General features: G+C 38.6%; 3 protein-coding genes across 4 annotated transcripts; 1 reads left to right on the top strand and 2 right to left on the bottom strand.

The window, feature by feature from the left end:
* Positions 1-33076: 33076 nt before the first annotated feature.
* On the bottom strand, positions 33077-36441 carry LOC122020764 (probable beta-1,3-galactosyltransferase 2). The gene is made up of 11 exons (XM_042578785.1): positions 35739-36441; positions 35283-35379; positions 35066-35118; positions 34765-34976; positions 34609-34672; positions 34449-34521; positions 34252-34372; positions 33993-34080; positions 33785-33910; positions 33583-33692; positions 33077-33505 (listed from the first exon to the last, which is right to left on the bottom strand). The coding sequence occupies exons 1-11, from the start codon at positions 35867-35869 to the stop codon at positions 33357-33359; spliced, it is 1224 nt and encodes a 407-aa protein (XP_042434719.1). The 5' UTR covers positions 35870-36441; the 3' UTR covers positions 33077-33356.
* A 5256-nt stretch (positions 36442-41697) lies between these two features.
* LOC122018580 (switch 2-like) lies at positions 41698-51045 on the bottom strand. Of its 2 annotated transcripts, none has more exons than XM_042575933.1 (10): positions 50614-51045; positions 48374-48480; positions 47337-48255; positions 47001-47248; positions 46664-46790; positions 46228-46503; positions 45880-46126; positions 43762-44182; positions 43612-43667; positions 41698-43517 (listed from the first exon to the last, which is right to left on the bottom strand). In XM_042575933.1, the coding sequence occupies exons 1-8, from the start codon at positions 51019-51021 to the stop codon at positions 43863-43865; spliced, it is 2652 nt and encodes an 883-aa protein (XP_042431867.1). In that variant the 5' UTR covers positions 51022-51045; the 3' UTR covers positions 41698-43517; positions 43612-43667; positions 43762-43862. The 2 variants fall into 2 exon arrangements, with proteins under 2 accessions (XP_042431867.1, XP_042431868.1); XM_042575934.1 differs by having other exon boundaries at positions 48374-48497; positions 50614-50731.
* LOC122018581 (ADP,ATP carrier protein-like) lies at positions 42196-43610 on the top strand. Its single transcript, XM_042575935.1, has 3 exons — positions 42196-42618; positions 42715-43086; positions 43165-43610. The coding sequence occupies exons 1-3, from the start codon at positions 42196-42198 to the stop codon at positions 43444-43446; spliced, it is 1077 nt and encodes a 358-aa protein (XP_042431869.1). The 3' UTR covers positions 43447-43610.
* Positions 51046-72089: the final 21044 nt, after the last annotated feature.

The following is a 72089-nucleotide window of genomic DNA, read 5'->3' as shown; positions in this document are numbered from 1 at the left end:
TTGGTAATATCCATTTTGTTTACACAAGAAGCACACAATGTACTCCTTGCTCTTGTGTAGCATGGGGCCGACCTCCTTAGACTTCTCCTTACCTTTTGATGTCACTTGACCCTTATTCTTGACCAATTTAGGACATTTACTCTTATAGTGTCCTTTTTCCCTACACTCGAAACAAATGATATGATCTTTATTATTCACAATTAAATTTCTTCACATTTACTTGTAGGGGTTACACTTTCTCCATTTGATTCGGATGAAGAGACTTCTTCTTGATCCGGTATTGATGTTCCACACTCCTCCTCAATCCTTGAGGTGGAGGCTTCTTCATCTTCATCCTCTTGTACATGAGACAAAGAATATGCTCCCTCTTTTGCCTTTTTCATTGCACTCCTTTAAGGATGAAACTTCTTGGACTTCTTCTTCTTCCAATGTTGAGCACCTCTCAATCTCAGAGCCTTCTTCTTGTTGATCCAATGAGTTGTCTTCTTTGGATTTTCTTAATTGGTGTAATAGAGGGTTCTTCATGGATCTTTGCCAACTTGCTCCAAAGCACCTTGACATCTTTGTATTCCACTATCTTGCTTAAGATGTCACTAGGCAATAAATTTACCAATAGTTTGGTCACTTTATCATTGGCCTCACATCTTTGAACTTGCTCCTTGCTCCATTTGTTCTTCTTGATGTTTTTACCTTTGCTATCCTTTGGAGCTTCAAAACCTTCCATTAAAGCAGACCATTACTCTATCTCCATCATAAAGAAGTTTTCGATTCTTGATTTCCAAGAATCGAAGTTTGTCATTGTGAGTGGCTGAGACACCCTTGTGTCGAATCCGAGTTCATCTTGGAATTCTATCTTGAAGTTGAGCCTTTGATGAAGTCTTTGACTTAATAAAATTTGGGCTTCAACTTCTTCTTCCTCTAGCTCGTTTCCCTCCCAGTGATGAGTCCGGTAAAGAGCAGTCTCGCTCTGATACCACTTATTGGGTCACTTCTTATCATCTCGCTCGTTCGCTTGCTTCGTAGATGTTGGTTTGCAGCAGATAGAATCGAAGTCAATCTCTCCAATGCTAACACATAGATTTACTTGGTATCCACCTCAAAAAGAGGTGACTAATCTAAGGATCCACACACACGAGCACTCTCCACTGAGAAAAACACTCCTTCTCGGAACAATCTGGAGGTGAAGAAACCTCGTACAAACTCACACAAGAATACAACTTGAAACAAGGAATAAATGTAAGCAATACAATGAATAACCTTTATTATTCGATCTTGTGTAGCTTGTAGATGCCTCTTGACTCTTATAAATGCAGCAACACTTGTCCTCAAGATGCTTCAAGAACTGGCAGAAGACTCGTGAGCTCAGTGGAGAAGATTGGGAGAAGTTTTTGGAGAAGAAAGCTCGCCAACGTCTTTATACTCTGCGCTCCTAGGGCTCCCAATCAATTGGACCTGCTCCCAATCGATTTCTATGTTATATCAGTGCAATCCTAGTCGTCTAAAGCTCGCTACCTAAGCAACGATCATATCCCAATCGATCGGCTAATCAATTGGGGAGGCTTGAATCGATCGATCGATCGATCGATTCAGAGTGCCTCTGTGCTTTTTACTAGAGATACCTGGAATCGATTAACCGATCAATTCAGCCTTCCTTGCAACCTCACGAGAAATCCAACCCCAATTGATTGGCTAATCAATTGGCGGTGTCTAATCGATCAGCTGATCGATTGGTCAATTGGGCCCCTTTTTCTCACAGCATTCTCCCAATCGATCGATTGATCGATTGGGCTTTAGTTCAATTGATCTCCTGATCAACTTGACCAACCCTAACTTGCCTAACTCAAGTCTAGGATTCTCAAACCCAACATCGAGTCAACCTTAACCTGTTGGGACTTCGTCACCAAGTGTCCAGTTAATCCTTTGACCCACTTGGACTTTTTTCTCTGTGCCAAGTGTCCAGTCCTCCTAGACCCACCTGGGTTTCCACGTGCCTGGCTTCACTCACTAAGACTTCCTTACTGCCTAGCTTCACTCACTAGGGCTTTCACTTAGCTTCACTCACTAATATTTTTATCTGTCTAGTTTCACTCACTATGGCTTTCACCTGGCTTCACTCACTATGGCTTTCACCTGACTTCACTCACCAGAATTTTTCATCTAGCTTCACTCACTAGGTCTTTCACCTGGCTTCACTCACCAGGATTTCCATTCTGCCTAGCTTCACTCACTAGGACTTTCCTTCTGCCTGGCTTCACTCACCAAGACTTTCCCACCAAGTGTCAGGTCAAATACTGACCCACTTAGATTTTCATTTTCTGTCAACCTTCCCATTGGACTTCCCTTGCCTAACCTCTAATTATGACTTCCTAGTCAAGTATTCAGTCAACCTTGACCTACTTGACTCTTCTTTACATTAAACTGGTCAACCTTGATGAATCTACTCAAACAGATGATTACTTCAGTAATCTCCATACATTGTAAAAACAATATTCATTTATTGTCAAACATCGAAATTCACACATTACGACTCAAGCTTGAGCCAATTTAAGCTTAGTTAACCTGGTCAATCTTGACCTAGGGAAATTATACCAACACCTAGGTCCTAGGGTTACCTCTCCCTAGGGTTTTCCACCTGCCTAGAATCTATTAGGACTTTTGTTTAAAAACACTTAGGACTTTCCTACAAGCTCATTCACATTTGTTAGAAAACAAGTAACCTTAACTTTGAACTCTTTGTCATTATCAAAACACAGGTTTGATCGTCTGGTGCTCCCTACACCAACGGTATCTTTTAAGGAAAGCATTGGTGATCCTCCTGTGTGTTAGTCCCTTAGAGGTTGGCAAGAGGGGGTGAATTTCTTGAAAATCAAAATCAACCTTTCTCAAACTTTTACAGCTTTATTAAAACAACACTTGCATAGAAGAAATTAAGAAATTAATTAAAGAAAAAGAGACACAAAGATTTTACTTGGTTTGCAATCAGAAGATTGCTAATCCAAAACATCGAAAGCCCACTAAAATCTCCTTCAGGTGGAGAAGTCCCTTGCAACGATCAAAGCTCACAATTACAAAGCTAAACTCAAGGTAGAACATTTACAAGTGTCTTCTCTATATTTTTAGTATTGTTTAGCTTCTGGGATTAGGGTTATATTAATAGCCTTGATCAGGGCACCTGGAAGGGTTCCAGGTGCCTAGACGTGGATAGAATTTTATCCACTTTGCAACAAATCGTGCCACATCGTGTTTTGATAATATTTCTGGTGCAGGTGCCTGGATGGGTTTGATTTGGCCCCCGCTGGGCGAGGCATCCCAAGGGCACCCAAGTGATCCGTGCGCTCGAACCGTCTGGGCCCTTGGACTTGGTCCAAGTGCCTAGACCATGAGTCAACCTCCTGTTGACTTTTAGGTTAGGCCTCCTACTCCGGTTCTACTCGCTTGGGTAATTTCTTCCATCTGAAATAGGACTCACCCGAACCCATTTTCTGGCCTTCTCGAGCAACCTTTCCCTTTGGCTTCTCATTCCTCGGAACCATCTCACGCTTCCTTATCATCTGCCAGCGTACTCCGCTCGCTTGGGTGATTTTAGCCATCTGGAATAGGGCTCATCCGAACCCATTTTCCAGCCTTCTCGAGCAACCTTCTGCTCCAGCTTCTCGTCCCTTGGGAACGCCACACACCTCTTTCTCGTCCGCCATCCTAATCTTCCATAGCACCTCATCCCATGGACGTACTGAGTCCGTCGACTCTCTCCCATGCAGTCCTTCTCGCTAGATGTGTCTTTCACTTGACTTCATGTGCTCCTAAATTCCTGCACACTTAGACACGGGGTATCAAAATATAACAGAATCTAACTTGACTTGGTTTGATCACATAAAAACTACCACGGGTTACTTACAATTAGGGGTGGGTATAATTTGGTTAAAACCAGAAAAAAATAACCGAACAGAAAAATATCAATTTTTTTGTTCAATTTTTTCGGTGTTTCGGCAGTTTTGATTTAATTTGTTTGAAACTCGGTTATTCAGTTCAGTTTGTGGTTTGGTTCCCAAAAAACTGAGTAAACCAAACTGGCCAATTTTGGGTCTTTTTTATCAATAGGCCAGTGGTACAGTAGAGTACTTTAATTAAAATAGGGTATTAGGGTTTTATGGAACTCAACTTAGTTTGCTTGCCTAGTTGTCGTCCGTCGCCCATCGCTTTCTTCCTTACTAGTAGATGTCGCCTGTCACTTTCCTCCTTACCAGTAGGCGTCGCTCATCGCTTTCTTTCTTACCACTTACTAGTAGGTAGCTTGATTTCTTTCGTTAGAGACTTAGAGTTCTCCGCTTCTCCATTCTCTGCTAGACTGATTCATTGCCACATCTATCCAAGTACTTCAAATTTTAATAATTAGCACTTTGGTTCTTTCGTTGTTAACTTGTTGTTTTGTTTCATTCTATTGTTTTATTTTTTTTTCTTTTGATTTATACCAAAAAAAATTCTTAATTTTTAATAGATGGCAGAAAAAGAGGGTATGATCGATGAAAGTAAGGGTTCAAATGATAACACACTTAATTCTTCATCTGCGGATTCGATTGATGCTGGGAAAAAATGAAAATCTGTAAGAACTAGATCTTCAGTCTGGGAGCATTTTGAGAAATTTGATGATTCTAATGGGGCACCTAGAGCAAAATGTAATTATTTTGATGTAAGTTATGCTGCTGATTCCAATTTAAATGGTACTTCATCTTTGGGTGCTCATTTGAAATGGTGTAAAAGATATCTATGTAATGTGGAAACTAAACAAGGTAAAATAGCCTTTCAAAACATTTCAAAAGATCAAATAACAATCAATACTTGGAGATTTTATCAAGAAGCTAGCAGGAAAGCTTTGACCAAGATGATAATTGTTGATGAATTACCTTTTAGGTTTGTGGAAATGGAAGGGTTTAGATACTTTATAAATGTGACACGACCATTATTTAGAATTCCATTTTGTAGGACAATTACGAGAGATTGCTTTGAACTTTTTTGGAAGAAAAGAAAAATCTTAGGCTTTTATTCAAGGAGACATGCCAAAGAGTTTATCTCACAACAAATACATGGACTTCAATACAAAGAATTAATTATATATGTTTTACTGCTCATTTTATTGATAAAAATTAGAATTTGCAAAAGAGAATATTGAATTTTTCTCCAATACACAGCCATAAAGGTGATGATATGGCAATTATGATCATTAAATGTTTGCTTGATTGGGGTTTAGATAAAGTATTCACTGTCATAGTCGATAATGCTAGTTCTAATGATACTACATTGAAAGAGATGTCAAAGCAATTTAGTAAATGGGGAACTAGTTTGATGGATAACACCTTCATGTGAGGTGTATTACTCATATAATCAATCTCATTATTCAAGATGGCTTGAAAGAAGTTGGAGATTCTATGAGACAAGTTAGACAAGCTATAATATATATTAGACAATCTCCTGCAAGGCTTAAAAAATTCAAAGACTATTGTGAAATTGAAAAGATAACAAGTAAAAAATCTTTGTGTTTGAATGTTGTTACTAGGAGGATTTCTACCTACTTGATGTTGAGAACTGCTTTGGAATTTGAACATGCTTTTGTAAGTTATGGTATTCATGATCTTGGATTGTTGGATCATCTTCTTACCCATGTTTGTGAAGATGGAAAGGATGTAGGTGCATTGACAAGTGGTGATTGGGAAAATGTGAGAAAAATGGAGAAGTTTCTTGAAGCTTTTTATAATCTTACCTTAAGAGTTTCAGGTTCACTATATGTCACTTCAAATGTCCACTTTCATGAAATAGGTGAGCTTGCTTGTGTTTTAAAGTTGTTGGCAGATAGTGAAAACATTTCTTTGATTATGATGGGAAAAAGGATGAAAGCTAAATTTGATAAATATTGGGGTGATCCAGAAAAAATGAATAAGATGATTTTTATTACTTGTGTGCGATCCTTGTTTCAAATTTGATTATGTGGCTTTTGTGCTTTTGGAGATGTATGGACAAGAGAAAGGAGAGAAAATAAGAGATGAAGTAAAGTTGTATATGACTACTTTATTTGAAGAATATAGGAAGATCACTTCAAAAATGTCTCAAGGATCATCCGCTAGCAGAGTTGAGCCATCAGTTATAAACATTGAAAGTCTTCGCAAAAGAACACTAATACAACAAGAATACTTAAGGCATAAGGCTAAAAGTGGAAATATGGATGTTAAGACTGAGTTAGATAAGTATCTTGATGAAGATGTTGAGGTTGCAAATGAACACTTTGATATTTTTCTTTGGTGGAAAGTTAACTCTTCCAAAGTTCCTACTTTAGCTGAGATGGCTCATGATGTGTTAGCGATTCTTATTTCTACTGTGGCATCGGAAAGTGCTTTTAGCATAGGGGGCATGTTCTTGATTCATTTAGAAGTTCATTAACTCCTCGATTAGTGCAAGCTCTTATTTGTCTTCAGGATTGATTTTGAAAAGAAACTTCGCCCATTAAAGTAGAAGAAGACTTGGATCATCTTGAAGAGATTAAATCTGGTAAGAATTTTGTGCTTTTTTCCTATTTTATTTATGTTACAATTATTTTGTTATTTAATGTTTTGTAATAATTTTCTTAATTTTTTGAGATTTGAATAGTGTTGGATTGGATTCTTGCATAACTGAAAAGTCTGAAATATAATCATTCCAATGAAATGTTGTAAGTTAAGTTTACATATTTACTTATTGTTGCAAGATTGTGACTTATCCTTGATAGTTGTAAACTTGTGATGGATTTATTGTTTTTCTTCAATAGGATTTTTGAAGATGAGGATGAGAAAGATATTATCAATTAGTTACAGTAAGTTTACATATTTAATTTATTATATTCATAATCACTTTCTAATTGTAATGTATTTATTTATTTATTATTATTTTCCAAATAGGATTTTGGAGTTGAAGACTTTCAAGTGTTAGCAAATTTTGAAGTTTAGAAATGTGTATAATTGTATATTGAAATATTATCATGATTGTATTGACGGAGTAAAAATCAAAACTTGAGGTTTGAAGTTTCTAATGCTAATTTGATATTTGTAGTGGTGACATGGATTCATTGGATTGGATCGTTCACAAATCACAAGTTCATGTTGTAGATTGTAAAAGGTGGCTTATGTATTGTTTCTTGCTTGTGGTTGTTGGTTATCAATCGAGTTGATAATCAATCAGATAATTATTTTAATAAATTAATATTTTTTCTTTATCTCTAAATTAATATTTATAGTCCCACAAAATTAATTTAACTCATTATATAAACTGTATATAACCGATCATACAAATTGAACTGCGTTACACCAAAAATTGGACCAAACTGTAATAAAATGGTTTGGTTTTGGATTACTGATTTTCAAAATTGAAACTGAAAAAACTAAACCATAGTAGAGTAAAATTGGACCAAACCGACCGATGTCCACCCCTACTTAAAATTGCAAAGCTAAACTCAAGGTAAAACGTTTTTAAGTGTTCTTCTCTATATTTTTCAGTGTTATTTAGCTTCTGGGATTAGGGTTGTATTTATAGCCCTGATCGGGGTCGTTGGAAGGGTTCCAGACACTTGGATGTGGATATAATTTTATCCACTTTGTAACAGATCGCACCACGTCATGTTTTGATAATATTTTTGGTCTAGGCGCCCGAAAGGGTTCCGGACGCTAGGACAGGTTAGATCCATCCCTCGCTGGGCGAGGCGCCGGGGGGTGCCCAGGTGATCTGGGCGCCCGGACCACGAGTAAACCGCTTGTTGATTTTTTGGTCCAAGCTCCTGCTCCGGTTTTGCTTGCTTGAGTGATTTCTGCCATCCGGAGTAGAGCTCACCCGAACCCATTTTACGACCTTCTCAAGCAACCTTCCGCTCCAGCTTCTTACCCCTCGAAACTGCTGCACGCTTCCTTCTTGTCCGCCAGCGTACTCCGCTCGCTTGGGTGATTTTGGCCATCCGGAATAGGGCTCACCTAAACTCATTTTCCAGTCTTCTCGAGCAACCTTCTGTAGGACCGTTGTGGCTGGCTGGAAGGGGGGTAGTTGGATATCCTGCAAAATCAAAAAACGAACAACCCTTCCTCGAACTCTTTAAGCTAACACTTGCATAATAAACAAAGCAGATAAATAAAACATTAAAAAGACGAGGCACAGGGATTTACTTGGTTACAACCGATGTGGTTGTTAATCCAAGGAAGGTTAAGCACACTAGAATACTCCTTCAGGCGAAGAAGCCTCTTACAACGTTGAAGCACAAAAACAGAAGCTTAACTCTAAAGCACACAAGCGTAGGAATTACAAGTAATGAGTTCGTTGAAAAACTTCTGGACCAAGGCTATATTTATAACCTTGGTCAGGACGCCTGGAAGGGTTTCGGGCACCCTGGGGGGGATAAAACTTTATACCCCCAACGTTCAGAATGCGTTAGACGCATTCTGGTCAAACATCCTGGTCCAGGCACCCGGCGCCCGGGACCAATAAAGTCAACTCGTGTTGAATTTTTCATCCGGGACCACTGCTTTGGTTCGGTTCACCTCGGTCCGGGTCTTCAACTCCGGATCCGCTCGCTTGGGTAATCTCTGCCATCCGGAAAAGGGCTCACCCGAACCCAAGTTCCGGTCTTCTCGAGTGGGCTTCCCTCCGGCTTCTCGCCCCTGGAATCGCCGCGTGTTTCCTTCTCGTCCGCCGGCATACTCATCCGCAGTCTTCGTCCCTCTGACGCACCGTGTGTCATCCTTCTCACTAGCTGCGTCTCTTTCTCCCCGAGCAATCTTCCGCTCCGGCTTTCGTCCCTTGGAACCGCCGCACGCTTCCTTCTCGTCCGCCGGTGTACTCTTCTGCAGCACCTCATCCCTCGGACTGTCATCCTTCTTGCTAGCTACGTATTCCGCTCGACTACCTGTGTTCCTAAGCTCCTGCACACTTAGACACAAGATTAGAAATACACAGGACCTAACTTAACTTGTTGATCACACCAAAACAACCTTAGGGTTCCAACAATCTTCCCCTTTTTTATGTGATCAACCCAAGTTAAATAGACATGAAAATGAAACAATTTATATTGCAATAACTTGCAACAAGATAGAAACATTAAATTTCAAAAAAAAAAATTCCAATTTTCAATTTTCTACCTCCTCCTAGATTTATACTTTTTCTTCTCTCCCTTTGATCACATAAAAATTGGAGTTGCAAAAAAAATCTAAGGGTTGACACTTAGAAAATTTATAAAGATCTATTTCAATGATTTTCTGGAAAATATTTCTAAGTCAAGAAAAATTTCTAAGTCATTAAGAACTTTTAGAAAATTTTGAGAACTCTGAAAATTTTGCAATAATTTTCACAAAAGCAATCTCACAATATCAGAGAAAATTTCTAAGTTTTCGTCATGAAAATTAAGAGTTTTCTCAGTAGAAAACTTTATGCATAAAAAATTTTGGAACATGTAGAAATAATTAAAAAAAAATTCTATGCCTTTATTTTTAATTTTTTTTTTATGTTTTTACCAGAAAGTTTTAAATTTCCATTTTAAGTTATTATAATTTCTCAAATTTGAAGTAAAAAAATTTGAACATGCGAAGAATTGTATCATGTTAATATCTCTTAATAGTTTGTCGAGATACTTTAATCCACAGGCTATTTCTTTCAGCTTTAAAGCAACAAATATTAAACATGCAAGAAATTGTATTGACAAAATAATTGGTAAAAATTCATTTGACAATTTTTCTAATTTGCAAGATTCATTTGATAAAATATTTTGTAGCTTGCAAGAATCATTTGACAATATTTTTGATTTGCAAAATTCTTTTGACAAAGTAATTTGTAATTCGCAAGAATTTTTCGTCAAAACATTTTACAATTTGAGAAACTCTTTCGATAATATTTCTAGTTTGCAAGAATCTTTCGTCAAAACTTTTTATAATTCAAAAAATTCTTTCGATAATATTTCTAATTTGCAAAAAGAGTTCGGCAGTTGATTTTCTGATCTGAAAAAATCTTTCGATGATTCAATTTTTAATTCACAAAATTCTTTCAGTGACATTTTGATTGATTTAACTAAATGTTCAGAAGGTGGAGACCATACCTGAATTACCTTGTCAGCTGTTGATTCTCCCCCTGTTGAATTGCTTTCTTCTAAAGACTCTCCCCCTTTCTCGATGCTTGTCTCGGTTGAGCTTTCTTCATCTTTAGGTGGGTCTTCTTCTATGATTGTTGTTTCGGCAATTTCTTTAGTCTCAGATTCGGCTTCTTCTGATTCTTCATGAATCTTCAAGAACTTTTCCCAAAGTTCTTTTGCGCTTTTGTATTCGCCAACTCTATCGAGATCTTCATTTGGTATTATGCTTAGGAGGTGAAATTTAGCTCGCCCGTTTGCCATAAACTCCTCACGTTGCTTGTGGGTCCAGAGACGTTTATCGATTTCTTCTCCGTACGCGTTCTTCGATTCTTCATAACCAAATTTCATTATTGAAAAAATACCAGAATCAGAGTTTAGATATACCTCCATTTTTTGTTTCCAAACGGCAAACTCCCCCTCGAATGTTGGTGGATAGTCGCTAGCTCCGGCCATCGTTTTGTTGCTTCAGACGGCGGTTAGTCCTTCTTAGGCGTCTCGGCTCTGATACCACTTATAGGACCTTTGCAGCCGGCTGAAAGGGGGGTTGTTGGATATCCTGCAAAATCAAAAAACGAACAACCCTTCCTCGAACTCTTTAAGCTAACACTTGCATAATAAACAAAGCATATAAATAAAACATTAAAAAGACGAGGCACAGGGATTTATTTGGTTACAACCGATGTGGTTGTTAATCCAAGGAAGGTTAAGCGCACTAGTATACTCCTTCAGGCGGAGAAGCTTCTTACAACGTTGAAGCACAGAAACAGAAGTTTAACTCTAAAGCACACAAGCGTAGGAATTACAAGTAATGAGTTCGTTGAAAAGCTTCTGGGCCAAGGCTATAATTATAGCCTTGGTCGGGGTGCCTGGAAGGGTTCCGAGCACTCTGGGGGGGATAAAACTTTATCCCCCAACATTCATAATGCGTTAGACGTGTTCTGGTCAAACATCCTGGTCCAGGCGCCCGGAGGGGTTCCGGGCGCCCCGGGCTGGTCCGAGCGCCCCGGACTAGTAAAGTCAACCTGTGTTGACTTTTTCATCCGGGACTACTGCTCTGGTTCGGTTCACCTCGGTCCGGGTCTTCAACTTCGGATCCGCTCGCTTGGGTAATCTCTGCCATCCGGAAAAGGGCTCACCCGAACCCAAGTTCCGGTCTTCTCGAGTGGGCTTCCCTCTGCTTCTCGTCCCTCGGAATCGCCGCGTTTTTCCTTCTCGTCCGCCGGCGTACTCATCCGTAGTCTTCGTCCCTCTGACGCACCGCGTGCCATCCTTCTCGCTAGCTGCGTCTCTTGCTCCCCGAGCAATCTTCTGCTCCGGCTTTCGTCCCTCGGAACCACCGCGTGCTTCCTTCTCGTCCGCTGGTGTACTCTTCCGCAGCACCTCATCCCTCGGACTGCCGTCCTTCTCACTAGCAGCGTCTTCCGCTCGACTACCTGTGTTCCTAAGCTCCTGCACACTTAGACACAAGGTTAGAAACACACATAACTTAACTTAACTTATTGATCACACCAAAACAACATTGGGGTTCCAACACCTTCCACTCCAACTTCTCGTCCCTCGGAAATGTCACATGCCTCCTTTTCATCCACTAGCGTACTCTTCTATAGCACCTCGTCCCTCGGATGCATTGAGCCCGCTAACTCTCTCTCGTGTTATCCTTCTCGCTAGTTACATTTTTCACTCGACTTCATGTGCTCCTAAGTTCCTGCACACTTAGACACAAGGTATCAAAACATAATAGGACCTAACTTGACTTGGTTTGATTACTTCAAAACTACCACGGGTACTTACATTGTGGTCACTACTAGTGCGATCAGTAGCGGTATAGCTATCATACTACATATTATGGGTATCGCACATTCAGTGAGTGTAGTGAACCAAGACATTCTCATGACATCTCCAATCCAATTTGAGGGGCCTACCTCTGAAATTGAACTATTGCCTCATATTGATGAGCAAGTACCTCAAACACAAGTGTTTTTAAGGTAATCCACAAGGGAACAAAAAGCCATTAATTCTCATGATTATGTTTATCTCCAAGAGCATGATTTTGACATAGGGTTAGAAAGTGATCCTACATCTTTCCAAGAAGTCAAGCAATGTTCTAACCCTAAAAGGTGGATTAACGTCATGCAAGAAGAGTTGATGTCTATGGCAGACAATGACGTTTGAAAAATTATTGAATTGCCTGAAGGTAAAAACCCCGTTGGTTGTAAATGAATATTTAAAACCAAACGGGATTCAAAATGTCGAAAAGTATAAGGCTCATCTTGTTGCCAAGGGATTCACTTAGGAAGAAGACATTGATTATAAGGAGACTTTCTCACTTGTGTCAACGAAAGACTCCCTTAGGATAATCATGATACTTGTGGCTCATTATGATTTAAAGCTACATCAAATGGATATAAAGATTGCATTCCCCAATGGAGACATAGAGGAGTCTATATATATAATGTAACCAGAGAACTTTGAGTCTAAGGACTCAAATCACCTAGTATATGGATTAAAGAAGTACATTTATAGTTTACAATAGGCATCCCGTTAGTGGTATCAAAAATTTGATTAAGTGGTTACCTCATATGATTTTAAAGAGAACCTCGTTGATCAGTGCATATATGTCAAGTTCAGTGGGAGTAAGTTTGTTATACTTATTTTGTAAGTGGGCAATATATTTCTTACGAGCAATAATAAGGGTTTGCTACATCAAACCAAGTCATTTCTATCTGATAATTTTCAAATGAAAGATCTTGGTGAAGCATCATTTGTTTTAGGCATATAGATCTATCATGATCGTTCAAGAGACATTCTTGGACTTTCACAACAGACCTATATTGAAATGGTGCTTATAAGGTAAGGTATGCAGAACTGTACACCTGGTGACACACCTGTGTCAAGAGGTGACAAGTTCAGCCTACAGCAGTGTTCACAGCTTGAACTTGAAATAAAAGATATGGAACAATTCCTATATACATCAACAGTGGGAAGTCTTATGTATGTATAAGTTTGTACTCGACCAAATATAACATTTATAATGGGGATGTTAGGCAGATATGTTAGTAACCCAGGACCGTCATACTGGAAAGAAGTAAAGAGAGTGATACGGTATTTGCAAAGAACTAAAAGACATATGCTCACGTGTCAAAGATCAGATCACCTGGAGGTGCTTCGATATTCAGACTCTGATTTTGCTGGATGACTGGATATTAGGAGGTCCACTTCAAGCTATATCTTCATGCTTGCTGGAGGGGCTATATTTTGGAAGAGCATCAAACAGACGCTAGTAACCACTTCTACTATGGAGGCAGAGTTGGTAGCATGCTGTGAAACATCCACTCATGGGATTTGGTTGCAGAACTTCATCACAACATTGTAAATCGTTGATGGCATTGGCAGGTCACTGAGGATTTACTGTGATAATAAGGTCATAGAACTTTATGTCAAGAACAACCGCGGTTTGTCAAAGTCCAAGCATATCGACATCAAGTTTCTAGCAGTTAAAGAAAGAGTTCAAAGTTATCAGATCATGGTAGAGCACATCAGCATAAATTCCATGTTGGTCAATCCACTCACCAAAGGTTTGGTGCCTAAGGTGTTTCATGTGCATGTTGTAGATATTGTTGAGGTTGCAAGGTTGCAAACATAGTCCCATATTAAAAACACATGGAAAAGTGTTGGAGTGTATACTGAAAGCCTAAGCTTTGTAAACATTCATTATGAATAAAGAATCACATTTGGTCAAATTGTCTACATTTAGTTGTAGTTGTTCAATTAATTTATACTGTAGATAACATAGTATGTGGTGCCACATGCAGATGATGATGTTATCAGTACCTTATAAATTATAAACAGTAGCTCACGACCAAAATGGAAAGGAACAAACCATTAGAAGGTCGTAGTGTAATTAGGTATCGGTTTATCTTGACTGTATAATTACACTAGTACACTTAGAGTGTAATGAGTAGGACCATTTGAGGTCGTTTCTTTTATACTGACTTTATAAAGAAACAAAGACCTCGGTTATTATGGAAGTGTGTGCTCTTAATCCTAATATAATAACAACACATATATTTGATATTTATTTCTTTAATTTATCAATGGGTGAGATTTAGTTCGATGAATCAATAAGCCCGATAAGTTGGGAAATGGTATCACTTATAGTGTGTGTTGTTGATTATAGAAGGAAACTGTGTCCTAGAGATACTAGGTTGATAATGTCCTCAAGAGGAGCTCATAAGGATTGTCATGTTAAACCCTGCAGGTAGACTTAGTCCGACATGATGATAAGGTTGAGTGGTACTACTCTTGGACTAAGATATTAATTAAATGAGTTGTCAGTAACTCACTTAATTAGTGGGCATTCGATATCTTAAACACAGGGAGACTAACACACTCATAATAAGAAGGAGCCCAAAAAAAATATAATTTGGGATTGGTGCGGTAGTTCAATAATAGTTCTCTAGTGGAATGAATTATTATTGATAAAATTAAGTTGTGTGTTCGGAGCGAACACGGGATGCTTAATTTTATCGGGAGACCAAAACCAATTCCTCCTCTCGGTCCCTATCGTAGCCTCTTATTTATAGAGTACTATACCCACCTATATCCACCTTCTATACCCACCTAAAGGAGGTCGGCCAAGCTAGCTTGGAAACAAGCTAGGGTCGGCCTAAGCATGGATTGGGGTGGCCGGCCCTAGCTTGAACCCAAGCTAGAGGGGCCAGCCATATTAAATTAAAAAGGATTTTAATTTTAATTTTTATTATGTGGAAGATATAATTTATTAAAAAGAATTAAAATTAAAATATCTCTCTTGTAAAAAATCTACAAAAGATTAAAGAAAGATATTAGATCTCTTTCCTTATTTGTAGATTGGTGAGATATTTTATTTTCTCTTTAAAAATTATTCACATGTTGTAAAATTAAAATTATAGAAATTTCTTTTTATCAACCATGAAGAGATTTTTGAAGAGAAATTTTAATTTTAAAATTTCCGGAAACAAATTAGGAAGTTTTAATTTGTTGATTAAAACTTGTCTAATTTACTTCCTTTTGATGTGGCCGTCCAATATAGTTTAATTGGGGAAATTTTATTTTATTTTTCTCAATTAAATCATGTCAAGGAAATTAAGGAAATTTTATTGTAATTAAATTTCCTAATTTGCCTAGGCCAAGAAATATAAAAGAAGGGGTGGAGTGCCTTCATGAGAAAACCTCTATTTTTTCTCTCCCTCTTTTGTTCCTTGGTGTGGCCAGCCATCATCATCCTCTCCCTCTCTTCCTCTTGTGGTGGCCGAACCTCTCTTTCCCCTTAGAGCTCTTGTGGTGGCCGGATATGTCACGCCCCAAAGGAGTCCCTGCCAGACAAAAATCCGGCAGAATCTCCCCTGTACCAGTGACAATATGAAGCATCACTACAAGCACAATACATCAGCCACATGCGGCTGGAATATTTATATACACAACCACGCAGTTATAATAACAGCCCACACGGCTGGAATGAAACAATCACAACCACGCAGTTATATATAAACAGCCCACACGGCTGTACTAAAAACCAACACAGCGGAAAAATGAAAACGGAAAGCCCACACAAGACAAATAGATACAACGCATGCCGGCACGACTTAAACACAAATACATCACCAAAACCATAGGATAGCCACATGGCTATACACAAATACAATGCCAAAAATAAGAAAAGAATATACAAAAGAAAACAATCACGATCTTCGGATGTGACGTAGGACCCCGCAGACAGGATACTCCGAGCGACACCAACCATCTACAGGCTACCTGAAAACATAAATGTATACATGCGGTGGTGAGTATAGGTAACTCAGCGAGTAATAGAAAAGATAGTGCATGGTCCATAAACAACATGGAAATCACAAGTATACAGTCTCAGTAGGGAATAAAGAACATGATCATACTATCATAATCAATGCAACTAAACATATCTGACATAATCACCTGACATATAAACTGTACAAACCACAACTAACACAATGACAGATACATACCCAATCTGGAATCGACACATGGTACAATGATCAGTAAACTCACCGGATCTGCAACAGATATGCCCGTGACACCTGTGCAATATAAGTACGACTGCATATACATGTAAAATAAATGACATGTATGCAGCATGGCAACCAAATGCAACAATCATATCGCAAACAAATGCAACATACCACAAACACATGCAACTAGTATCTAGTAGGCATGTATGCAAATATAACCCCCAGATGCACCGTGCATCATATGCAAAAGTGCATGCATGCTCCATGGTCACCCCCGCCACCTCTCTGAACACCACGACCCCTGTATGGCCGAGAGGCTTGGGTCTGTGACGACTGTACTACCCTCCAGCCCACTATATAGTGGTCGAGGCGGACAGTCCGCTAGTAGGTATCTAACTACATAGCATCAGGGTCCCTGACTGCTCACAACGCCGGATCTCACTAAACCTCGTGACCGGGTGGCACGACAGGACTAGCAGCAACTGCTCCAACTACCACTACCCATGAGTGGCTGAGTGTGCGGTGCTAAACCAAACCAACTGATGACTCTCTCAACCACAAGGGAGACAACGGTCATCAGATGCAATGAATGATGAACATGATATATATATATAGAATCATCATCCATGCAATAACTCCAAACCTCACAAATACCTCCAACATGAGTATAATCGTCATGATACCTCCACGTATCCCACCAAACATATGTACACACTACACATGTATAATCAACGAAAACTCCAATAATCCCACCAGACACATGTACACAAAAATATAAGTACAATCGACACGTATCCTCCAATAAAAACACAACGGACATGTGTATATACTCCGAACATACCATCAACACAACTCCTCCAAAAGTACGTGACAAATATGTATGTACACATCACATGTAAATGCACGGTCAACAAGATAACTCCTATAACACATATCCACCTATGTACAATCCACATCATTTACCCAATCAGCATGGTAATACCAACAACCCGACAATCCCTACAAGACATACTCTATACGTGTAATCACAATAGAGTAGATATCAAGAGTTGAGACCATATATGAATTAAATAGATCATCACAAAGGTCAAGCATAAGTATCATACAGAAAAAATAGCAACCGATCATGATATAAGATAAAGTAACCTAATCCGTCAAACCACAACCATGCACTAAGCTCAAAGAAAATACATAGAGGCAAAGGAAGAAATACCCGCCTTGATATGTAGATCGAGTCCAGAATAAATCCCACATCGTGATGATCGTTCCATATCAAAGTCCTGCATCAATCAATATATATATTTTATTTAGCTAAATTCATAAGAATTAAATAGCTAAATAAAATCCCTAACCCAATAAGATAACTCCACTCCAATCTGATCTCCTATTAATCCTCCAAATATTCATTATTTAATTCCAATAACAAATCCATCTCTTAAATATCAACCCACCACATAATGATATCCACCCACAATAACCTATCATCATCATCAACAACCAATTCATCAACCAAATGCACACTAATCTCCAAACACACAAACAAATCAATCCTATCTCACAATTAACACATCTCAAATCCAATTCACATAAGTCATCATTAATCAAACACTAATCCAAACTCATCATAAATCCTTCTAAACCCACTAATCACAATTTATCCAAACAACCCCAGATCACGAAATCTCCCACATAATACAATACAAATCCTTATCAACCTACATCTCAATTGATTCCCTTAATTCTTACTAATCAACCACTAATCAAATCTCCTTATAACTCCTTTAATCTTTCCAAACATAACCTACCAGTCATCAATTAATCCAACACAAGAGCATCCAACTACAACGAATCCCTCTACATGCTTCCATGTGCTCTAAACTGAACATGATCTAATATCCATTAACAACACTAATAGAACAGAGCAATAATAGAGGGATCTAGAGATACATCACCAAAGGAAACTCACCTAAATTGATCCCCACCTCTTCAACCGAGACCTCCACAGCTACTAGAAGTGAAGAGACAGTGAATGGCAACAGGGAAAGTCCACAATCCATGTCTTTCTCTATTCTAAAACAAGAAGAACATCACAATTGAGACCAATTAGGCAAGAACTTTGAATCTTTATGATTCTGAATGAAGCCTACCTTGATTCCATGTCAACAACCCTTTCTCCAAGGGTTCACTGGCCTAGTAAGCATTTCTTGCAATAAGTGGCCGACGACAGTGTAGACGGCAACAGAATCACAGCTCGAACATAGGCTCCAGTGGTCGAAACCACAACACACGGGTGAGGCATTGAGGGACCGAATCTAGGGTTCAGATCCTCTTCCTTTTTACCGGCGATGAGTTGATCGGGGTCGACGGCACAGTGGCATCGAATCAAGATCAGCGACATCAAGAAATCCGAAGACAGCAGCATCGGACGACGAGCCAGCTTCGGTGGCGATCGGGGTGACTGTCGGCAGCGAGATCGCGCGCGAGAGAGAGAGACCGTGCGGCTCGGCATCGGCAAGCCTAGGGCACAAAGAAATCGAGAGAAAGGAAGATGAGAGGAGAGGAAGAAAGACTCCACGCCTCGGAAGGAAGAGGGATGAGGGAGGCTCGGCCGAGGTGACACCGGCGGGCGGTGGCGTGCTCGGCGTCGCTGGGAAGAAATCGCCGGAGAGGGCAGTGCGTGAGGGAGAAGAGGAGAAAGGCTCGGGGTTGAGGAGAATGAGTCGGAAATTAAGGATTATAAACTTAGGTTTAGGTAATTAAAACCTAAGTTAATTCCTCAATCAAATCCCACTTTAATTGGGTATTCCAAACAGGCTTTATCCGCGCCCGCTGTTCGATCCCCTCAAAACCCTCCGTACGAGCTCCGGAAAATTCCCAGAAAATTTCTAAAAATTCTAGAAAAATCCAATAAGATTTTTCGTCCAATAATATTTATTATTTAATTTTGCGATATCTTACATTCTCCCCCACTAATAAAAATTTGGTCCCCAAATTTACTGGTCAATTCAGGGATCCTCAACCAAGTTAACCACCAAGCAACATCCTCATATACCACTCCATCCAAATATCATGAACCAATCTCCCACCCTAAAGGATGACTCTGTGAGTCATGAGCTCACCCTACTTCTGTTATTCCCACACGGTTACCTAACCAACTGTGGATAAATCAAACACCCCAAAATTCTAAAATCCACTATCAATAAATCCTCCAACACCTATATAGATCGCTCAAACTATCCATCAGTTTGAGATGAAAATCTATACTAAAGTGAAACTCCTAATCCAAGGTCTGCTCTAAACATAATCAAAATCATGACATGAAATCACTGATCTCCATCCAAAACAATACTTAGAGATACATCATCCAGTCTGGAAATCCCTCTAGAGTATAATCCTGCTACTCAATCCAAAAGAATCTGTCCTACAAATCGATAGCTAGGGATCCAAGTTGTCATCCAATAATGATTACCCAAACCATCATATCCTCTCCATGTCCTGGGTAATCCTACAACAAAATTCATCAAAACATACTCCCAACTTCACTCCAGTATCCAAATCAACGGAGACAATCCTACTAATCTCTGCTGTTCAGCCTCCACTTGCGGACATAATAGACATCAAGCTATAAAATCCGTGATGTCTTTTTTTATTTTCATACCGTTCCACCAATAAGAGCACTCCAATGCCTCCATACATCAGATATCACCCGAATGTATCGCAAATCCATATCAATGTGTTTCCTGCAGTAACTCCTCCCGGATAAGAAATGACTCGGAAACACACATAATCTCCTACGAAGATAAAGAATTTCATTCTCATTACCTGAGAATTCTACTTACCAGCACAAGACTACTCTGCTCATGCTACATCGGAACTGCACTAAATCCTAGGTACAATACATCTGTGTAGAGTACAAATCCGTCTACACTAGAAAGCATAACTAGGATAGTACGGTTAACAACTTTTTGTTTCAACTCCTGAAACTGATCTCGTACGCATCTATCCAGGAAAATTCCATACCTATCCTAGACAGTCCAGTCAACGGCATAATGCTAGAGAAACTCTCAACTAATCTCCAGTAATATGCAATCGGACCTAGGAAGCTACGAGTCACCTATATAGGCTACGACTACTCTCAACTAGTAACAGCATCTATCTCCTGTGGATCCACCGATATCCTCTACTAAACACAATGTGTCCCAAAAACTCGTAAAAGACAATCACAATACGTACTACTAACTTCACATCTATATGTTCCCGTCGAAACATCTCCAGAACTATGCGAAGAAAGTGTACGTGATCCACCTCGGATCGAAAGTAGACCGCAACATTATCAATGAAGACAACGAAAATTGATCCAAACACCCTACGAATACCCAATACATCGAGTCCATAAAAACATGATGTCTAGGATACTGTAAGCCTAACCGATAAAACCATAGACTCTTAATATCCGTACAACAAGTACACTCAACCGTAAGATCTCCAACAGCAAACCTATGATCGGATCACCAACCACAAATCGTCAAATCCATAAATATCACAGACATATCACTCCATGTCACTAACAACATCAAATACTAAACAATAGATCATCAAATCAAATATCTACTAATAGATCATCAAAAGATATCATATCACTACACCTGATCTCTCAATATCCACCAATCAAAATCGTCCTCAACATCAATCAATCATACCAGATAGTCTCCTAAACAATGATAGAGAAAAACGAAAGCATCTAACCCACAACACCTACTGACTAAGAGTCTATCCATCCATAAGATATCTCCACAACCCTCATCTATAAATGTCCCTCGACAAATACCGATAAAAGGTCAAACCCTCTAATATGAGAAATAGACTACAATATCTGGTAAAACGATCACGTGGTCCAGGTCTTAAGCCACCTGATAGAGACAATGTTAGCTGAGTCATCTAACCATTGTCTTGTACCCCATCATACTATGATTGCTCCACCCTGAAGTTCAGCAACCTCCAGTATCGAGCAACGAACACAAATATAGAGGAATGCTACAACTAAATAATTGATCATAATATTTGTCAATCGACGTTCTACCCTTCAAAGATCATCATATGAAATTATACCTAGTTATGATCAGAACTCCTAGGTATTACTCAACTAATACCCCTACCTGCGTATCATCATAAGTCGTAAATCACTAGGTACATCAAGGATATCTAACTACATCCGATAGCTCTATGAGTCAGGATCTCCCATGGAGTAACGTTAGACGAGTCTACTAGTCATCCCTTAAAATCCATCGTGCTGACGAAAGAAGTAGAGAACTACTCTCTCTCCAAACACCTCAAGGAAATCACTAAGTGATGACCTAATCTCCAAAAAGCATTCCCTGCTTCTCCCTTCACGTGGTACCGGGTCACGTAAAGGTTAAGCAGCTAACTTCAACTCTCTCCCACCAGAACAAATCATATGTCCGAAAGTACTCTCCAACTCATACACCATAATAACGGTTATATCTCATAAGTGTTAAGCATGTAGCTTTACACTTTTCCACATCAGTGGAGTATCCTATCCTAATGTACCTTCTAAGTCACCCAATCAGGTACAGACAATCCATAGTCAAAGTCCCCATAGAATAGGATGCATCGACCCTCTATAGATTAACTAAGCCGATAATGGTATACGGCCAACTCAGTCCTTTCTACACCGGTACGAGTCATGTACCCAAATGTATCTCCCAAATATCTAACCAAGCACAAGTAACTCCAAAGATCAGAATCTCTAGAAATAGAGTATGACGATACCCTAATGATCGAATTGCTAAATAAATCGGTCGTCAACTAACTGATCTAATAAGGGTAAATCAATCCTCGTCAAAATCAACTAAGGTAAAATCGATCCACCACTACCCAAGTCAACGAGGGTAATCTACTAACCTAACCAACAGGAGTAAATCAATACTCTACTAATCAAAACAACAGGCGTACAAAACCAACTAAGATAAATCAAACCCCAACTGTCCAAGTCAACAAGAGTAATAAGTTAAACCATAGCTACACAAGTCAACTAAGTAAATCAATCCTCAACAGGAGTAAACCGGTACTTTACTAACTGGGTCAACATGGGTATACCGATATCATTCACTACACAGCTAATAATAATAGACACTGATATGTGACTCTAAATCTCAACCAACTAATAGTATCAACAACTGACACAACTGGTAGTATGATATGAAGAATCCCTTGAGACTGTAAATCCTTGATCTCCATTAGGTCAACCGTGATCAGTGATTGACCCAACACATGCAATGCATGCTACAAACAAATAGGCATGTACTAACAAGAGAACACTAACACACATCATAACCATATGGGCAATAATACATATATCAACAGAATGCATGATAACAATATGCAAACATACCTCCTATAGCCTGGAGACATCCTGCTGCTGCCTGGTCCCAAAACTCGAAAAGTCACATCAAGAAAATCGAATCACGAAATCTAAAACACGAATAACAGGCATCGTACCTGCTCTGATATCAAAAATTGATATCAGATAAATCTCGAAAAATCCAAAACAAAAACAAAACAGGCATCGTACCCGCTCTGATACCAAAAAATTGTCACGCCCCAAAGGAGTCCCTGCCAGACAAAAATCCGGTAGAATCTCCCCTGTACCAGTGACAATATGAAGCATCACTACAAGCACAATACATCAGCCACATGCGGCTGGAATATTTATATACACAACCACGCAGTTATAATAACAGCCCACACGACTGGAATGAAACAATCACAACCACGCAGTTATATATAAACAGCCCACACGGCTGTACTAAAAACCAACACAGCGGAAAAACGAAAACGGAAAGCCCACACAAGACAAATAGATACAACGCATACCGGCACGACTTAAACACAAATACATCACCAAAACCATAAGATAGTCACATGGCTATACACAAATACAATGCCAAAATAAGAAAAGAATATACAAAAGAAAACAATCACGATCTTCGGATGTGACGTAGGACCCCGCAGACAGGATACTCTGAGCGACACCAACCATCTACAGGCTACCTGAAAACATAAATGTATACATGCGGTGGTGAGTATAGGTAACTCAGCGGGTAATAGAAAAGATAGTGCATGGTCCATAAACAACATGGAGATCACAAGTATACAGTCTCAGTAGGGAATAAAGAACAAGATCATACTATCATAATCAATGCAACTAAACATATCTGACATAATCACCTGACATATAAACTGTACAAACCACAACTAACATAATGACAGATACATACCCAATCTGGAATCGACACATGGTACAATGATCAGTAAACTCACCGGATCTGCAACAGATATGCCCGTGACACCTGTGCAATATAAGTACGACTGCATATACATGTAAAATAAATGACATGTATGCAGCATGGCAACCAAATGCAACAATCATATCGCAAACAAATGCAACATACCACAAACACATGCAACTAGTATCTAGTAGGCATGTATGCAAATATAACCCCCAGATGCACCGTGCATCATATGCAAAAGTGCATGCATGCTCCATGGTCACCCCCGCCACCTCTCCGAACACCACGACCCCTGTATGGCCGAGAGGCTTGGGTCTGTGACGACTGTACTACCCTCCAGCCCACTATATAGTGGTCGAGGCGGACAGTCCGCTAGTAGCTATCTAACTACATAGCATCAGGGTCCCTGACTACTCACAACGCCGGATCTCACTAAACCTCGTGACCGGGTGGCACGACAGGACTAGCAGCAACTGCTCCAACTACCACTACCCATGAGTGGCTGAGTGTGCGGTGCTAAACCAAACCAACTGATGACTCTCTCAACCACAAGGGAGACAACGGTCATCAGATGCAATGAATGATGAACATGATATATATATATAGAATCATCATCCATGCAATAACTCCAAACCTCACAAATACCTCCAACATGAGTATAATCGTCATGATACCTCCACGTATTCCACCAAACATATGTACACACTACACATGTATAATCAACGAAAACTCCAATAATCCCACCAGACACATGTACACAAAAATATAAGTACAATCGACACGTATCCTCCAATAAAAACACAACGGACATGTGTATATACTCCGAACATACCATCAACACAACTCCTCCAAAAGTACGTGACAAATATGTATGTACACATCACATGTAAATGCACGGTCAACAAGATAACTCCTATAACACATATCCACCTATGTACAATCCACATCATATACCCAATCAGCATGTTAATCCCAACAACCCGACAATCCCTACAAGACATACTCTATACGTGTAATCACAATAGAGTAGATATCAAGAGTTGAGACCATATATGAATTAAATAGATCATCACAAAGGTCAAGCATAAGTATCATGCAGAAAAAATAGCAACCGATCATGATATAAGATAAAGTAACCTAATCCGTCAAACCACAACCATGCACTAAGCTCAAAGAAAATACATAGAGGCAAAGGAAGAAATACCCGCCTTGATATGTAGATCGAGTCCAGAATAAATCCCACATCGTGATGATCGTTCCATATCAAAGTTCTGCATCAATCAATATATATATTTTATTTAGCTAAATTCATAAGAATTAAATAGCTAAATAAAATCCCTAACCCAATAAGATAACTCCACTCCAATCTGATCTCCTATTAATCCTCCAAATATTCATTATTTAATTCCAATAACAAATCCATCTCTTAAATATCAACCCGCCACATAATGATATCCACCCACAATAACCTATCATCATCATCAACAACCAATTCATCAACCAAATGCACACTAATCTCCAAACACACAAACAAATCAATCCTATCTCACAATTAACACATCTCAAATCCAATTCACATAAGTCATCATTAATCAAACACTAATCCAAACTCATCATAAATCCTTCTAAACCCACTAATCACAATTTATCCAAACAACCCCAGATCACGAAATCTCCCACATAATACAATACAAATCCTTATCAACCTACATCTCAATTGATTCCCTTAATTCTTACTAATCAACCACTAATCAAATCTCCTTATAACTCCTTTAATCTTTCCAAACATAACCTACCAGTCATCAATTAATCCAACACAAGAGCATCCAACTACAACGAATCCCTCTACATGCTTCCATGTGCTCTAAACTGAACATGATCTAATATCCATTAACAACACTAATAGAACAGAGCAATAATAGAGGGATCTAGAGATACATCACCAAAGGAAACTCACCTAAATTGATCCCCACCTCTTCAACCGAGACCTCCACAGCTACTAGAAGTGAAGAGACAGTGAATGGCAACAGGGAAAGTCCACAATCCATGTCTTTCTCTATTCTAAAACAAGAAGAACATCACAATTGAGACCAATTAGGCAAGAACTTTGAATCTTTATGATTCTGAATGAAGCCTACCTTGATTCCATGTCAACAACCCTTTCTCCAAGGGTTCACTGGCCTAGTAAGCATTTCTTGCAATAAGTGGCCGACGACAGTGTAGACGGCAACAGAATCACAGCTCGAACATAGGCTCCAGTGGTCGAAACCACAACACACGGGTGAGGCATTGAGGGACCGAATCTAGGGTTCAGATCCTCTTCCTTTTGACCGGCGATGAGTTGATCGGGGTCGACGGCACAGTGGCATCGAATCAAGATCAGCGACATCAAGAAATCCGAAGACAGCAGCATCGGACGACAAGCCAGCTTCGGTGGCGATCGGGGTGACTGTCGGCAGCGAGATCGCGCGCGAGAGAGAGAGACCGTGCGGCTCGGCATCGGCAAGCCTAGGGCACAAAGAAATCGAGAGAAAGGAAGATGAGAGGAGAGGAAGAAAGACTCCACGCCTCGGAAGGAAGAGGGATGAGGGAGGCTCGGCCGAGGTGACACCGGCGGGCGGTGTCGTGCTCGGCGTCGCTGGGAAGAAATCGCCGGAGAGGGCAGTGCGTGAGGGAGAAGAGGAGAAAGGCTCGGGGTTGAGGAGAATGAGTCGGAAATTAAGGATTATAAACTTAGGTTTAGGTAATTAAAACCTAAGTTAATTCCTCAATCAAATCCCACTTTAATTGGGTATTCCAAACAGGCTTTATCCGCGTCCGCTGTTCGATCCCCTCAAAACCCTCCGTACGAGCTCCGAAAAATTTCCAGAAAATTTCTAAAAATTCTGGAAAAATCCAATAAGATTTTTCGTCCAATAATATTTATTATTTAATTTTGCGATATCTTACAGGATACTACTTAGAGAAGAAGAAGAAGAAGGAGAGAAAGCTAGCATCTCTTGGAGCTTGGTTGGTGTTTTGATCTTCTTCCTTGGTGAAGCTTCCTTGTTGTGGCCGAACCTAGCTAGGAGGAGAAGAAGGTGGTTGGTGGTTTCTCATCTCGGAAGATCGTTGCCCACACAACGTCCGAGGTTAGAAGAGGAATACGGTAGAAGATCAAGAGGTCTTTCTAGAAGGTATAACTAGTAGTTTTTCCTTTTCCGCATCATACTAGTTATTTATGGAAATAATACCAAATACAAGAGGCTTACGTTCTAGTATTTCGAATATGTTTTTCGATGTTGTGTTCTTTTGTTTTATTTTTTCCTTGTGATTTGATTGTTCTTTTCGGTTAACCTAAAGTTATTTTAGGAAATTAAATATTAGCTTTTCATAAAAGGTTTTGTCTAGTCGGTGGTGGTTGCTCCCATATCCAAGAAGGACGTGTGCCTCGCCACGTCAGTACTGGGAACCAATTATGGAAATTAATATTTAATGAAATTAATAACTTAAGGTGATTTGGGTCGACCTTGTTAAGTTCCGCAGGAGATCCAAGTCAAAACCTAAAAGAACGAATAGATTAAGTTTTGGATCAAACGTGTTAAGTTCCGCAGGCGATCCAAAATTTAATTTAAAAGAACACATGGTAGCTAGGAAAAGGTTCGGATCTTTGTACAAAATTTTTGTATAGTGGAACCTCTAGGTTAAATTCCATGTTGGTCAATCCACTCACCAAAGGTTTGGTGCCTAAGGTGTTTCATGTGCATGTTGTAGATATTGTTGGGGTTGCAAGATTGCAAACATAGTCCCATATTAACAACACATGGAAAAGATCATGGGTTTATAAGAGAAAAAGATATATCCATTGGCACGAGGTCTTTTGGGTAGAGCCCAAGAGCAAAACCATGAGGGCTTAGGTCCAAAGTGGATAATATCATACTATTATGGAGATATCTAAATTTTTTTTGATCCTACAATTGGTATCAGAGCCTGAATTGCCAGAAGGTTTAACCGCCGATTGTGCACAAGAGCTATGATCTGATTGAGCCATGTGGGTACAATATTGACCTCGAACAAAGAAAGGGGGCTCCTATGTTAGGATCAAGAGGACCAGACACCAAACATGAAGTCATAGTTACGACTAGGCAAGGAAATCCTAGTAGGTCGGGTGGACCGAGAGGCAGGAAGACCTAGTGGGTAGAGGATCAGACGTGGAAAGTCTGTGGTCCTTTGTTTGAGGGGGGATTGTTGGGGTTGCAATGTTGCAAAAATAGTCCCATATTGAAAACACATGGAAAAAATCATGGGTTTATAAAAGAAAAAGATATCTCCATTGGCATGAGGCCTTTTGGGTAGAGCCCAAGAGCAAAATCATGAGGGCTTAGGCCCAAAGTGGATAATATCATACCATTGTGGAGATATCTAAATTCTTTTCGATCCTATAGATAAAATATGAATAAAATATGTCATGATTTACTTTAGCATTTGGTATTTGTAAATATGCTATATAGATTCCTTTAGAATCATAATTTGTTATTATAGTTTAGCATAAAGTATTTTGTAAATATGATCAGACTCTTTTGAGTCATCCTTGGACCAGTTTAAAATTGACATTTCTTGTAATTTCCACTCTACACAGCCACATCTTGATCTATATCGTTAATAGCATTGGTATTGTGATTACTATTGGGGCTTATTACAATCATCTACAGTAGTTATGACATTTTTAGTTCTATACCAATAAAGTTAATGGATTAGATTATTTACATGAGTATTTTGTACCAATAAAGTTTGATATCAACTACAGTTTTATTTGTATTTCACATACAACTCACATATAATCCAAGTGAGAGATTGTTTGATAAAGTTATCCCTATTCGATGGGGTTATTTATAAGTTACACATGTGAATACAATCTGAACCCTTTAAAGTGATTTAACTTATATTTAGTGGATTTTGGGTTATTGAATGTGGGTTGAATGTGCAGAACCCTTTAGTCCGATCTGGTATCATTTATGAGCTGATAATAGATTGGTTGTCTATATAAGGGGAGGTCCCCAAGAGTTTAGGGTATCATCTTGATTTAGTCTCTTATTCCCCATTGACAAGAGACTTTTCAGAGTCATCATCCCCTAAGCACCTTGAAAAATCCTCCTCATTCATTTCCACTTCTTCTTTAGGATCTTCTAGACGACGCTAAAGAATAAAGATATGACTCTTCAATCACGTTTTTTATTATTATATTTATCTATTTATTTTCTTATGTTATGTTCTCAATAAAACGAAAATCCTTGCTCTTGTTCTTATTTTTTCTGTATTTGAGTTCTTATTTAATTCTTATAATTTATAAGGCTAGGAGAAAACATATGTTGTATCAAACAAATCTACCTCTATATATATATATATATATATATATAATTTATAAGGCTAGGAGAAAACATATGTTGTATCAAACAAATCTACCTCTATATATATATATATATATATATATATATATATATATATAGTCATCATCCCCTAAGCACCTTGAAAAATCCTCCTCATTCATTTCCACTTCTTCTTTAGGATCTTCTAGACGACGCTAAAGAATAAAGATATGACTCTTCAATCACGTTTTTTATTATTATATTTATCTATTTATTTTCTTATGTTATGTTCTCAATAAAACGAAAATCCTTGCTCTTGTTCTTATTTTTTCTGTATTTGAGTTCTTATTTAATTCTTATAATTTATAAGGCTTGGAAAAAACATATGTTGTATCAAACAAATCTATATATATATATATATATATATATATATATATATATATATATATATATAAAATTTATAAGGCTAGGAGAAAACATATGTTGTATCAAACAAATCTACCTCTATATATATATATATATATATATATATATATATATATAAGGCTAGGATTTAAGATGAAAAGAAGTGATTTAAAAAAAAAAATAAAAAGTACGCACACAGGTTACCTATGGATGGATAAGCAGTACCAAAACTCTCTCCATATATTTTTATTATTAAACAAATTATATTCCTTTTATACCCGTTATTATCCCAGTTGAAAATCATAAAGTTATTGGTGGTTTTTATAAATCTAATATTAAATAAATAAAATAACACCTTCCGGTAATTAAGAGAGTCAGATATGATTAATAAATTTAATAAGTTTAATAGTCTGATATCACATAATTGTAGATAAATAGATTGTAAAATTAACTTTAATAGAAAAATAGAATATCAAATAATTTAATATACATATATTAAAATATTAATTTAAATAGAAAGATAAAACTGTTAATTAATATTGAATCGTACCATTAATATTATTAAAATATTATAAATATATTAAATAAAATAATTATAATTAAAAAATAAATAGGATTAAAAATTAAAAATTTTATTGAACTGGCTGTTAATCGTGGGCCCAACTCATAACAGGCCCCTCTAAAGACAAGTTAATTACGGGTTAGCCTATTAAATCAGGTTAATAGGTAAGTGACCCGTTGACCCGGTTCAGCCTCGGCTTGGATCAGGTCTAATATACAGGGATGGCTGTAGATGAAAAGGCAGTGGCCAATGTTTTCGATATCGACACTATAGTGGATGTGCCGGCTTGGCAGCAACATCTCGTGCAGGGATCAAGGGAGATGATGACGGAGATGGAGATATGTTGGAGGGCGTCGGACGAATATCGAAGGTCGCCACATAAGTTAGGTTCAGGATGCGATGTAAAGTTTGACTGACAGAATCAACTTGGCACAATTTGTTATGGTAATTCAAGTGTTTATATTTCACTAGGCTAATTTTAGAGATAGATAGTATTCTCCTAATTTATTTATTGCGCAAATCTAAAGTATGTACCATTTATTCATATTTAAAGTCGATTTTTAAGATATTCCTTCCATTTAACATTTAAATCTTAGTTTTTTTTTTTTAATTATTCATGGAGTGATCTACCACTACAATCTATTATTATTATTATTAAAAATATTTTAAAATTATAAATTTATTTTTAAAAAATTCAATGGAAACCAATCCGTTGTTTGGTCATGAGTCTAATTTAAATTTAGATATATATCATATAATTTATATCTTTTAATTAATTTTATATGTTGAATGAAAACTCCCACAAAATATATATATATATAAAAGTTAATTAACATTATACATATATAGAAACTTTTGATATCTTACATATCATTATAAGAGTGGTCATGGGTGACATCTTATGCGAGCATGTGACATGGCTTTGATGAAAATTTTCTAATCCCTCTTAACTCTCATCTGAATGTAATAAATTATCTCTCCTTTAATTACATGCACAACCACTGCTCATTTTTAACTTGGTGTTAGTCTTTAAAAGACTAGCACTAGGTGGTGTTGACTTTTAACTTAATACTAATTTTTAATTTGGTGTTAGTTTTTAAAGATTAGTATTATAGTGATATTTATTTTTAAAAATCAGCATCATCTTAGTATTGATTTTTAAAGACTAACATCAGTCCCCTCGGATAGATCTAGTGGTTACACATGAAGTGTTGCCATAATAAAATATGGGATTCGAATCTCGATAAAACCGAGGTAAATATCTCTCTTATATGCTAGTCACTATTTCAAAGGCTAGTAATCACTCGTAATTTACCTCCTCCGTGTTGACCTTGGGACGGATTGGCGGGGGCGCTGGGGGCGAACGTATTCGTTTTTTTTATCATAATTTAAAAACTAATATCATCTTGGTATTGATTTTTAAAAATCACATAAGGTGGTGCTGATTTTTTAATTTGATGCTAATTTTTAAAAATAAGTATCACATTTTAAATACACTAGCTATTGTCTTGATGTTGGTTTAAAATCAACATATCTTGATTTGGTACTGATCTTTAAAGACCATCACTAAATATCATACTGATGATTGTGCATGCAATCAAAAGAAAGAGAATTTTATTATAATTTAAAAGGAAAAAGATAAAGATATTACATACATATGAGATTTGAAAGGGATTAAAAAATTTTGATCAAAAATCGTGTCAGTGTCTACATAGGATGTCACCTACGGCTGCTCGCATATATATAATATCTTACTTTGCTACGGACTATACGTCGTGCACCTATGCGCGACATTAGTTTAGGCGTCTAGAATGAATCCAAGAGACTGGATTTATTCGATAAGGTTTTTTATTTTTCTAAATTTTAATTTAGAATATATTATATATATAAGATTAAAAATTTTAACATTAAGAGTTAGATTATAATAGATGTGAGCTAATAAAATTTGAAGTTCATCGGGTCAGATCTAATGTCGAAAAAGGTAGTGGCCAATGTTTTCGATATCGTGACTGGTGGATGTGCCGGCTTGGTTGCAGCATCTCGTGCAGAGATCAAGTGAGATGATGACGGTGGAGGAGGCGGAAGGCGATTGGATGTCATCACCTCACAAGTAGTTGGTGCAGGCAATGACGTTTATGTTGCAGGGCGTCCGACGGACATTGAAGGTCGCCAAGTCAGGTTCGGAATGCGATCTAAGTCTGACCGACAGAATCGACTTGGCACAAATTTTTATGGTAATTCAGGTGTTTAAATTTCACTAGGCTAATTTTAGAGGTAGATAGTGTATGCGCCATTTATTCATATTTAAAGTCGATTTTTAAGATATACCTTTCATTTAAAATTTGAATCTTATTTTTTTCTGTATTTCATGGGAGTGATCTACCACTACAGGACACTTCTGAGGGTACTCTGAGATTTGGAGTCTTTCCGATCACAATCTACCTTCAATTAAAATTTTTCAATCCACCCTTCCTCATCCTGTTATATGAAGGGTCGGTCTGCCCCGTGCGTGGTAGCACTATGTAAGATTATCCTAATTAGCTTAAGTGATCAAGAGTGATCGATTCGGTCTCATAGAATTTTTTTATTATTCATTAGAGTAAATCGGAAAATGACGATCAGTCTAGAAGTCTAATATCTTTTAATTACGCCCTCTATTTGGATAAAAAATTCTTACAAATACATCATAGCTGAGATTCGAACCGTAAATATTTAGATGATAATATAGATATCATACCATGACACCATGACCCTGAAAACTTGGTAGCACTGCCTAAGAGGAGGCACTGTACTTAAATTTTAAGTAGATCATCCAAAAGTTGGATTGAATTCCATAATAAAAAGGAATGCTAATAATTTTTATAATATATTTTATTTTAATTTAACTACTATTTTTTTTTAGTTAAAAAATTTATTTTTAAAATATTAAAAAGGATATTTCATTGAATTTTTTTATTTAATAAAATTTAAAAATATATATTATGACATAAATTTGGATGAAGTTGAAGAAATATTATTATATGTTACCGTTTTAGTTAAAATTTACTTATAATAATATTAAAATAAAATATTTTTGAGATAAATAATAAAATAAAATACTACTATTAATATTTTTCAACGTAAAGGCTCTTGAAAACAAAAGGTGGCCTTTTAATTTTTACGAATTGATGATTGCACATTAATCCTGTTCGGCGTGTGGCTGTGAGGAGGGGATCGAGTTGAGTGCAATAAGTGAGGTTGGTACGGATCAAAAGATGGTCCATTGATCATGATTAACAAACTAACATCAAGTTTACTCATGAATGTTTGATTTATTTACCGCCTTAATGATTACTTATTGAACAAGAAGGTATTGTTTTACAGGAGTTACATTATTGTGGGGGAGAGCAATCACTCCTCTCTCTATCTCTATATATCCCCTTCCTCCTTAATGCTTTGGGGATCTTTTTCTTTTCGAAACCTAAAGCATCCTTCCCTCACCGGCAAAGAAAAATTATGATGAATTTAGTGTACAGACAAACATAGCAAATTTTGAATGAACATAATATATTGTGTGGCTAAATGAAGGAAAATAGGGTGATTCTTTCAGAAGTCTGTGTTCCACAGAGTCTTCTCTCCTTCACCGCATCGCCGGTGAACGTCTTTGATCCTTTCGGCCGAGTTGCAAATGCCGCTGCAGGTCCAGTCAAATGAGGCAACACAGATGTTGCCTGCCTGGGCTTTCCATTCACAGTCTGCACGAATAAGTTGGACTAAATTCAATCAATGTTACACATTATTTTCAGTGTCTGCACAATGTTAACTTAATTACCGGGCGGAGTGCCGCAACATAGTTTCTTATCATCGATGTGTTCGACATCTAGCCCAATGAACCATGACCCGAGTGAAACATCCTCATTTGCGTACTTGTGAAGCACATGTCTGATGTTACAGGAATTAGATCAGTACAAGAATCTGAGGTTCAAAATGTTTATGGCACAACAGCAAAGTGATTATTGTAGCATTTAGCTTACTGATTCATGGATATGTAAGCAGCCAAGTCCTTTGAAATGGCATATAGCTGACCGGTTGCATGCCGGAAATACTTATTTCCGTCATCGCCAAACTTCCAATACTCAGGTTCATGATATCTCACCCCCCTTCGGCAGCAACAACCAATAGTGGTATCAATAGTTCATCATGCTGTCTTGGCTACAAATACAATGTCGAAAATATGCTTACTTTTGAGCTAGCACTGGACCCGATTTCATGCATCCAATATACACCCGAGGCTTCGACCGATGTTTAGCCAGAGTGGCTCCAAGTGTTGCTGCAATTTACAGATCAAAATATTGCCAAAATAAAGAATTTAGAGAGTATCAAGATTTTTGACAACCTATACAGATAGATATACATTTACTTTCTCCACAATCATGTCAATGTGTGAACATGCAAGTTCATTTTGAATGTCTTTCGATCGGAACATTTAGATGATACTCACCGATGTTTACATGGACATCATCATCTACTTTAATGTAGAAATCTGCATCCCACATGGTGACAGCAGTTGCAAAATATATTTTTGTTTTGGCTGATAACTCGAGATAGCCTTCGACATGATCCTGAACATAGAAGCAGCTCCATGAGATTCATAGTTTCTTGCATTTACTTAGGTAAGCGCGGGAGAAAAAAACTAACCAGCCTCATGAAGTCACCATGCTTTCGATGTTCAGCTTCGATTGCCTTGTCCAAAATTCCACCTGATGTAGCACTGCAGCAACAATTGAACATTTTAGATGACAATTCTCCACATACTTTTTCTTTGTTAGACAAACTTTGAGCTGAGGATGATACTCACCTGTGACCAATGACAAAGCGAACGATAATTCCTTTCTCTTCCTCAAGCTTCTTTCTTTTCTCACCTACAATACTTTTCAGAGATGAATTTGATGACCAGATGCAAGAAATTTGCCACCGAACAAGTAGTAAAGCAAATGTAGGCAACATACTGAACCTTGAGGCATCCAAGTCGCGCGAACTGAATCCCTTCGCCTGCGACTGCTAAATGCAGTGTTGATTCCTATAACCATGAGATACCTCCTCCTTCCAGCTGCCTCAGTTTCCTTGAGAGTTTCTGGCACCGGAGCACCATTAAGTATTGATTCCTGCGCAGCTCTGGCAGCTGACAATTCCATTTCTAAGTCCGATATCGTTTTATCCAGAGTTCTGCAACAAAATTTATAATCCCACTGAGCAAATCATCCATCACTAATTGGTCTTCATATTTCAACTTTTCATCAAAACAGATTCCTTACTGGATTACTTGCTGAGTATCTTCGACGTTGTTGTGGATGTTGTTGTGGATGTTCTAAGAAAAGGTAATGCCAAGAACCATTGCAAGATTAATCCAGAATATGAAATAAAATAGGTGAAAAATCTGGAAAGTTAGATTTATCTGAAACTCATGAAAAACTCCTCAAGAGTTGAGTTTGGAAGGAAATTCGTAACATTCGGATGGTTTGACACACTTACTGTTCTCGGATCGCAGTCGCCAGAAACGAGATTGAGTTTATTGTCGTCTGATCTTGTTGTTGTCTTGATGATGTCCTGGGCCTCAGGCATAGACCAACTGTCACCATAGTAAAATGTAAAGTGTGTTGGCACAAGAATGATATTGATCAGAAACTTGTCTCAGAGAAGAGATCGAAAGCACCATGAATGAGTTTTCCAATTGGTTCATGAAAATTGAGATAAGAATTGCAAAATTCAGGCTTTGTGATGATAAAGAGAGAGCACTTGATACATACATGCACACAATTCAGGATTCAGAATTCAGAATTCAGAAAAGAAAAGTTATTTTTTGTTGTCGTTGCTCGAATCCAGATGAAAATCTCTTTATTGAGGAAAGAACTGACAGAAATTTAACGAGCAAAGAGCTCAAATTAAAAGGACAAAAAAAAAAAAAAAGAAGAGAGGGGAAATCCGCACCTGTTGGTGAAGAGAAGACCTACACAGAAGCTTCCAAGGCAAAGCAAAAGGGTCCACTTTTTCGACACCATTCCCTTCGCCGACACCTCGCCGGCGCCGGCACCGGCGCTGCTTCCTCTCTTGAAGCTCATCGCCGACGTCCGCTCCACCCTCCCCGTCTTATCGCGTCGCCACGGAGCCCCTCCAACCCCCACTCCCCATCTCAATTACCCGATAAAAATCCTACCTTTTCCTCACCGCACAATCGAACAGAAGGATCGCAAAGCAGCATCCGAAAGCAGAAATCCAACAGCGGAGAGGCTCGAATTCGGTACTCAAAGGCCTGCGAGATTGAGAGGAAAGATAAAAAATGGATCTTGGAGATCGAAAGTCTTCGGCCTTGGAGTCTTTCGCTCCACTTGTAGTCTGTTTCACTGCTTGGGGTGGACTATGGAAGAAGGAAAGGAGACCCACCAACCGGAGAAGGGGAGGGAAAGGGGCCTTGTAACAACAAAACTTTACCAAGTTTCTATAATTTTATTGCTTTGTTTAGTCATTGGCGATGGAACGCAGCAACAACAACTCGGTAATAATGGGCATAAAGATTACAAAGCCATCTAAAGAAAGGAAGAAGGAGGAGGTCGAGAATGAGCAAGACAGGGTGGAGTTAGCTCTAACAAGGCGGAGACACTGTTTGTTTGCTATGATTGTTCCATTTCACATTTGGCAAATTGGGAGATTACAGTCTCGATGATGTGATTAAGAAACAACAATTATATCCCTAACTCTTTTATATCTATATTTAAATATATTTTATTTTATTATTCTTCATCTAATACATCTACCATTAAGACATTGGGACAATAAATGAATTAAAGGTTTATGATCAAGTTGGATGTTCAACTTTTAAAATACATAAATAAAATTAAAACAATGAATAAACTGAAATAATTCATTAAACAAAATTATGTTCATTAATAATGATCATGTTTGAAATCTGAGTCAAATATAAGTCGATGAAAATAACGTTGATATTAATGGAAAGACGACTTTGACGCACCCTGTATATGTACATCTGAAAAGCGAACCCCCATATGAAACTTTCCTATCTATAGTATGAGAACGGGTGGTACTTGAACTCTACACACACTCAGACAAGCACCCATGACATTAGGGACTAGAAATCAGAGAAAAAGTCTTCGGCGCAGACCCTACGACGCTTAAGTCAGGTCCTTTCTCCCCAGAAGAACAGTGTACGATAAAAAAAGAACTGTTGAAGACGAGTGCGTATGTGTGCGTACCTGGCCAAGGAATAGGACCTCCCTTTTTATATGACATTGCATACCTCTAGAGTCTGATTGTTGTCAGAGAATATTCGGTATCAAGACCTGTTGGGTAAGAGGATATACGACGACCTCCTATTGGTGGAAGGAAAGTTCCACTGGAATATTCCATGGTGTATGGTAGTGATTCTCTGACAGGAGGTTACGATTCCTTGACATTGTTGTCGCTTAGTACTTTCTGTCCTACCCAGGTTCAGCTATAAACAGCTCGAAATGACCACTCAGAGACACCACCAAGAGTGAGCCTTGATGAAGAGGATGAGCTATGGCGAGGGACTCTTTCATGATGTGACCTTTGAAGAGTCGGTCGGGAGTTGTCTTAGCAAAAGCAACAAGACCATCTGTAAAGCCCGAGCTGGGGAAACTCGATCACTCGAGGGTAGGTCGGGAACTAGTCCAAGCTCTTACGTCTCAGATCTAGGGACCTATCCTGCCTGTGACCGACCAGGAATTATACGACTGATGACGCGAGGCGGTCTGACTCCTGTCTTCCCTTGACTATTGATTGCACGTCCTCTTGACTTTTGAGTGTCACGTCCTCTACTTTTGAATGTCACATCCCCTTGACTATTGACTGCCACATTTCCTTGACTATGGACCGCCTGACTTTATCGGGCTCCTCCTTTATGCACCGTATTAAATAATAATATCTATAATAATCAAGCTCAAGTAAAATTTAAATCAAACTCAAGCTCGTTAAGAAAAAATCAAACCAAATTCGAACAATTATTTTAACGATTTGATTCACTTTAGATTCAATTTGACTTAACTCGATTATCTTATCAAAGAAACTTGAATACCATAAAATTTAATTTACAATCCTATCTTCCCTAATTTATCGTTGTTTTTTCTCAATATGTATAATCATGATTTTTATTTAATATTCTTATTTGTTTATCATCCTTTGATTTGCAAACACTTGTATATATATATATATATTTTGTTGAGAAAGGTTTTGGTCATTGACAATTACATGTGTATGTATAGGCGGTAGGAATGATTGAGGCATCATGTGGAAGGAAGGTGCGGTTTAAGTTTAGGACTGCCTTGTAAGATTGGCTCATAAACATGTGGCCAACAAGTGTGACAGAAACGATGGCAAAGGAGGGCACATGGCCCCCCTTTGCCTTTTCTCTACTTCATCAACTTTCTCACTTTGGGTACGTGAAAGTTACAAGTTTGGTCAATTGAATTGCTTATAGTTCAAAGCTCTAGACCCTAGAATGAAATAGCTAACCTTTGCAAGTTAAAAAAAAAAAAAAAAAACTTTTGCTAGAATCTTCCAAATGTGCTTTGTCTTCTCTAATTAAAAATGAAATTAGGATAGTAAATGGATTAATTATTTATGAGCAACTAGGTAAGAATTTATTTATGCTATTTTAATATACACTAGGATAATTAAATAAAAAATTTATATATCTCATTAAATTAAGTTGATCCTGTCCGGAAGCTGAGTCGGATGGAGGTAGGCCTTGGTGTACTGGAAGTTGACGGAAAGTCGCTGCTGAGTCAGATCTACCTGGCACCCCCCAGAAAGGCTTATGCGGGCGGCTGACGACGGATGATGTCCAAGACGATGACGCTGCGGCTCTGCGCACACTCAGACGATCCCCCGAGTCGTTAAAGACCAGAAACCAGGGAAAAAGTCCCCGGGTTAGGCCCTCCGATGCTCAAATCGGGTACTTTTTCTCCAGAAAGCACAGAGAAAGAACGAAAAGTAAAGACTAGTGAGAAATGACGAGTGAGCGTACCTGCATAAGGGACAAAACTTCCCTTTTATACTGCAACGGAAATTTCTGGGTCTGACGGGTGTCAGGGAATGTCGGCTGTTAGGCTTTGTCTGACGGTGAATGACACGTGACACCTTTTTATAGGCTGGCGATGGAATCAAAAGGGGTAATGAGCCCCGACTGTGAGAATATTCCCTGACACGCTGATTGCTTTCTGACATTTTCTGACAAGTGGTTACGATTCCCCGGCTTGTTTGTCCTGTAGTGCCTGAACACTGTGTCTGCATTCCGAGATCTGTACTTATACCCGCTTCTATATGCTATCATTCATAGTTCGTATATCCCGACCTGTACGCCAGGCTTGTATCCCGACCTGTTTCTGTTCCCTATTATCCATGGCTTGCACGTCCCGACCTGCACGCCGAGTCTGTGTCCCGACCTGCCTTTGTATACTTGTTATCCTCGGCTTGTGCGTCCCGACCTGTACACCGGGTCTGTATCCCGACCTGCTTCTATCTACTGTTATCCATGGCTGGCACTTCCCGACCTGCACGCTAGGTCTGTGTCACGACTTGCTTCTATCTACTCGTTATCCTTGGCTGATATGTCCCGACCTGCATGCTAGGTTTGTATCCCGACCTGCCTCTATATACCTGTTATCCTTGGCTGGTATGTCCCGACCTGCACGCTAGGTCTGTATCCTAACCTGCCTCTGTATACCTGTTATCCTTGGCTGGTATGTCCCAACCTGCACGCTAGGTCTGTGTCACGACCTGCTTCTATCTACTCGTTATCCTTGGCTGATATGTCCCGACATGCACGCTAAGTTTGTATCCCGACCTGCCTCTGTATACCTGTTATCCTTGGCTGGTATGTCCCGATCTGCACGCTAGGTCTGTATCCTAACCTGTCTCTGTATACCTGTTATCCTTGGCTGGTATGTCCTGACCTGCACGCTAGGTTTGTATCCTGACCTGCTCCTGTATACTTGTTTTTCTTGGCTGGTATGTCCCAACCTGCACGCTAGATCTAATCGTTGAGTTTGTTCTACGCTAGGGGCCTTCTTTCCTTTACCTTTAATTGGCTTGTGGGCTCAGTCCTCAGCTATACCTGGCCCGCGGGACCGGTCCTTGACCGCTATTAGAGCTGGTCCTTGTCCGACTTATAATCCCCTCCTTTGACCGCCTCGTCAGCTGAGACTTTGACCCTAGCTACGTAAGCTTGACTTCTGACCGGCCCAAAAGCTTGACTTCTGACCGACCCCAAAAGCTTGACTTATGACCTCCCTGACCTCCACATCAGCTTGACTTCTGACCGGCCACGGAGGCTTGACTTCTGATCTCCCTGATCTCCACGTCAGCTTGACTTCTGACCCTCTTATGGTCTTGACTTATAACCACATCATCTTACCGACCCCATGAACATGTGTCGTATCATAAGTAAATAAACTTGAATACATATTTGTGAAGTATCCATGAATAAAATTGAATTAAGAGGTTCCTGAACAATCATTTCAACCATTTAGTTCAGGAAGATTAGAGATACCTCCAATTCTCCATATAGACTAGACAATTTAAAATCTATTCAAATAAATCATTTCAACCATTTAGTTCGAGAAGATTAGAGATGCCTCCAATTCTCCGTATTGACTAGGCAATTTAAAAAATTTTCAATCATTAAGTTTGAGAAAATTAGAGATGCCTTCAATTCTCTAGACAATTTAATTTTTTTTTTTTTTAAGTATTCAAATGATCCATTGCATTAATGCATGCACGTGTTGGAGGTTGCCCCATCAACATTACTTAATGGACTTCAACAAGAGAAGCCATTATGATTGCAATCACACTAACACCTCAACTGCCTCCTCCATCCACCATACAAATTTTGGAAACATATTGCTTGCACTTGCACTTGCACTTGCACTTGCACTTGGGTACGTAGATGAGAAGTCAACGAGAGAGCACCTCAATATGATTTATTATTGGGCAACAAAGGACAAGAATTAGTTAGAAGGGTAGGTAGTTGATAGTTAATGTGCCAAATTGGTTTAGTTTTCTCATACAATTAAGTGTATTTGAGTTGGTTGAGCTAGTCAGCTAGACATTATCAATTAGTTATTGTCTAGTTCCTCAGCCCGTCAAAAATTTATCATTACAATTCAACCCAACTCAAAGTAAATTGTGAATTACACAGACCAACCTATCAAAATATATATATATATATATATATAATTTTATATTTCATTGATTTTGATCATTTCATAAATACATAATTTTTTTAAAAAATAATTTTTGATTTTACACTTATACATATTAGCCAAAATAATTGACATAAAATATTCATAATTTTTACTATAAATATATATATCAATAAAAAATCCATAATCCAATTTTAGATTTTTGTTTTCTTTTGCAACGAAGTTAAAATGGGCTATCTTGTATTAGAGCACGCACAATACATTTGAAATCTCATATCGATGTGATTCACATTGTTCACTATTTTCTTCTTATTATATTTATTTAATACTATATATATAATTTGTTGACGTTCATTTATTCATAAATAATTTATAAATAAATTTATTTGTGTAAAATTTAATCATAAATATATTTTTATTTTTACTTAAAAACATAAAAAATATAATAATTTATTTATTTTTATAATCTTAAATTATTTGTTAAATAAAAAAACAATATAGGGCTCATATATTATATAAACTTTCTACTCGAGCTCAATAAAACGCTCAAGCTCAACTTGATAAAAAGTTCACTTGACGAAATTTTTAAGAAATAAATTAAATGAGTTAATAACTAAATAAATAATCTGATTCATCGAGAAGATGAACACGTCAGATTTCAGCAAGATGGACACGTCAGATTTCAGCCAGATCACGTAACACAGAAGATGTGGTCCAAGAAAGGCTGCTGCATCATGCATGCATCTGTTTTGTTTTACATGTTGCCGTATCTGCTTTTGTTTTCCACAATGTCAAACCTCGCCAAACTAACATGCACCTCCCTCGAAATGAGGAGATCATGGGAGCCAATGGAAGAGTCAACCAAATCATGAAGTGGCACAGATTCTAGACCATTTTTTTTTCAATCAACAATAATCTATAGCAAAGATTGCGTCTTCCTCTATCCCTCCATCTTCATCTACTGGAAAATGATCAGGAATATGGTTAATTCATTGTTCAAGTCCTCGGTTGACGGTCAACCTTCCAAGTTCCTTGCTTGGTCCATCCTTCCTCCAGTCTGATTCACACATCGATCGCGCAAGCAGGCGGCTGCTTCGTCAATCTCTCCTTCGCCTATTTAGTAAACGAATTCCTGTTTCTGGCCAAGTCGAGATCTTTGCAGCCAGTTCAATTCGGCTACTCTGTTTTGTGCGGCACAGCAGGTGAAGATGGAAAATGAATTGCACCGTCGATCCATCACACAGAAACCATGTTCTGGTGGTTTACCAGGCAGAAATAGCAGCATCTACAACCTCATCGGAGCTTATGACTTGCAGAGCACAGTTGGGAGACCATATCTCAGGCCTTTTACCCCGACCTCTGCTTGTGCTCCAGAGGAGAAAGGCTACTCCAGATTTCTTATAGATTTCCTGATGGGCGGAGTCTCTGCTGCCATTTCCAAAAGCGCGGCTGCTCCAATTGAGCGCGTGAAGCTCCTCGTCCAGAACCAAGACGAGCTGATCAAAGCTGGCCGCCTCTCAGAGCCATACAAGGGGATCACAGACTGCTTCTCTCGAACTGCCAGAGAAGAAGGTGTTCTTGCACTGTGGCGAGGAAACACTGTAAATGTCATTCGATATTTCCCTACCCAGGTTGAATCTTCCCCTCCTCCTCCTTTTCTTTCCTTTCCTTTCCTTTAAAGTGGTTGTCATTGCCATTGACTGTTGTTTTGCTGATCACCACCTCAGGCACTGAACTTTGCTTTCAAGGACCACTTCAAGCGGATGTTCAACTTCAAGAAGGATAGGGATGGATACTGGAAATGGTTCGCGGGCAATTTGGCTTCTGGGGGTGCAGCCGGTGCTACCTCACAAATCTTTGTGTACTCGTTGGATTATGCAAGGACCCGGTTGGCGAACGATGCCAAGGCTACCAAGAAGGGGGGTGAGAGGCAGTTCACTGGCCTGATTGATGTTTACAGAAAAACCATACAGTCTGATGGAGTCGCTGGACTGTACCGTGGCTTCTGTGTCTCCATTGCCGGCATCATCGTTTATCGAGGGCTCTACTTCGGTCTCTATGACTCTTTGAAACCGGTTCTGTTGGTTGGTTCCTTGCAGGTCAGTTAGTGCTTGCCATGCTCATGTTTTAGTTAGATGATCAAGTGTTGAACGAGTGATGTTGTTTGGCATTTAAAGGATAACTTCTTGGCGAGTTTCTTTCTTGGATGGGGAGTTACTGTCGGCGCTAGTCTTTCTTCCTACCCGATGGACACTGTTCGTCGACGGATGATGATGACTTCCGGTGAGGCTGTCAAGTACCGGAGCTCTTTCGATGCATACTCACAGATTGTAAAGAATGAGGGAGCGAAGTCCCTCTTCAAGGGTGGTGGTGCAAACATACTCCGAGCAGTGGCCAGTGCCGGCGTTCTAGCCGGTTACGATAAGCTCCAAGTGATCGTCTTCGGAAAGAAATACTAGATGGTGGCGGTGGCTGAGCCATGTTGCTAGAGCCTCTCAATGCCTAATGCTCGATGATGATGACAAAGTACCTGATCAAGTGAGATTGTTAGATTTTTGAATAATGACATGTAAGACGGCTAGATTCTATGATTGCTTCAATAAGGCTGCAGTGTTTATATTTACTTGTTTCTTCGGGTAACAACAACCTGACAACTCAAAACAAGCGATATGAGGGAGTCCTGCAAAAATCAAAAATCTCATCAAAAAGTCAAACACTCAAATAATGTTTTTTTTTTTGAAGAAATTGAGTTTTCAATGCATCTTTCTGCTTACCACTTGGTATGTGGTTTATCAAATCCGTTGCCTTGCTCATCGCATCTGATTTCCATCTTGTTATGTTGACACGCTATCTACAGGTAGACAAATTGCACGGCTTAATAGTCAAGTTGTCTGCGCTTCTTTTTCTTGTTAAAACTCTCTAACACTTCAAGCCTCTTTGAAGGTGATGCAGAGAGTATCCACTTGCTGAATTCCAGGCAATCCATGCCCATGTAGTGAGCAACGTGTCTAAACTCATTCCTCTTGAACTGTTCAGTAGAGACATCCACCCTATGGATCCTTTTCGAGTTATTAGCTTGTGTCTTTGGTAAAGTCGTGTCGGCAGAGTCTTCCTTCGTACTTGTGGTACAATTGTTTCCCAAAAGCCCAGGTCCCATGTTTACAATATCCTCGTTACGGTGAGCATATACTATGCCTGCGAAAAAACATAACTTATATTTTGTGCCATACCCTGTGCAAATGCATACAGATTTTTTACTAACACTGAATTGAATTTCATGAAGAGATGGCAACTTCTAACAACATATGCACAATAGCATGCGTAAAAATAGTTGTGTATAATATGTCCCTCACCTTTTGGCGGTCAATCTTCTAGTCAGGAAAACTCATTTTATACTATCGCATGCAAGCTCTCAATGAAGGTATAAAATCAATTTGGTTGATCTCATCTACTAGGGAGTAACACACTCCATGATGATAAAAATTCTCAAGATGAATTTTTCCAAGTTCTCATATAAAATTACCTTTGCTGAAAATGGAAAAAATATTATTGATGGATGCATATGCTGTTTTTCATAAGTTAGAAAGGTTCGCAACTGTTCCATCCAATTTGTACTCATCAGCCTAACCTCAAACCCAGGTGCAACATGGGTTGATACCGAGTGGAATCCAGGCCAAATAACACATGGTATAGAATGAGGTAACCAAGTGGCAAACACAAGGAATATAGAAAAAGAGAACAAACAATTATTGAGCAGAAGAAAGGCAATCATCCAAACGATTTATAAATCTCCTGCCTCATCTCAAAAATCCTGTTCCCATCCTTTTTCTCTAAGCCGGTAAGCCCTAATATACATGTTTCAGTACATCACATCAATACTGATCTGGAAAGTGAACAATACCCACACCGAAACTTTAAACTAGGAGGTCAACAGAAAAACAGATGGAATATTTTTGTTTCCTAATCAACCTGGTTCATTTTGAGGAATCTTAAACAGATAAGAAAACTTATCTTTTTCAGTCTCAAGAGAGATTACACAATGAATTCTAGTAAACACAAGCAAATGGATTTAGAAGATCTCCACGTAGGGACAATGAAATAGTACCCAAGCAGAACCTTAATAGATTCATGTCTAGTTGCATCATATTTTCTGTAATGAGTTTTTCTAGTATAAGTTGAGCTTTTTATGAAAAACAAATGAAAGAATGCTTAACTGCACATAAATTGGGATTGTTTCATACAAGCATACACTAAATCAGTTGACCTTGTTTTGTTATGTTGCCCTTTTAATAGATGTGAAAAGTTCGTGTGAACTTTTGAGATAATCATTATTGCAATGCATTCATATTACATGAATTGTGTTTTTGTCAACAAATGCCAGGGCATATATATGGACCAAAAACACTAATTGCAGACATAAGGCAAAATTTTACAGAATATTGACAAAGGAAAAGGAACTGGCCTAGTGGAGCTGCAAGTACACCAAGTAAAGACTCAAAAGATAGCAAGATTAAACTAATTTGATATTTCCATGTTAATCTTGAGCACCTTAAAAATCTTGTTAATGCCAACTCTTGCCTAGTTTTTTCTCTTAGGATATTAACTATTCTATTATTGCACCTCCAAGGAACATAATGGCAATGCCTAGTTTTCTAATTCTTGTCTGTTAATAGATCTTGCATTCAGAAATGCACAATACAATGTACCTGAGAAAACAAAGAAATTGTCACTCTCTTAAGTTTAGAAGGAGAAGCATGCTCTTAGAATGTGACCACATGCAATACTTCAGTAAATGCTTACTCAAATCTTCAATGGGAGGATTGACACTTCAAAAGTTTTTCTTCAGAATGGCTAAATTGCTTAGGAGCAATAGTAGTATGATATAATCTTACCTAGGTCCTGAAGCTTCCTTGTGTTTTCAAAGACTGTTGCACCATCATTCAATGTGTCATGAGATAGTATTTCACTTGTTGGAGGAACATAGTCATCAATTTCTTGAAGAAGTGGTTTGTTCTGAGTATCGAAGTGTTGACCTCCTTTCTCATGCATTTCAATTATCTCACTCGTGAAAAGCTTATCAGAGAGATCATGGAAGAGGTTGCAGATTCCAAATAACTCGCCCTGGAATTCCTTGCAATCCTAGAGAATAAGTGGAAGACAATACAATCAAGTTGAGAAACTATTGATTCTTGATCTGTCAAACCAAACTGGTTTTAAATAAAATCATATCAGAACAATACCTGGACACCTTGGAAGTAACGTTTTTCCATCTTCCCAGAGACAGCAATGTTTGAAAGCTGCTGTTTATAAATTTGGCGAGAATAGACAAGCTCTTCAAGGGAACCAGCAGCAAGAAGACGGAAAACTGTAACATGCCGCTTCTGACCATAACGAAATGATCTGTCCTGAGCCTGCAAGTCTTGTGCAGGATTCCAGTTGGGATCAAAAATAACCACACGGTTAGCACTGACCAGATTCAGACCTAAACCTCCAGCCCGAGTAGATATCAGAAATACCTATCAGAATATCCGTAAGTTTTTTTTTTCTGAAAATAAGCCAGTAGCTTCCCTCCCAAACTGTTTGAAGCTTGGGAAGAGAGAATATGTACATTATTAATTATTTTGACTAAAAACATTTTGACAGGCATGCTCACTTAAAGATCTAATTGAGAATTACCTGTTTACTAGGACTTTTATTAAATTCATCAACAAGTGACTGTCTTAAGCTCATTGGAGTTGAACCATCTAGCCTGGAAAAGCAATATCCTTTTCTTATGAGAAACTTCTCCAGTATGTCCAGCATCCTGCTTTTAACATAAACATCAGCCGCAAATAAAACCAAAACCATGACAGTTTGCAATTATACAGTGTGACAAATTCACTTTGTGGATTTTAGACTGTTCCATCTTCACTGAATGTATTTGAATGAGACAATGAAGAAACAGAAGGAACTGAAACATAAAAAATAAAAAAATCAAGGGCCAATTTGTTTTTTCCTCTTGGAGTGTTGCTACCTGACAGAATAGCTAAAAAGTAGAATCTTGTCACCCTTTGTAATCCAAGAAAATAATAGCTTTTCCAATGCTCGCATTTTTCCACAATGTTCAACATCACTAAGCCCCATGAAATTTTCATTCTGAGCATTGCCACCAACTAAGTCAACATCAGCACCAAAGATAACAGATGCTAATTCTGCATCCTTCTTTTGCTTCTCAAGATCATCCTTGGGATTAGGCTTTATCAACTCCAAATGGTTGCTTATCTGAAGAATCATATTTAACAGTTTAAAATTCATTGTTCAAATAAAAAAGGCAATCAAATATGAAGATACTAAAATGTTCAAGGGGTACCTGCTGTAGCTTGATAAGGCAGGGAAGAACTAGGCAGAAAGGGCAAGAATCACAGCCTTCAGGATTCTCTCTATGCAAATAAGACCACATGATGCCGTCTGGGACTGTCTTCTCACAGCATTCAACCTGAGTTAAAGGACTGCCACAGCTACAAGGCAGATCCTTGTTTATTAAAGATTGGACATCAGGTTGTTCCAGCATCCTCTTATAAACTCGCTTTTGCAAGTCACTCATTGCACAGAAGACAACATTATCTTCTTTCCCTAACATTAAATGTCCTATTGTCTCCTCTTTAGTCCTTCTTAACAAGTACTTACGCAGAACAGCGACAAGATGTTTCTTCCGTTCATCAGCAATGTGAATGTATCTTTCAGGAGCACTTAACCTCTGACCATGCTTTAAAGGCTCATCATAGAAATCACGAAAGTGTTCCCATGTTCCTAAGCACCCAGGTGCAACCCAATCAAACAGATTAAAAAGCTCCAATATTCTGTTTTGCATTATAGTTCCAGTTAGACCAAATCTTTTTCTTGTTTTTATTCCTAAGCATGCCCTATATAATCGTGATTTTTCATTTTTCAGCTTATGCGCTTCATCAACAATAACAATATTCCATGGGACTTCACATAAAATCTTATCATGAATTCTGAAAGTGTCAAAGCTAGTTACAAGTATCTCAGTACCATGAGTTTTAAGCTTCTCAAGAATTAACTCTCTATTTGGTCCATGATAAACTGAAACACTGAAATCTCCCCATTCAGATAACTCATTTTCCCAGTTCTGAATAATTGAAGTGGGACAGATGATTAATATAGGGCCTTTTTCCACAGCATGATACACCTTATCAGCTCTGTGCTCATTGTCTTTACCAGTTACAGCTGCAAGAAAAGCTATAACCTGGATGGTTTTCCCCAGCCCCCTAAATTAAAATGGCATTATTACTCAGCAACTAAATTCTTAGCTGATTAATGGAACTTGGGCATGTAGGAAGAGTAAAAAAATCAATACTGCATAAAACAAAAGGAAAAAAGGATTACATGTCATCTCCAAGTACACCACCATGATTGCTTTTGTACAAATTGTACAAAAATCTAATGCCATCACTTTGATGTGCTAGGAGCCTACAATTGATTGATGCAGGAACCTACAGAAAAAAGGAATCTAGAAATTGTTATCAGAGATACCATCAGTATGCATATCACTTATAAATATGGCTAATTTGAATGTGCGGTGATTCACATGTCATCATATGTTGAACAGTTGTTGATCATGTGGCACTAGAACATCCTGAATGGTAACAATTGTTATCAAAATTTGCAAGATTGACAAAGACTATGCACCTAGAACTTTGTATTAGATGGGGCAATAGATCCACCGAGATTTTTTATGAGCATGGCAGAGACTGGACATAACATCAAAGCATTCACAATTGAGGACGGCAGATTTATTGATATAGCAAAATCTAAACTTTATACTGGGCAACGAGAAGAGACAAACCAGCAAATGGAGTGAAAAGTGATTGGAAGATGGAGACAAAAGAAATCAAGCTAGCAAATTGTAATTAGCAGATAATATTGTCAATATGATAGTCACAGAGATCTCATAGGGCAACAATCCTACAAAATAAAAGAGAAAACATTAAAAACAGAAAGATATTGATTGAATGGATAAGACTATGGAATAGTGGCCTATTTTATAGAATTCGCATACAGACTAAGTGGAAATAAGTTACATGGGGGAGGGAGAGGGGAAAAATCACAAAATTATAAATGAAGCTTCATCACTCATGTACATTTTTGTGTCACTTTCCCTCTTATCTTTTGGAGCCTTGATGCAATGGTAAAGTTGTTGGCGTATGACCTAGAGGTCACGAATTCGAGTCTCGGAAACAATCTCTTGCAACGCAGGGCAAAGCTACGTATAATAGACTCTTCCCGAGACCCTACATTGACGGGAGGGAGCTTCATGTATTAGGCTACCCTTTCCCTCCTATATTTCCTTTCAAGTGAACCAACCTTTAAAGTTTTTATTTCAACATTCAATTCCAACAAATAGAACTCAACTCTTCAAGAGTTGAAGTATGATTGCTTTTGAAAATCTGAAGCATTTACCTCATCTTCATAATGTTAGGTCATCCCTTTAATTATATAAAACATCATTGTAAGTTACTAAATCAAGAAGCATTCTCTACATATCAACTATAACCTCAAACTTCAGAGCATTGAGATTGCAAAAGTGTTGGAAGACACTAGTCAGAGATGCAAATGCCTCTAAGGTAGCAAATCCTCTATGCTGAAAACTATACTAATGCTTAAGTTGGTTAGTAAATCAAATGAATGCGTCAAAATCAAATGTTCTCACAGTGTGCAAGTAGTCTCTTAGAGAAGTATTTATGATGTGCTAGTGGTTTATGCATGCAAGATTATGATCACACAATGTAATTTATCTTCTACATCATTATGTGCAATTCATATATGCTTTTTGTAACCCTCAATTGGATGCTAAACTAAACAAAGAAATCAAATACATATGTCAACAAGCTTTATATCTATACACAACTACAAATCAAAACTCATATTAAATATGTCTATAGAATTTTTACAAACAAATTTGTTAGTTGGTGAAAAATCTATCATGCTTATTTAGTTTAACAAGTTCCTCTATGTTCATGCGCATATGCCAGTGCAAAGAATTTTTCTCCTATGAGTCCAGACTAAGATTAGCATGTAGGACGTAAACAAGATGGGGCTGCAATTGTTCTCTTGTAGTGCTAAAGTCGACATTACCTCTAGATCTTTCATTTTGTTCTCAATTTAAGTCTAAGGCAAGTGATCAAGTGACTCTTCTAGAATTAAGCATTAGGACTCACTTAAAGGTTCTTTGATCGCAAGAGAAGGGTGACTAAATCAGGTGAAGTTTCATCTTCTATGATATCACTTTTTTATTTGTTCCATTTTTTCTTGAATTCGTCAAAAAATGAGTAGATTGGTTTGGCCGTAATGTGGAAAATACAGTCAAAGATGATAAAGGTAACAATTAATGAGAGGATGGAAACATATTTTGTCTCTCTACTATCCTGTTTGGATATCATCCTAGTCTCTCTTTTCGAACAATAGGATAACACCTCAAATTTACAGCGAAATCCTCATAAGTCCAAAAAGTGATGAATCAAGATTTCACTTTGCTGCCGTTAATCAAAGACTACGTTTCAATACCAAACCGTTCCTCATTTGAAAGAGAAAATTCCTCATTTGAAAGAGAAAAAAGAGAGAGCTACCTGAACAACATGAGTTTCTCCGGGAGAGGAGAGAACCAAAGGTTCGTAGGGCCCTCGAGCCTCAAAGGAGGCAGACTGCGAAAGGAGCGCATCACGCGGCAATCTGACGGTCACTGGAACGCCTCCACTCTCCTCCTCATCCTCCGCCGCTGGTTTCTCTTCTTCAAAGGGTGGTTTTGGTGGACGGAATTGGAAGCCCTCGGAGAGAGACTGCGCATCGAGGCGTTGCAGTTGCTGCGAGAGGGAGGATTTGGGTGGCTTCCTCGAAGGAGGGGCTTCGGACGGAGATTCCCAAGAGGAGGCGGACGAGGAGGAAGCGAGGGCGGCTCCGGCTGTGTCGGTGGCAGTGGCGGAGGAAGGGGAGTTGGAGCAGGGTCGGAGGGTTTCCTTTAAGCGGTTCAGCGACATGGTCTCGTTGCCTATTCTTTCCTAATCATGCGATTTCACCCAATTTATAAATTGAGCATATGACACTTTAAAATTTACCAAAAACTATATCTATTATTCAAAATATCTTCGTGTTGACATAATTGATAATTACGACCCATATGCAAAGGGTCATTATATTGAGTAAAACTAGAGTCACAATATTGAGCAAAGTTAGAATTATTTATCTCCGTTTTAGATCATATAAGATAATTTTAAAAGAGCCTCCGTTGTAAATTATAACGGTGCTTCTCTTTTCAGTCAGGGTCATCTAGACCAAACTTTCTTAGATCACAAAAAAACATATAAAAGATTCTCACGTGCACATCACGTGCACACAAAAACCCCTCTCACGACAGAAACCCCAGAGTTGACAACGAGTTGCTCTAACCCTCGCAATCCTATCCGTCGACGACGAAAACTCCACCGGCGATCCTCCACCTCCGCGATCCGCCTGCGAGTTAAACTCCATCGCGATCCCCACCTCCCGTCTCACACGAAAGATGAAAACCTCGTTGCGCCCTCAACTTTCAGAGCCCTAACCCTTCCATCGTCCCCGACAGCCTCCATCATCCCCAACAGCCTCCCGCAGGCATCGGACCTTCTTGTGCTGCTCGGAGTTTCCAGAGGATCCGCGTGCTGCGTGCTTTGCAACTCGCAGGTGCTAGTTTCCTTCTTTGTTGAGTACTAGTTTCTAGAGTTTTCAGTTTGTCTCGGTTCTATTCTGTTGGTTACTTATTTGTTGAGTACTTGATGTATTTAATCATACATTATTACTGCATAAATAGAGCAGACTCTTAATTATAGCTGTCTAAGCACTTTATGAATGGATTTTGCATTTATCGGGGAATTTTGGTTCTTAATTAATTACTGTTCTTGGTAGGATCTGGAGCATTTGATAGCCAAAGAGAAGTTGGACCTATAGTAATTATCATGGAGGGTGAATCTACAAGTTGTCGTCGTTTGAATTTTGAAGGAAATAAAGATAGTCAGGAAGGTGGCTTTGATGTTATTGATGAAGGTAATAAGAATCATATTAGGATTGTATTGAGTTTCATTATATCAAATTTCCCTTTTTTTAGCCATCTTGCTTTGTTTGTTTAATTGTATAGGTTTGAACATTGAAACAGATTTGGATATACCACAAATGAGATTGGAATTTGAAACAGAAGAAGATGCATATCAATTTTATTTGAGATATGCTAAAAAGGTTGGGGTTGACGTAAGGAGAGGTAGAATCCATAAGGATAAATCGAGTAAATTACTTGATAGGGTTTTTTATTGTTGTGCCCAAAGTAAAAGAGGAAAAGACAAATAAGATCTTTGTGTCAAAGCAAGTCATGATGAAACAAGATTTGGTTGTGAGGCTAAAATGAAGATTTGTAATCGGAAAAAAAAAATAAGTTTACTGTGGTGTAGTTTGTTAAAAAGCATAATCATTATCTCTCAAGTCCAAGCAAAACGCACCTCTATAGAAACCATAGGAATATTTCTTCTTCTGCAGCGATACAGATTGAGATGACAAGTGATGTGGGAATCCCCCCCAAAAGCATCTCATGATCTTATGGTGAGACAAGTAGGTGGGAGGGAGAATTTAGGATTTATTCCTGAGGATTATAAAAACTACTTGCGATCTAAAAGAATAATAAATATGAGAGTTGGGGATACAGGGGGTGTATTGGAATATCTGCAGAAAATACAGTTTGATAATCCTAATTTTTTTTATGCTATCCAAGTTGATGAAGATGATTTGATTACTAATATTTTTTGGTCTGATGCTAAGATGAGAGTTGATTATGTTAATTTTGGAGATGTTGTTTGCTTTGACACAACCTACAGAAAGAACAATGAAGGTCGATCAATTGCATTTTTTGTAGGTGTTAATCATCATAAACAATCCATACTTTTGGGTGTCACTTTATTATATGATGAAACTAGTTTAACTTTTGAGTGGGTATTTGATACATTAACTAGAGCTATGGGTGAGAAAAAATCAACTACTATTTTTACATATCATGATATAGTAATGGCAAAGGCGTTAGCTTCTAAATGGCATGAAATACATCATTGTTTGTGCATTTGGCATATCTATCAAAATGTTGTCATACATTTAAGTGGAGTTTTTTTTCTAAGTTTAGAGACTTTGCTAAAGATTTTGCCTCATATATATATGATTTTGATTAAGAGGAAGATTTTATTTCAGCATGGAACATGATGTTAGACAAGTATGCACTTAAAGACAATGATTGGTTGAGACACATGTATAACATCAAGGAAAAATGAGCTTTAGTATATGGACGACAAATGTTTTGTGCAGATATGGCTACAACCCAAAGAAATGAGAGCATGAATAATATTGTGAAAAAGTATGTCACTTATAAACACAAGTTTTTAGACTTCTTCAGTCACTTCCAAAGACTCCTTTATAATCGTCGATACAAGGAATTAAAAGCTGATTTCAAATCAAATACAACTGTTCCCTATTTAATATTTCCAATTGAGATTTTGAAGTATGCTAGTGAAATTTATACTCCTAAGGTATACAAGTGTTTTCAACAGGAGTGGTGCTTATCTCATGATTCTAATCTAGAAATTTGTGAGAATGTTGATACATTTACAAAATATAAAGTTACTCCTCACAAAAAGAAAAACCATCATATTGTTACACTTGATAAGAAGTGTGAAAAAATTGAGTGTAGTTGTAGAAAATATGAATTTGCTAGAATTTTGTGTTCTCATATTATGAAAATATTTACGTGGAAAAATATCATGAGAATCTCAAGTGATTATGTATTGAAAAGGTGGACAAGAAAAGCAAAAATTGGATATTTTGGAGTTAATGATACAATGGCCAACAATGCTAGTTTGGATCCAAAAGTACTTCAAAACATGCATTACAAAGAGTTGTGTGGGTTGAATGTTCAATTGGTTACCAAGGCAGCAGAAAGAGATGACACTTACATGTTTGTTAAAGATGCTATGTTGAGCTTGCGTAAGATGGTGGATGATAAGTTACAAGGTAATGAATCAAATGTCCAATAATCAAATGTGAGCCAAGCATCCTGGGAAATTGATTATGGTGAAGGGAACTCTACTGGAGTAAAAGGGATTAAAATGAAGAAAAAAACGGTGTCAGGTAAAAGGTTGAAAGGTGGGTTAAAGAAGATTTCAAGGAAAAGAAAAGCAGCGAGGAAAACAAATCAAATTGTAATAATTTCTATTTCATAACTTCGCAAATTTTGTTTATTTGGTATTATTTGTTGTTAAATTTGAATAAGTTAAATCATTCTATTTTTTATAACACAGGGTGTAGATCAAACTATTTCCAGTGTGGTCAGCGTATAATGTGACCGGATCAATCATCAAGTTGGTATTTGTTTTACTTATGTTAGATAATTTATGTTATAACCATCTAAGATTGTATTTTATTTTTTTTTGTTTTAGCCTATAAATTCTGTGCCAACAATTGGCAGCTCTGTTGGTAGTTTCAATATGACTCAGACTCAATTTCCACCATTATTGACATCACAATTTTCTCAGGTATATATACACCTTAGAAGTATAATTAGTTTGGTCTGATAGTTAAATATCTAGTTGGGTTGAACCATATCCAATTGAAAATTTGATAATCTTTGTGGCAACTAGTTCCCTTTCCAGTCAAATATCCTTTTTGTCCTTTTTACAATTTTTTTTTCAAAATGTTGTTAAAATTTCAATGTGACATTCTTGTATTGCATAAAAATGTCCTTATTCCAAAACTTGGAGCAATTGCACTACCATGCCTGTTATTCTTTCTACCCCTGCGAAGATGATTGTAATGGTTACGATATATTGGAACAGTGTGGTTTGTTTTGATTAGATTGAACAATGGTAGTTTAGGGGGATGATATTGTCATGTTTTGGTTACCAAACTTTTAAATTGATGTATATGAACAACTTGTCTCATTCCCTAAGTTGGTGGACGAATCCTAAGTTCTGGACAAACTGGATGTGTCATTACTGGGTTTGACTCTTGCTGAAATGAAGCAGTGTATTTATGGAGTTCCCAAACTGAATTTATTCTTTGTTGAACTACATGTAAATTCTTTGTTCCCAAACTAAATTCATTAATATTTTATAGTTATTTACTGTTATAGGTGCAAGTCCCATTTGTGCAGTTTGCTGGACCACCTCCTACGGCTTCCTCCCCTTAGACATCAACGATCTCGTATTTGTCTATGTTTATTTATATGTACACTTGTGCTAGTTAATCTATTGATATGATTTCCTTTCTTGACAGATTCCAAATACTTTGGAAGTCATTTTGACTTTTGCCCAACTGGTCCTCATGCTTGTTTCTATAGATCCACACCGAAAAAGGAAGACAACGCTGAGATTGAACTATCTGTTTAACATTTTAAGCTTTCACAGATTTTATGAAAACTCTTACATAACTTTCTAAATTGTTGCATCCCTCTTTTGGCAATGGAGATGTGTTTACTATTTGTTTGAAAAATATTGTTAGTTTCTGAAGACTGGAAAATGTTGTTTGTTTGGAAAATATTGTTAATTATCTTGCTCTTGGTTTGATGATTCAAAGAGTGATACAAAGAGTTATATAAAGAGTAATACAATGATATACATTTCTTGAAATACATACTTAGTTGTAATATAATGATATACATTTCTTGAAATACAGCTTTCATTGTCACAAAAAGCTATCTTTATCGAGTATAATAATGAGTAAAGTGGTAGTTATAATACTTGTTGAACATGTCTTGCTCCTGTAAATGCCTTAGAGTGCATGTCTAAGGTAATAAAATAACTCGACTACACCATTGGGATATCTTTGGTATAGTTTAAGCTTGCATGTCATTTAGATCACTTGTAGCACGATACTTGTAGTCAAATTCCAATCCACCAAATTATAGTTGTCAAATTGTTTGGTGAAAACACAATTCAAAAAATTCAAAACCATGCCACAATCAACTAGGAAAATGAAGATCAAACTTTTTAAAATAAAAAGTATATCTCATCCTAAGACTTTAACAAGAACACACTAGGCAAAATAATAGAAGTCAAAAGGAGCTATAATACACTAAAGAAACTTAATAAATTCATAAAGAAGAACAAAAGAGACACATGACCAACCTCATCGACACCTCAAATTTGTTAGCATAGCAAGCATTCCTTTCAATATAATTTCACATTCTTGCTTGAGTGAAGAAGTATCAGAGATGAGAACTAAGTCCTGAAAGAAGAATAACACAGAATAAATCATTACAAAATTTTCAAACCATTATATAATATGTTCCACAACATCCATCTTAACAAAAAAAACTAACTATCCTATCATAACATCCATTATATAACATGTTTTACAACACCAACATTAGTCAACACTAATTAACCACCTGAACTAACAAAGTAATAAGGTATATGGCCAAAAGAGACAGTTTCACTATAACAAATGATCCCGTCTGGAAGCTGAGTCAGACAAAGGCTAGCTGCGCTGGCGCTGGTGTTGACGGAAAGTCGTTGAGACGCCTGATTGACTTGGTACCTCTTGGAAAGGTTCCCACGGGTGGATGACGGAGGGTGATGACGGGAATGATGAGGCGAGCGCTCTGCACACACTCAGACAAACCGCCCTCACGTTAGAGACCAAGAACCAGGGGAAAAGTCCCTGGGTCAGGCCCTTCGATGCTCAAGTTAGGTACTTTTTTCTCATAAGCACAGTGAAAAGATGAAAAGCAAAAGACGAGTACGAAAAGACGAGTGAGCGTACTTGCATAGAGATAAAGCCTCCCTTTTTATATGGCAGTGGGTATACTTCTGGAGTCTGGTGAGTGTCAGAGAATGTCGGGTGTCAGGATTTGTCTGGCGGTGAATGACACATGACATCTTCTTATAGGCTTAAGGAGGGATCGATGTGTAATGAGTTCTAAACCGTTAGCATATTCCCTGACATGCGATAATTATTTTTTGACAGGTTGTTACGATTTTCTGACTCGATTGTCGTGTAGTGTGTGTCTGCCCCGATCTGTTAACCCTGGATTGGATCCTTATACCCGTAGATCTTGACTTGTGGGCACAGACCTGCGTTTCCTGGCGAATTCCCTAACTCGTGTTTGTCGCCCCATAAGTCCAGATCTGTACGTTCAACCCTCCATTTGCCACTCGATAGATCCCGATAAATCCAGACATGCGCTTGCCACCCTGCTAGTCAAGGCCTTCACTTATCGTTCTTTAAGTCTCATTCTGTACGCACGACCCTGCTCTATATTTTATCCTGTAAGTCTGGAACTGTATCTTATAAGCCCTGACCTGTAAGTCATAGTCCTCCTGTCCTGACCTGTAAGCCTTAGTCCTCCTGTCCTGACCTGTATGCCTTGATCCATGTGTGTAAGCCTTAGCCCGCTTACCTTAAACTGAAAGCCTTAGTCCTCCTGTCCTATCCTGTCCTGTAAATCTCGACTTGTAAGCCTTAGTCTGCATATCCCAACTTGTACGTCTTTGGTCCGCGTATCTTGTTTTACGAATCTCGTTCTATAAATCCCGACCTGTAAGCCTTAGTCCGTATATCACAATCTGTACGCCTTTGGTCCGCGTATCCTGTTCTGTGAATCTTGTCCTGTAAATCCCAACCTGTAAGCCTTAATTCACCTATCCTGACCTGTAAGCCTTAGTCCGCATATCCCAATCTGTACGCCTTTGGTCCACGTATCTTGTTCTGTGAATCTCGTCCTGTAAATCCCGACTTGTAAGCCTTAGTCAGCATATCCCAATCTATACGCCTTTGGTCCGCGTATCCTGTTCTGTGCCTTTGGTCCGCGTATCTTGTTCTGCGAATCTCGTCCTGTAAATCTCGACCTATAAGTCTTAATCCGCCTATCCCGACCTATACGTCCTACTTTCCGCGTTCCTACTCGTCATGTGGGCCTAACTCCTGGATGCCACTTATGCACGACCGGGACCATCCTGTAACCTGGACCTTGGACCCCATGTAAGTCAGACTCTTGACCTCCATGTAGGCTGGACTTTTGACTTCCACATAGGCTTGACTTCTGATCGCCACGTGAGCTTAACTTCTGACCGCCACGTGGGCTTGACTTCTGACCGCTACGTGGGCTTGACTACTGACCACGTCAGCTATCCGACCCTACTATCATGCACTGTATCAACTAATATCCAGACCACTGATGATACATTTGATTTTCCTAGATTATGTCCACGAGAAGCAATAGGTTCAGTTCCTAACCTTGACTCTATTCTTCCTAACCTTTCACTGCTGTCTTCATCAGACAAAGTATTGGCTACCACCCACTTTTGCCAGCCATGTTGTCCACATGATAATACCTCCTTCTGGGATTTTTGGTCGATCTAGAAACACATACCAATGTTCTTTGTTCGCAGTCCCTGCATGGTACATTTTCAAATTTCGTATTGTCGATGGAGCTGTAACTTGACGATACCATGAAATACCAACCTATTAATCAAACGAGAATTATTTAGATTCAAATATTTTTTTAATGTTCATAGATTTTTTTCTAAATAAATTCAAAAACATAAAATATGCCATAAGTACCACATAACTTATCTCATTTTGTTAATAAGCAATAAGTAAAACATAAACTTAGTGATTTAAGCTATCTCATGACTAAATTACTTTTATTTAAATCATCCTCTACTAAGAAAAATAATTGGAATTTGAAATGAAATTGTCTGATGAAGAGCCAAAGTATTTGTTTGATTGTCAATGAACAAATAAAGCAATACATAGAGGTTTTTCTAAAGGTTTTACAATAAGCACTAGTATTGTGATTGAAGGAGGATCCAGCGAAAAATCATTAGACAAAGGCTTCAATGTCACATTTGGTAGCAAATCTAAATTATACAAATTCTTAAACTCAGTTAGCAACTTACAAATGAAACAAATTCAACAAAAATATAATTTTAAAAAGATATTGGAAACAATCAATTGGAAAGGTCCTCATGCTGTTATAAATCTGGAACTAAAACTTTTAAATAGGAATGAATTAAAGGAAAACTTAAACTTGCTAGAACTAACAGTTGAAATCAGCCCTAACGGCGGCAGAGCGTGGGTCGTCGTCGATCGAGGGTAGGGTTGGGCGCCGGAGGTCGAAACTCGTGGGCGCGTTCCTATGCGTTTGGGGACGTTTCTGTGCAGCTACGTTTCCCCGTGCACGCGGAAATCTAGTCCAGGGTGGAGTTAGGGCGCAGCGAGGTTTTCGTCTTCTGCGTGAGAGGGGAGGTGGGGATCGTAGTGGAGTTTAACTCGCAAGCGGATAGCGGAGTTGGAGGATTGCGGTGGAGTTTTCGTCGCTGGCGGATAGGATCATGAGAGTTAGGGCAACTCGCTGCCAACTCTGGGGTTTCTGTCGTGAGAGAGGTTTCTCTGTGCACGTGAGAACCTTTTATACGCTTTTTTGTGGTCCAAGATGGTCCAAGGAAGTTTGGTCCAGAGGATCCGAACTGAGATTTTCTACTCTCCACCAATTAATTTTAATTGTGAACCGTCTGATCAATTTTTTTTACCTTGTCAACCATTTCAAACGTTTAAAATATTTTTTTTTGAATGGGTAACATTATTTAAGTATTTTTTATTAATAGTTATAATTAATTAATTGTTATTCCTCAAACTCCATTAACATAAATATGTTAATCATTTTTGTATACACCGCTCATAATATATCTCAATTAATATGCTTAATTTTAAAAGAATATGAATTAAATTCTAAAATATTTTTAATATTATTTGTGAATGTTAGTTCTAATAATGTATATCTAGATTACGAACCCTGAATCGAACTGTAACCAGTAATTCTATACTGCGAGCCATGAACCATAATGATAATGAAAGGTCAAGAATTGATATTTTTCAAACCGTTGAACTATAATTTTAAATTATAGAATCCTTGATTCTAAACTGTGGTGGTCGAGTCTATTTCCTTTGTAGGATGACCCAAAGAATTACTACATCGTTAATAACATTACGAGAGGTCGGTCACTACGAGTGAGATTATTTTTGCACTCATAAAAGATCCAATTGTGACGTTGAACCCATCTTCGACATCTCAGTTGAAGGGGCTCAAATCTATTCTTTGCAGTCTGGTTAGAGCACCATTCTTGTCTTTTTTTTTTTTTTTTTTTTTTTTTTTTTTTTTGATGATCCAAGTGTCCAAAGTCTTAGATCTACTAGTTTTTGGAGGTGTACTAGTCTAGTTCTATATAAATTTTTACATCTAAGTAAATTTAAAAACACAAATAGAAGTCAACTAATAGCCGCCTACAAATCCGAAGTTAGAGGCCCAATAGGAGAAGCGGTGCCGCATGGTTCAAACTCAGTAGGACCCCAGGAACTTTAAGAAAATATTTCGAACCCTCGTTGCATGCGTTTGTGGATGCTTTGTGATATTTGCTGCCTAAACACATCTTCTGGCTATTTTTTTTTTTTTTTGTTTTTTCATAGCACTGGCCATGGTGATACCGTAGTTGATGGCAATGTGCATAATCTCGGACCGAGATCGAGCAAAGGGATCATTTTTTTCGAACCTAAAATAAAAAGGGTGTAGTTGTAATTTTCAAACTTCTTAGACTTTTTTTTTAAAGTGCTATTAAAAAACAAACTCATGCTTTCTTCTCCTTCTCGTGGCTTCTCCCCAACAGCCTAATTCGCCATCATTGTGGCCCACGGGCTCAGCTGTTGTAGCAAATGGGTTGAAACAGATAGTGAGTTTGATTCATAATGATAATGCTGGCAAGGAATAACACTCTTATATTCTGGGTGGAAACATTCAGTCCTACCACCCAATTACTGTTATTTACCTCTTGGAAGTGGGACAGACAAACAGGTTGACAGGATCTTGGGGTCGAGGGTTATCGTCTTATTCATCATCATTGAGCGGCCATCGACATCCGTAGCAACGAGCCCCTCCCATTGTCATGGATCATTTTACTTGTTGTCGTATATAATTTCCTACAACAACCCGTAGCAACAACAGATCCAATTCCCTTCTACTTATTTATTCCACTATCATTGAAAGTTTCCCTTCCGATTGAAAGAAAAGTGAAAGAAGTAACAGTCGAATGAATGCCACATTGAATTATTGAGTGAACATATTAATCAGAATTCAGACATACCAGCTTAGACATAGGCTATTAAGGTTTATGCCTAGGGTCTTAATTTTTATTGGGACCCATTATTTTTAATATATTAAATATATTTTTATATATTTTTTTAAGAGAGTGAAAAAATAAGGATAAAAGATTTATACGATCTTATTCTATAAAAATTAGGGTCATATTATATATATATATATATAAAAGAGAATGAAAAAGAATAGAACAATGTGATTAAAAATATTTATGATCCCATAATTTTTTTTTAAGAGAGTGGGAAAAAGTAAGGATAAAATATTTACACGATCTTATTCTTTAAAAATTAGGCTCATTATATATATATATATATATATATATCAATGTTCTAAAATTCGCTAGGCGCTAGTCGGGCGGCAGACCAGCGCCTAGGCCGCCTAAGCGGGGACTAGGCGCCACTAGGCGGATTCCTCGATATCCCTTGTTTCATGTGGACTGTGGACAATGTCATATGCAAATCTAAATGTTGTCTTAAACAATTTCATAGTAATGAAGATCTAACTATGTATACTGAAATAAATACATACTTTCCAATACCAAAAAAATAAAAAACTATAAAAGAAAACTAATAGTTTTGTGCAAAGGAAATATACTAGGCTCAGTAAATATGAGTAAAAGAAACAATTAAACAATAGAACATGCAGTAAGTTATCATAATCATATAGTAACTAGTAGAACATTGGAAAATAGTAGCAATAGTTCAATTCAAGATTATAATGCATTGTGAACTAGTAACCAGTAACCACTAAGCAAAATATAATTGTTAAATAACATAAATCATGTCTTAACAAAATGAGTTCAAAATTACACAACTAATAATATCTCATAGACTTATATTTATTCTGCTTCTTCTTCTCCATAATTTCAATAACTTGTTCTTCATCGGACACAAACTCAATATCATTATTGTGATCCTCGTCTTCTTCTTCGGATTCAAAATCATCTTCATGAAGTTCTCTCACTCTAGAGCTTCTTCGGGGTTGTAGATTTTCATCTGCTCCACTTGCTTCATCAACCATTTGCCAAGTGAGCCCGGAACCTAGTTCAACTTCATCATCTTCCCCACCATCCACAATCCAACCTTGTGCATTTGAAGCATCTTTTGCAAGAATGACATCGACATTTCTTTCTTTTTCTCTTTTTTGTTTGTTCAACAATCTAGCATTAAATTGGACAAATACTAGATTGTTCAACCTGTTGGCATCCAACGTATTTCTTTTCTTTGTGTGAATCTAAAAAAAACAGAGAAAGTAAATACTATAGTTAGTACCTGAATATAGAGTATAGACGTTAAAAATTATAACTAATTTAATTAAAGAGTAGACTGAAAGTTTAAAACTTACTCCTTCAAATGTACTCCAATTTCTTTCACACCCAGATGAACTTGTAGTTAATGAAAGTATCCTCAATGCCACCCTTAGCAAGTTAGGTGTGTGAGCACCGTATGTACTCCACCATGCACATGGATCAAATGTATCATCATTTTTTTCACATGCTTTTGCTGTCAATGTTTTTCCAAATAACCCAGTCTAATTTCTATATTTTGGGAATTCCTTGTTAATAATTGTATCTTGTAGATCTAACTCATTGGCATGCAAAGTTTCCATGCATTCAAAAATCCCCATCGCGACCTCCTCATAAAGAGAAATTGAACTATCTTTATAGTAAAAATAAGGATTCAACAAAAATGCAGTGGTATGCAATGATGTATCAAGTCTATCCTTCATTTTTGACTCAATAATGACTATGATAGGCTGATAATTTGATTCCACGTTATTCAGAGCCACCTTTATATCTTCTTTAGCTTGAAGAAGCTCCCCATATAGAAACCCCATCAATGGCTTTCTATCTCCATCTACCAATCGAAGAACTCTTACCAAAGGAGCAAATATTTTCAAACAAAGTGTCACACCATTCCAAAAACTCATGCTCATCACTCTAGAGTAAGCCAATTTTCCTTTATTTATTTTTGACCATTTACATTTCTCCCACATATCACTTGTAAACATGGCCCTTAAACTAATTTTTTTTCAATCAAACTTTGCAATGTGAGGAAATTTGATGCAAACCTGGTAACTCCTGGTCCGACTATGTCTCTCTTCTTCGTGAAACTTCTCATCAATGATAAAGTCTTATGGTGAGCATAGATGAAAATGGTAAAAGCCTTGGATTGCTCAATCACCTTTTTATATCGTGGAAGTTTGCCAATACTTTCAAGCATGAGACTAATAGTGTGAGTTGCACATGAACTCCAAAAGATCCCGGGTCGTTTTTCTCTCATCAATTTAGCTGCAGCCATATTGTTGGTGGCATTGTCTGTAACAATCTGAACAATATTCTGAGCTTCTACTTGTTCAACACATTTGTCAACATACTCAAAAATAAGTTCAGCTGTATGCGCCTCCTCTGAAGACTCCTTAGACTCTAAAAATGTAGTATCCTCCTTGCAATTAACACACAAATTTAAGATGCTTCTTCTGTCACGCCCCAGAGGAGTCCCTGTCCGAGAAAATTTCGGCAGCATCACCCCTGTACGGTGGACAATCTGAAACTTTTCTACATCTCACAAATACCTCAGCCACAGGCGGCTGGAATAATAACAACAAAATAAAACATCACCACGCAGTTATATATAATCTATTCAGCCTCTGGCTGTCACAACCACGCAGTTAATAATAGTAAACAACAATAGTACTCTGACTCAAAATCCACCCTACTCAACTACACTCGTAAAGCTCAAAACCGACGAACTCACTTCTTATGCCGTTCAGGCAGGCATGTAGTAGATTAAATCCAAAATCCAAATCCATCGATATAATAAAATCTATACCATGTCCATAAGTAAATAAATCTAGAACATAACAAGTTCAAACAGTCTAGAACAGAAAAGGGAATCAAATGAAAACCAATCACATCCTCGAGGTCTGCAGGGACCAGCAACTGGAACTCTCTCCTGACAGCATCAGCCTGAAAATATCAACAATGGAGGCGGGGTGAGTCCAACACTCAGCAGGTACAATTGATATGCAAAGTAAAGAAACAACACCTAACACTAATCATGCGTACAGTCTCCTGATATAAGAAAGATAAAAATATGCATATGAAGTAACAGGAGAGGAACTGTACTAACCAGGACCTGAGTATAAGGACAAACAGTCCGAGTGGTATAAGAATCCTGTATGCATGTCAAACATAGGTATCCAAACAATATGCAACATATAAATGCAGCAAGCACAAACACAAGCAATAAATGCATCATGCATATGATGCCAATGATGCGTCCTGGTCACCCCTGACGCCAGTCGATCATCTCACACACATAGTGAGGCCGAGTGGGTAGGGCTGTGACAACCGTGCACTCTGTCGTCACTACTCTTGATGAGTGACCTAGTGGACGGGATGCTGTCGGAGTACACCTATCCTCCTACCCCAAATCATAAATGGGGGAGCGCAATGCTCTCATCTCCCGGTACTCAAAGACGGGGAGGAATCCCTGCCGGATAACACGTTGCGTCACACTACCCATGAGCGGACCAACGGTGCCTAACAGAGTCCCTGCTGCAACACACTCTGCCTGAATCGACCACTAACCCATGAGTGGCGGTGTGTGCAGATCCATGTAACTGGCGATGTGCTCAACAATAATGGAGCGGACTATCACACAACATGCAATCATGCAAATGATGCATGGCAATAACCATATAAATATCCTGACATAATCCATATATATAGAGAAGTGCACCCTAGGTCAACGAATCATATTGAATCAAAGGTACACAGAAGGTATAAAAACCTAGGTCCTGAACATGGTGAAGCATGGTATATCACTACCCCCTACAAGCATGTATAACAGGTAAAATATACATGAGATGCAAACCAATCAATCAATCAAGCATGTACCAAGATTTGGGTAGTGATTAACCGAAACAGATAAGAAACACAACTAATGCAACATGTTAATTTCATTACTAAGCATATCAAAGACAAAAAGTCAAAAGTACCCGCCTCCGAAAATATAAAGGTCCAATCTGACTCCGAGATACTCGTCTCGCGTCAAAGTCCTGAAATACCAATACACAGATATTTTATTTAGCTAAAATTCAAATGAATTGCTAAATAAAATTCTCAACACAATTTAGGGCAAAACCTTAAGTCATAATCATCAACTTACCTAATTTAACACATATAACTTAGTTACTCAACATGTATCAAATAACTAAATCAAACTACTCACTCAATTAGGAAAACCCTAATTATTGATCAACCTTAACTGATCATCAATTAACTTATCCACATCAAGACCTAAATCCACAACGTTAAACCCAAAAACCTTACCTTTCACTGAGATCTAGGTTAACAACTATTGCTAATACAGTTTAGAAATCAAATTACCAAATATATCAACACCTACACCTCACCTTATGCAGTAGTTAACTTAACACAAACCTTACCCAAATTTTCCGATGCCTCAACACTGCTCAAATCCTGGAGAACTTAATGCCGAGATCCGAAGAAGCTGCTGTGAGAAATCAGTGACAAATACCACTGTAATCAGCCAACAAATCCAACATAGGATCCCAAATCAACAATCCAAATACCTAACATGCCTTACCTACTCAATACCCCCCTTGTTTCCTCTCTGCCGGCGACTGGTGGCGAAGAAGGAAGACCCGCCAGTGGAGTCTGAAGCACAGCAGATGGTTGCTGGACCTTGGCGTCAGCAATGGACGTTGGGCAGAAGGTAGAGGAAAATGAGGCTCGGCAGAACCCAGGGCAGAAGAATTCGGGGTGCTGTTCTGCTGAGGTCAAGCGACCGGCGGCAACTCGTCGGACCAGAGAAAGGAAGAAGAAATCGCCGGTCGGCCGGGGCTGGCTAGAGCACGAAGTGAGTCGCCGGCACTAGGAACTCCACGGCAAAGGCTAGAGCTCCGGGTGGTCTTCGGTGGCGCCGGCACTGGGGCATAGACGCGCTTGCGGTGGATCGGCAGTGGCGTCGGTGTGCTCGGCTAGGGCACCAAGGTGTGAGGCAGTGCTCCATGTGAGGAAGAACTAACTCGACCGGCGGCAGCGTCGGGTAGAGAAGAAGATGATCGGGGTGGCTCGGTGCGTCGCCGGCGGCTAAGTCACAGGGAAAGGAGGTCGGTGTCGGCAGAGGAGAAGAAGAGAAGAGGGGAACCGACACAGCCGGCGGTTAGGGCTCGGAGGAGAAGAGAAGGCGCACGGGGGGGTCTCGGCGAGGATGAGTGCATCAGCGAGAATGAGAGGAAATAAAGGAAAAGGAAAAAAAAAATAATAAAAATGAATTTAATAAATAAACAATTGCTCACTTAAATGGGTAGCCTAAACAGGTTTTTCCGGGCCCCGTTTTTATCCCCGTCAACTCGTCCGTACGAGCTCCGAAAAATTCCCGAAAAATGTCCAAAAATTCCTGAAAATTCCCTTATTAATGTTCGCCTATTTCCGGTATTTTACATTCTCTCCCACTAATAAAAATTTGGTCCCCAAATTTCGTTATCTACCATCAGCAAGTACCAACAACAGACATAAAGTATAAATGCTGTACGGTAAACTAAATCACATACCTCCAGTGAAAAGATGGGGATATCGAGCTCGGATAGTGTCCTCGAGCTCCCAAGTAGCCTCCTCGTCCGAATGATGCTGCCATCCGATTTTAACTAGCCGGATAGTCTTGTTTCACAACTGACGCTCTTTCCGGTCGAGAATCCGTACCGGAACCTCCTCATATGTAATGTCAGGCTGAACTGGGACTGAGACATCTGTCAGCACATGCGTCGGATCAGGTACGTATCTCCTCAGCATGGATATATGAAATACATCGTGCACGCCTGACAGGGACGGTGGTAGTGCTAGTCTGTAAGCTACCGCTCCGATCCTCTCCAAGATCTCGAAAGGGCCAATGTACCGCGGAGCTAGCTTACCTCTGAGGCCAAATCTCTTCACCCCTTTCGTGGGTGAAACTCGCAGAAATACATGGTCGCCAACAGAGAACTCTAGTGGTCTGCGTCTCCGATCAGCATAACTCTTCTGGCGATCCTACGCCTCTGACATCCTCCGTCTGATAGTACGGACCAACTCTGCATCCTGCTGAACTCTATGAGGTCCCAACAACTGAGCCTCTCCAACCTCATCCCAAAGGACGGGTGTCCGACAAGGTCTACCATACAACGCCTCAAACGGTGCCATCTGGATAGCCGAATGAAAGCTATTGTTGAAGGCAAACTCTACCAACGGCAGATGGTCCTCCCAACTGCCTCCGAAATCCATAACACATGACCTCAGCAGGTCCTCTAAAGTCTGAATGGTCCGCTCTGACTGTCCATCTGTCTGTGGATGGAAGGCTGTACTGAAACGGAGCTGTGTGCTCAAGGCCTGCTGCAGACTCTGTCAAAAACAAGACGTGAACCGTGGATCTCTATCCGAGATGATACTCAACGGAACACCATGTAGTCTGATAATCTCCCGGCAAAACAGATTTACCAATCGATCCAGGGAATCAGTCTTCCGGATCGCTAATGAGTACGCGGATTTGGTTAATCAATCAACAATTACCCAAATCGCGTCATGGCCTCGTCGTGTCCTCGGCAAACCTACCACAAAGTCCATAGTAATGTGATCCCACTTACATTCAGGAATAGGAATCCGCTGAAGTAACCCTGCAGGTCTCTGGTGTTCAGCCTTCACCTGCTGACAGACAAGACATCTAGATACAAAATCCGCGACGTCTTTCCTCATGCCGTTCCACCAGTAGGAACGCCTCAAGTCTTGATATATACGGGTCCCGCCTGGATGGATCGCAAATCGAGGACGGTGTGACTCCTGGAGTAGCTCCTGTAAGACCGGATGAGACTGAGGTACGCATAATCTGTCTCGGAAGTATATAATACCCTCCTCGTCTCGTGTAAACTCGGTCTGCTGCCCGGAAGCTATCTGACTGCCTATAAACTGCAAATGCTGATCACTGGCCTGTGCCTCTCGGATCCTCATCCTGATCGACGACTGAGCAACCATGGTAACCAGAATACCCTGCTCTGTCGGTCCCTGCTCCTCAAGATCTAACTCAGAGAAACCCTGAATCAAGTCCGTGACTGAAGTCCGGTGGTAAGCCAAAGTCCCTCTGGACTTCCTGCTGAGTGCATCTGCAACCACATTAGCTTTTTCCGGGTGGTAGCTAATGGTACAATCGTAGTCCTTCAGGAACTCCATCCATCTCCTCTGTCGGAGATTAAGCTCCTTCTGAGTAAAAATGTATTTGAGACTCTTATGATCAGTGAGAATCTCAAATGTAACGCCATATAAATAATATCGCCAAATCTTCATGGCAAAAAAAATAATGACGACTTGCTCCAGATCATGCACAGGGTAGTTCTTCTCATGTTCCTTCAATCGACGAGAAGCATATAAGACTACCATATCGTGCTGCATCAGAACAGCGCTTAAACCCTGAATAGATGCGTCGGTGCAGAGGACATATCCGTCCTCTCCAGAAGGTAAAAATTCAAAATCGGAGCCGACACTAGTCTCCGCTTCAGCTCCTAGAAGCTGGTCTTGTCATCCTTAGTCCAAGTGAACTTCACACCTTTCCAGGTCAGGCGTGTCAGTGACATAGCTATCCGAGAGAAACCCTCAACGTATCTCCGGAAATATCGAGCCAAACAAAGGAAGTTGCGAGCCTCTTCTATAGACTCCGTCTACTCCCAACGGTAACAACCTCGTCCTCCTGTGGAACCACGGTATACTCCTACTGGTGACCGTGTGTCTCAAACATCTCACAGAAGACAAACAAAAAACGCACTACTGATCTTCACATCTAGACGTTTCCACCGTAACATCTCTGGAACTATGCAAATAGTGTGCGTGATACACCTCAAATCAGGAATAAAACACCACGTCATCAATAACGATAACGAATACTGATCCAATATCCTAAGGATACCCAAATCATCTAGCCCATGAAAACATCTAAGGCTCCGCAAGCCCTAATGGTAAAACTATGACACATAATGTCCATATCACAGACATTTCTAACCATAAGATCCCTGACAATAAGTCTGAAATATAATCACCAACAATACAAATCACCAAAGAATAGATCCACCAGTGTGAGAGCAACACTCCATCACACAAAATACCACATATGTGGGAGCAACGCTCTACCACAAGAAATCCTCAATATGTGGAAGCAACGCTCCACCACAACTAAATCCGTAATATGTATCTACAATATATATATGGGGGCAATACTCCGCTACAAGAAATCCACAATAGGTGAGAGCAACATTCCACTACAAACAATACATAACATGTGTGGGAGCAACGCTCTACCACAAACGATCCATAAGTGTCCAAGGCACCTAACTATCCAACTAGAGGTTGCACGAGACCACTCAACCACATATCACTGTGGGCAGCCAAAGGTATAAACAACCTAGTAAACAAATCAAATTCATAGTCAAGTCTATCATCATCCTAGTGGGTTGGTCACCCACTAATAGGAGAATTAATTGACAGGATTATACAACCAATAACATAATGTAGACACTCAGCATTCTACATTCAACATAGGTAGAATCATCATAATACTACCAACAAGACACCTGGCATACGTGCACACACAACATAGGTATGATCGACATAATCATCCAATTAGTACATACTAAATACACTCATAGCACAGGTATAAATCAGTGTGATACCTCCAACAAATCATAATCGACACAAGTATACTCTCAAAACAATCATATAATGAACAAGATACCTCAAATATTACACCCAACACATCTGCACATATCACAACTCAGATTAGATCAATAAGATACATCCAATAAAACACTCAAACATATGTGCACATTCCACAACATAGTTTTTAATTGACAAATACCTCCAATAAACAATCAGACATGTATGTCTAACCACTCGGGTATAATCTACTAGAAACCCACAATAATCATATGTATAAAGGTATACGACCCAAAAGATAAAGTCAGAATTCAAGAACATCAAGACACTCTCATTTTTTTATCCTCAAAAATATCAGCCCACATAATATCAGATGAATAAGTCTCTACTCCCCATGAGAGCAAATTAATATTCCAAACATCAAATCATTATTTATCCACATAGTCCAATATCAGAGATAGCAAATATCAATTTTATCATCCTGTTAACTAATCACAACTAACCAGATTTATTAAAATTCATAGGCACACTCAACCGTAAACTCTCTAGCACCCGATCTATATCTGATCACCAACTATAATCATCAAATCTGTGAATATCATACATGACACTTACTATATCACCATCAATGACAACCCAAATAATAGATCATCAAAATAGTTATCCACTAATAGATCATCAAACAACCACATAACATTTACTCTCATAATTCATTAGAAATCAACACATCACAATATCTGATCTCACAATATTCCTCAACCTCAAATCATTCTCAACAATGATCAAAACTGATAACTCCCCAAATGACCAATTTTTCATCGTATCGGATACTCTAATATCCAAAAGATATGAATATAAAAACTCTACTGGCTAAGTCAATAGGAATATGTAGGTATCATCCATTAGCCAGCTAACAATAGTAAAGGCTGGTATGTGCCTCCATCTCCTACTAGTAGTAACAAAAGCTAAAACTACTGATGGTATGATATGAAAAATCACCAAAGACTATAATCCTTGATCTCTATTAGGGTCGAGCAAGATCAGTGGCTAACCCATCACATGTAATATGGGCTACAGCAACCAGACAGGTACTAAAGATAAAGTACTAATACATGTCATAACTATCATAAAATAAACATCATACCTATATGTCGTCTGGAGATGTTCCGTCACCGTCCAGTCCCCAAATTGACCTCAAAATTCCGAACGAGAAAATTGCCGGAAATCCATATAATCCGAAACGAAAGTCCGAAACATAACCATAACGAAAATCCGTACAAACCGAAATAGACATCCAAAAATCTAGAACACCAAAAGCAGGTATCCATAATCTGCTCTGATACTAATAAATTGGTATCAGATAAATCTCGGAAATCCAAAACACGGAAATCTAACAAGCGTCGCCGAACTCTGGCGCTCTGATACCAAGTAAATAAATTGGTATCAGGTTATCCCAAACATCAAAAATACGAAAACAAAAGATCGTATAACTGGCTCTGATACCACTAAATTGTCACGCCCCAGAGGAGTCCCTGTCCGAGAAAATTTCGGCAGCATCTCCCCTGTACGGTGGACAATCTGAAACTTTTCTACATCTCACAAATACCTCAGCCACAGGCGGCTGGAATAATAACAACAAAATAAAACATCACCACTAAGTTATATATAATCTATTCAGCCTCTGGCTGTCACAACAACGCAGTTAATAATAGTAAACAACAATAGTACTCTGACTCGAAATCCACCCTACTCAACTACACTCGTAAAGTTCAAAACCGACGAACTCACCTCTTATGCCGTCCAGGCAAGCATGTAGTAGATTAAATCCAAAATCCAAATCCATCGATATAATAAAATCTATACCATGTCCATAAGTAAATAAATCCAGAACATAACAAGTTCAAACAGTCTAGAACAGAAAAGGGAATCAAACGAAAACCAATCACATCCTCGAGGTCTGTAGGGACCAGCAATTGGAACTCTCTCCTGACAGCATCAGCCTGAAAATATCAACAATGGAGGCGGGGTGAGTCCAACACTCAGCAGGTACAATTGATATGCAAAGTAAAGAAACAACACCTAACACTAATCATGCGTACAGTCTCCTGATATAAGAAAGATAAAAATATGTATCTGAAGTAAACAGGAGAATACTCCTATCAGAATAGTAAGGACGACAGTCCGAGTGGTATAAG

The sequence above is a fragment of the Zingiber officinale genome, chromosome 9A (genome assembly GCF_018446385.1).
Source record: "Zingiber officinale cultivar Zhangliang chromosome 9A, Zo_v1.1, whole genome shotgun sequence".
Taxonomy (NCBI): domain Eukaryota; kingdom Viridiplantae; phylum Streptophyta; class Magnoliopsida; order Zingiberales; family Zingiberaceae; genus Zingiber; species Zingiber officinale.
This window is presented reverse-complemented; position numbering and strand designations above follow the sequence as displayed.

What these genes read in the sequence shown, in the direction of transcription:
- LOC122020764 (XM_042578785.1), bottom strand. Translation starts at nt 35,869, where the DNA reads ATGAGCTTCAAGAGAGGAAGCAGCGCCGGTGCCGGCGCCGGCGAGGTG. An exon ending in GGTCTTCTCTTCACCAACAG is followed by an intron (nt 35,380 to 35,738) that starts GTGCGGATTTCC and finishes CTATGGTGACAG; the next exon opens with TTGGTCTATGCCTGAGGCCC. An exon ending in GGTCCAGTGCTAGCTCAAAA is followed by an intron (nt 33,911 to 33,992) that starts GTAAGCATATTT and finishes TTGCTGCCGAAG; the next exon opens with GGGGGTGAGATATCATGAAC.
- LOC122018581 (XM_042575935.1), top strand. Translation starts at nt 42,196, where the DNA reads ATGGAAAATGAATTGCACCGTCGATCCATCACACAGAAACCATGTTCT. An exon ending in TTCGATATTTCCCTACCCAG is followed by an intron (nt 42,619 to 42,714) that starts GTTGAATCTTCC and finishes TCACCACCTCAG; the next exon opens with GCACTGAACTTTGCTTTCAA. An exon ending in TGTTGGTTGGTTCCTTGCAG is followed by an intron (nt 43,087 to 43,164) that starts GTCAGTTAGTGC and finishes TGGCATTTAAAG; the next exon opens with GATAACTTCTTGGCGAGTTT.
- LOC122018580 (XM_042575933.1), bottom strand. Translation starts at nt 51,021, where the DNA reads ATGTCGCTGAACCGCTTAAAGGAAACCCTCCGACCCTGCTCCAACTCC. An exon ending in GAGAAACTCATGTTGTTCAG is followed by an intron (nt 48,481 to 50,613) that starts GTAGCTCTCTCT and finishes TTTTTTCTGTAG; the next exon opens with GTTCCTGCATCAATCAATTG. An exon ending in GTTACTTCCAAGGTGTCCAG is followed by an intron (nt 46,127 to 46,227) that starts GTATTGTTCTGA and finishes CTTATTCTCTAG; the next exon opens with GATTGCAAGGAATTCCAGGG.